Below are 72,089 nucleotides of genomic sequence, written 5' to 3'. Positions count from 1 at the left end.
CTTCTTCTTCTTCTTCTTCTTAAGAGATAGAGACAGCATAAGAGCATGAGCAGGGAAGGGGGATGGGAGGAGGAAGGGAGAGAGAGAGACAGAGAGAGAGAGAGAGAGAGAGAGAGAGAGAGAGAGAGAGAGAGAATCTCAAGCAGGTCCCATGCCCAGTGCAGAGTCCAACGCGAGGCTCAATTCCACAACTGTGAGATCATGACCCTAGCCAAAATCAAGAGTCGGGTACTTAACCGACTGAACCACCCAGGGGCCCTAATCTCTTCTTTTAAGGACACCAGTCATATTGGATTAGGGCCCACCCATATGATTTCATTTTACCTTAATAGTCGTTTTAAAGGCCCTATTTTCAAATACAGTCATATTCTGAGGTACTAGGTTTAGAACTTCAACATATGAATTTGGGGGAGACACAATTCAGCCCATGATAGAATTATGTTATTTCTAAGTTAAGAATAATTATTGGGCCATTAGTCCATGGTCTCATTTTCTCTTTTCCAAACTAATACTTTTTTAAGTTTATTTGTTTATTTTTAGAGAGAGAAACTGTGAGTGGCAGAGGGGCAGAGAGAGAGAGTAAAGAGTGAGAATTCCAAGCAGACTCTGCACTGCCAGCACAGAGCCTGATGTGGGACTCGACCTCACCAAATGTGAGATCATGACCTGAACAGAAGTTGTACGCTTAACTGACTGAGCCACCCAGGTCCCCCAAACTAGTATTTGTCTTTTAAGACTCAATCCTCACTTCCAGGAGCCTCTTCTTAGCCCTGATCTGATTTGCTGTCTCAGTCTGTCTATGCTCATGAAATCCATGCCTGGCTGTCATAGTCCTTACTGTATTTTCATATAATACTCTGATTATCCCTCTCTCCAACCAGTCTGTGAGCTCCTTGCCATGGTGAGGACTACATCTGTGGTGTTTTTTATCCTTACTAACATTTTCTGTTACATCATATTTGCTTCCTATAGACCTTTGCTAAAGGAATGAATATATTGCCTGAATCCATATCACAGTCGTCTCCAGAGGCAGGAAGGACCATCTCACACTGTCCCTCCAAGGAAAGCCCAAGAGAGTGTGGGAGAAGCTGATGGAAGAATGTTGGAATGAGGGGGCTTTCTTGGTGATGGGTCTCTGGTCTTTTCTTCCGACACAAAAGGGAAATAACTGGGCTTTCAAACTACTCTTCCTAACTCTGGACAGAGAAACTAATTCCTCACCAGGAAGATAGGTGTGAGAGGGCCTTGGCTCTCAGCAAGATATCAACTACAAAGGCTTTGATGTGTAACATTTCTCTCCCATCTCCCCACTGTTGGGAGGTTTAGCTTTGGATTGGAAGTGCAGACATGGCTGCTGATGAACATGGGTCACATCTTCTCTCCTCTGGTCACAGAAGGTCCCTAAGTATTTCTTCTTCAGGAAGTAGCTACTTTACATCATTGTGAGACCTCAGAGGACCCCTAGTCCTTCAAGTAGTTGATTGTAATTTTAATGGCTTTCCTGGCTGTGCTTATCTATATCTATGGGCATGGCTGGAAGTTTTATTAGAAAGAAGGAGGGAAGGAAGGAAGGAAGGAAAGAAGGAAAGAAAGAAAGAGAGAGAGAGAGAGAGGCAAAGAAAGGAAGGAAGGAAGGAAGAAAAAAAGAAAAGAAAAAAGAAAAGAGAGAGAGGTGGAAGAAGGAAAGAAGCAAGGAATGGCGAGAGAAAGAAAGAAAAAGAGAAAGAATAGAATTGCCTCAACAGATGACTGGATCACCTCTGGGAAGTAATCAGGGTGTGAGGCCTGTGTATATTTGGTTTGTTTTCTTTTAAGATGGGCCATCTCTTGCTTGTGGCAACGATTGCCACTTCTCTGGGCTTACTCTAGAGGGTCTGTGTGGTTGTTTTAGTCCAGTTAACAACTCAGTAATTGGAAGTGTTCAGGGTGAGAGGAACCAGTGACCAGAGGAAGGGATTACCTATTGAGGGATAACTGGGGATGGGGGCACAGAAGGAGTGGGGAAGTTATTAAAAATATCATAGAGGATGATGTTTTAAAGAAGTGGCTCCACTTTTTGATGATTCCACAGCAGAATTAAATGGCCATTATAAATCATCTACCTGTCAGCTATAAGATACTTGAGCTTCATTGGGTCTTTTCTTGTGTGTTAACACACCGGTAGGTCTTGATGTCTGCATGTGTCTTTATTACTCTATAGGCAGCCCCTAGTGATGAATGAATTATGCCCTCAAAGTTGGGTCTCATGTTTTTTGGTAAACTTTATAAGCTCAGGTTTCTCCACCAAAAAGCATACGCTACTACTTAAAAAGTACACACTGGAGTCAGATTTCTTGATTTTAAACCTTGCTTCCATCACTTAGCACTTTTGGGTCTTGGAATGAATCTGGCAATTCTTACCTGGTAGGATTTTTGTGGAATGAGGGGGTCCCAGGGAAGTGCATCCTGCCTGGCACTTAGGACAGCCCTTTGCGCCAATCACTGCATCCTTCTGCCCCTATCTTCTCAACTCTCTATTTGAATGGCCACTGCACATGGGACCTTTGCATTCAGAGGAATCATATCCACAATGCTTCTTTTCCAGGAGACAACACCTTCGAGAATCTTGCTATAGGTAATAAAACAGTAAGCACCCCAGGTTGGCTTTCAATTTATCAGAACTAGTTAACTTTATCCTTGATAAAATTCCTGTGAGGATACTCATGATCTTGTACCTGACCAGGCATGGGCCTTTAACAGAACCAGATCTGAATGGTTCTGCAGGAGAAGTTGATGGTACTGACACATGAGGTGCTGTCACTCTCAACACTGGATGTCTATTTAATCCTCTGTCCCATCTCTTTTCCAGAAATCCCAATGGCATCATAAAGGGCTGCTAACTTACCTCAGGACCAGACCCCTTAGGAAGACAGCTGGGTACACAGACCAAGCTGCAAAATGCATTCACTCATTGGAAAGCATTTCTTACTGCAGAAAACTGGGCATCTTCTGAGCTGAAAGGAAGATCTAGGATTCATGGTGGAGGGTGTTTCTTCTCGTCTAACCATTTTTTCCCCTAATCTCTCCTACCCAAGCACATTTATTTTCTCCCTCACCTTCTACCTTTTTCCACTGCAAAGAAACAGGCTAACAATGTCTATAGAATTATTGAGCTTTGGTGTTCAAATTCATTTTCAGGAATTATTGACCCAATAGAACCTAATGACGCTTCAGAGTTGAGGCCCTTTGCGTAAATCTTTCATCCTTTGCAGATTAACAACCAGATGGGATCTGAAAGGGCTCCTATGTCCAAACGCTAAAATCTATACCAGACTTTCAGCTGAAAGAAAGTTACTGTTCCTGCGTATAGCTTGATTTAAAAACAAAAACAAAAACCTGGAACAACAACAACAAAATTCAACTGATGTCCTCTTCCTTTAAAAAAAATTTTTTTTTAAGCCAACAGACTGATCAGCTGGCTCAAAATCAGGAACACAAACTCATAGCTGTCTCTCAAATGTTCTTTGTTCATGGCCTGTAAAATCTGATTTCTAACATCGAATTAATTATGTGCAGATAGCAGATTTTAACTTTAATTCATGAAAGACAGGGAGCAGTGCACTCCTAGGTCCTGTACAAAAAACCATCCCTCTATTGCTACATTGTGTAGTGTAATTTTAGTTGGCACCTTTTAGCAGAGAACCCTCTACCCCTCCGAAAAAGGGGGTATAAGATGCTGAATTTGTTTGCCTTCAGACAGGTTCTAGTGAAAGCATGAGATTACAGTGCCTGACTCCTCTGGAATTAGAAGGTATTGGGATGTGAGGGAAGGAGTGCAGTCCTACTGTGGAGTGCAGTCCTACTGTGGGGGCCCATTCCTCTTTAAAATGGGCCCAGGTGCACAGCCTGGGCCCTGTCTGACATGCACAGCTTGGGCTGGCACCGTTATCACCCTATCAAGGCATCTGCCCATTTCTAATCCTTCAACGCAGAAGAGACAATTCCACCATCCCACATAATATGTACCAGCTGAATGGATCCCAATTTATCAGGAAAACTATAAATTGCAGAACACCAGGCTGAAACTAAAGTAATAAACCCTGTGATCTTTGTACCATACATTTTAGGCTGTTATTTAAAGTCTCCAAGGAGATCGGTGCCATAAAAACCATTTCTCAGGAATTCTGCCAGCTATAGGAGCGTGCTGCAACTGTTCGTGCTAATATATTACAACTTGTTTATCGCACTCCCGGAGCAGCCTCAGCATCAGCAGCGTTACCAAGGGAGGGGAAATGATGCGCATACCCTCTCCATAGGCAGCCAGATTTTTGTTTCCTATGTACACATAAAAAAGGATGCTTTTCTTTTTTCATCCTGTTACTACTCTGTACCTGCTCCCCAGAAATAGCTCTTGAGCTCAAAGGAGATGGAATAGGGCCTCTATTAATCTTCATACCTCCTTGGGAGACTTCACCACTGTCAGTGCAAAGATAACATGCAGCTACGTGGAAACCATTGTGCAAAATGTGGGGAAAACGTATGAGCTCGAGAGCCATGTAGATCTAGATGTTCTTTTCACAAAGCATCCATGTGGCCTTGGGCAGGTTATTTAACTGCTCTGAGGCTCAGTTTCCTTATTTGTGTTTTGTTTGTTTGTTTGTTTGTTTGTTTGTTTGTTTGTTTTTTAAGGAACAGCGATGACTCTTGTGAGGATTAAATGAGACAGCAGATGTAAAGTAGCTGTTTCAGTGCCTGGTGGATAGCAGGGACTTGAAAAATGTTAGTCCTTTTCACCTAATTAGTTGGTGCAATGAACAGAATATAAGATACCAATCTGCTACTTTTATAAAAGAGTTGAATATATTGGGAACAAGATCACAGTACATTATTTCTGACTCTTTGCCTAGTAGAGAAATCTTCAGTGCAGTTTCTAGGGTGCTGATAATGATCGCCTCCTGTATTAGTTTGCTAGGGCTTCTGTGACAAACCGCCACAGGCTGGGTGACTTAAACAACAGACATTTACTTTCTCATAGTTCGGGAGGCTAGAAGTCTGACATCAAGGAGTTGGCAGGTTTGGTTTCCTCTGACATCCCTCTCCTTGGCTTATGGATGCCCATCTTCTGCCGGTGTCTCATATGGTCTTCCTTCTGTGCATGTCTGTATCCTAATTTCCTCTTCTTAAAAGGACACCAATCATATTGGATTAAGACCTACCCTAATAGCCTAATTTGAACTTACTTGTCTCCTTAAAGGCCCCATCTCCAAACACGGTCACATTCTGAGGTACTGGAGGTTAGGACTTCAACATATGAATTTGGAGGGGGGAAGAAATTCAGCTTACGACAACCTGCCACCTTGTCACCCCCATGTTAGGCAGGGAAGGGGGCTGGAGAGGAGACTTATCACACTTCAGGAGGTGTTATGTGGCTCTAGGTGCCATTATGTGCTCATTATCATCTGTTAAAACATGAAGTGGATTTGGAAACTCAGTTATTATATTGTTTAACACATAACACAAATCTAGAGGATACAGAAGTTTCAATAAAAACATTATTAACTTAAGATGTCCTCTGCTTAATTGGCTACCCAGTGAAGAACTTAAGCAAAAATGTCAAGCCTTCCCAGTAATGGATTAGTAATCTGATGACTGAAACCCTTTAGGTTGCTGAGAAGTTATTTCCCAGTTAATAGAGCTGGTAGTTATCTAGCGTGCTGTCACGGTTGGTTTGGCCCGTGATGGATAATGGCTGGATCACAGAGTTGGACAGATGTGCTGTGAAGAGGCTCTGCACATTAGTATCGGGACTTGCTCCTCTGCTCTAGGGACTGAGGCTTAAGAACCCAGAGTGGCTTCTTATCTCTGTGTGACCAGTGTAGCAAGGCAAGGCAGGGAGGATCCCGGCAGCCAGGCCACGGGGCTCATTCTGGGGAGGTGTATTAGTTTCCTATGGCTGCTGTAACAAATCATTACTAATAGAGCAGCTTCAAACAACACATATTGATTGTCTTCTATTTCTGGAGGTCAGAAGTCCCAGGTCTGTTTCATGGAGCTAAAGTCAAGCTGTTGGCAGGCTGGTTCCTTCCTTCTGGGGGCTCCAGGGGAGAATCTGTTTCCTTGCCTTTCCCAGTTTCTATAGACCACTTGTGTTCCTTGGCTACTGGCTCCTTCCTCCATCTTCAAAGCCAGCGTGATAGCATCTTCAAATCTCTTTGTGGTTCTCTGACCTTGCTTCCATCATTACAACTTCTCTGTCACTCTGAACTTCTTGCTTTCACTTGTAAGTATCCTTGTGGTTACGTTGGCTTCACCTGGATAATCTAGGATAATCTTTACATTTCAAGATCCTCAACTTAATCTATCTGCAGAATCCCTTTTGCCAGGTAAAGTGACATATTTACAGGTTTGGGGGATTGGGATATGGACATCTTTCAAGAGACCATTATTCTTCCTATCACAGGGAAGGGGCCTGGCAGATGGGCCCTCGATCCAGGAGGTAGGACGTTGTCAGCAGCTCCAAATTCCAAGCTAAGGGTTCTTGGCTTGGGGGTGGAGAGAGGGGTGGTCATGTTATGTGTGGGAGTGGGAGTTAGGGGGAGTCTGTGCGTGTATGTGGGCTGTACAAAGATAGGGTTCAGGAGGCCCATGAACTCTCATTCATTCATTTTTATCAAAGTGTTCCTCTTTTTAGGATCTGAAAAGTATCTTTACCTCTACTAGGTTAACACCTGTGCTTCAAGCCTCAAATAAACAGACAAAAAGAACAGCCAGACCCTACAGATCTCAGAGCTCCCTAGAGCTGCTCTCTCAGTGTGAGCCACTCTCTCTGCTCATCATCACAAATTCTATTTCTTTCTTCTTCTTTTTTTTTCTGGTTACCATTTATTTAGTACTTACCATGAGTAGATAGAGGGCTACATGCGTTATCTGTTATTTATCCTGTAATACTTACTGCATTTGTGAGCATGAGGCCTCCTGCCATAACAAATAAACAATGGTTCAACACCAAAGAGGCTTATTTCTTGTCCATATAACCCTCCTTAGCCAGAGCTCTGGTCCCAGGGCAGCATTCCTCCACACAGTGGTTTGCTACCCAGGCCTTGTCTGTGCTGATCCACATTCTCTAGGCTCCCAGGATCCTCTGAATCCAGTAGCTGGTTGGGGAAAAGCAAATAGAAAAGGCCGATGTGCCCCTTAAAACATCCTGGCCGTAAGAGGCATGTGTTGTTCCTGCTCACATTCTCTTGTACCAAACATGGACTACTTGGCCACGTAGGGTCTAAGAAATGCAGCGCCTGGCTGAGCAGTATCCTTTTAGTAACAACTCAGACTATGCAAATTTGGGGGCAGTGAGAATTTTTGGTGGACAGCTGCCATCTTTTCCATCCTCTGAAAACCCTATCTGGTAAGATGATCTCTATTTTTCAATGAACAAATCAGGACCTAGAAATGTCTAATAATGTGACCTGGCTAAGTAAGTGGCAAAGTCAGAATTCCTGTACAGGTCTGTTGGAATTCTCTGTGATTGTCTTTGTAACTGGTATCTCATTGTAGCACTGTCCCGATGCAATGCTTGTCAACCTCCTTTTCACTTAATGGTCCTGGAAGGGGTCAGTGATCCTCCAGAACCATCGGGTGTCACATCTGCATGGCGTAGTCCCAGAGGCAGCCTACAATCAGCCTCTTGTTGTTCTCCTTTCCTGCCATTTGTTACTTCTCCCTCCAAATTCCCAGGCCCCTTATGCTGTCCCCAAGCCCCACGTTCCAGATATTTTCTAATCTTCCACCTCCCTCAGTCACACATAGATTTGTCACAGTTCATTTTCTCAAACCTGTTCCAAAGAGGTTCCCAGACATGTAACCCCAAACATAGGCCGTCTTTAATTCCTCCCTCCCCCCATCCATCCGCTGATCCATCTCTGACATTTATCCTGTGTCTACTCTGTGCTACAACCTGTGCAGTCTACTTGGTAGGGATATGACTCAGGACTTGGGCTTAAGGAGCTCATGTTGTCTATTTCAGAACCAATAATGCCAGCATTGTCCTTCTCTCTGTTCCCACTGTCAAATGTTCCAACTCACACACTTATTCCTTCTTACTTAGAGCATTCAGTAATTTCCTCACTACCTCCTGCCTTATTTGTCTTTTATTTAAATGCTTCCACACATTGTTGCCAGGTTAATCTTCACAAAGCAGATTCTTGATTATATTAATTGCCAGTTCCCTATTGACTGTAGAATTAGGGATAAACTCTTAAGTGTCATATACAGAACCTTCCATGATCTGACTGACCCTTCTTGATCTTTCTAATTTTATATTCCATTTTCCACTTTCACGCATCCCATCCTAAATGGAATTTCTTATGATTCCCTTCATATTCTCCTTCTCTAACCCTCATTTGCATACTTATCCTATACATTAAAGCCTTTTTGTCCTTACATTAAAGCCTTTGGTTTTGCATGGTCTCTCATATGAATGTGTCCATTTGTGCTCAATAAGTATGTGCTGAATGAATGACTAGGTCCTAGCCTGGTCTTTAGCACATCTAAATCCCAAACATAACACTTTATATCTTTGTCATGGCAATAAATTCACTGTACACTGTATGATATTTATTTATGGATGGATTTTTCGCTCCTATTAGATGGTGCTCAGGGCCAATATGATTTACCTTTATCTACCACATGTAAGTTCTTCCACCTGAGCACAGTGTCCTGTGTATAATAGGTTCTCAAAAACTGTGTGTGTGTGTGTGTGTGTGTGTGTGTATGTTTGTGTGTATGTGGGTGTGTGTGTTGAATGGTTAGACCCTGCTAGAATGTTTTCAGGATTATGGAGTGCATTTAAGGCACCTAGTACAACTCATGGCATACAGTAGGCTGTCATCTGGAAACATGTCATGCAGAGGTGTTAGTGACTGATGACTGTACCAAGCCATTTCTAAAGGGCATTTAATAAGGAATCTAAAGAGGAGTGCCTGGGTGGCTCAGTAGGTTAAATGTCCGACTCTTGATTTTGGCTCAGATCATGATCTCATGGTTTCGTGAGTTTGAGCCCCGCATTGGGTTCTGCGCTGACCACGTGGAGCTTTTCTGGAATTCTCCCTCTTTCTGCCCCTACTCCATTTGCACTCTCTCTGTCTGTCTCAAAATAAATAAATAAACTTAAAAAAGTAAGGAATCTAAAGAGATGAGAGGCTAATTTTAGGGCTCCTGAACCACATGAGAAGTGTTTGGGGGTAGGACTCCTCAAATGCTCCCACATGGGCAATGGAACCCTCAGCCCAGGGTAGCCATCTGCCCACACTTGAAACAATTCATGCTTGCTGGAATCAGCAGTGCAGAGTGAGGTGCCCCACTATCCATCCTGGCAGAACCCAGGGTACTAGAGTGGGGGTGACTGTCTCACCCATTATTCCGCATAGAGCTGGGCAGACAGAATATTGGTTAAATGAGTTAAAGGTATCAGAGCTGGAGTGTGAATGAGAACTCTAGTGTAGGGTTCTTTGCAATAGTCACCTCACTGGGTGCTTCTTCTCACAAAAGTGAGGGATTTGGGGTGCCAAAGGAACAAGGAGCTTCGCTGTTTCTTTGTTTGGTCAGTGGGCAGCACTCTAATTGTGCCCTTCTGATAACCACAAGCGTTCCCACCCTTTTTATTTGGTGCCAGTCCTGGGGAGCACAGACACAGGCTGGGGGTTGTGTCTTTATTAGAGACATTAGCCACCAGGGGAGTCTGCTCAGAGTTTCGCATGGTTTTCTGCTGAGCAGGAGGCTAGCAAAGTCACCAGACTCCACATGATTTAATTAGAGACAAGATTTCAAGCTTTGTTTGTGTTCCCAGGATTTGGCATGATGGTACAGCTGGGACCTTGGTATTTCGGCTTCCTCTGTTTAGGTAATTGGTACAGCAGGGAGGGCTTTATTGGACCAACGGTAAGTTTTCTCCACTGAAGATTTCCAATACCCAAAATACTTTTCACTGTCTTTAAATGAGTCACTGGATACAATCCAGCCAAGGAAGACACACGTCTTAGAAACTCTGTGGCTTAAATTCTTTGCTAAGGCTTGGGAAAGGCAGGATTTGGAGCCCAACACACCCAACTCTTACGTTAGAGCTGTAAAGTTAATTCTTTTTTTGTCAGGCTTCTCTGTAGATTATCTCCTTTGTACATTTCAGAATGTTGTCAATCCAAATGAGGAGTATGACACAGGGATTCATCATATCGCTAACCCCCCACCATCGAGTTTCTCCCTTTCTCTGTTCTGCTGTAACCTGTTCTCATGGCTGCTGTTGCTTTCTCCTTGCCCTCGGCCATCTCATAGTCAGGTGACCCAGTGCTGCTCTGAGTGGCCTCTGTGCTGTCATTGATCCTTTCTGCACCCATGGCAGACGGCACTAATTAATCGATCACAGCATACTTTCTCAAAGAGCTGGGTCTTGTGTGTGGAGTTCTACTCAGGAGAGCCCCAGGCAGCACCACTGATCAGTGAAGGTTAGCATGTGAGATAAAACCTATTTTCCCAATTAAGCAGTTTCTATTGAGTCCTAGAAATAAAAAATGAGGAATTAGCTCACTTACACTCTTCCTTCTCCTGCCTTTTCTCCTCCAGGATTTTTAGTATTTCTACTGATCATCTTTGTAACTTTCAATAACAGTTAATTTCCCCTATTTTGTTCAATCAAGTTTTAGCGGTATTTCTTGATTTTCCACTTTGCAAGAAGACAGTGATAGCTTTCTTATGGTTTCCTCCACCTTTCCTCTCCCATTTTCTATATGGTCATAGTGTTAACATTTACATCCTTTCCTGTATGGAGAGTGTCCTGATCACTTCTAATGAGACAGTCTACCCCCACCAATCTATCCTTGTTAGCCCACTTTATTTTTCTTTATAGCATTTTTTACCACCTAAAATAGCACATATTTATTTTTTAAATCATCTCTCCCCAACTGGAATTTAAATTTCATAACAGGAGGGAATTTGTTTGTTTTGTTTAGTGCTGTATGCCTTAGCACCTGGAATACTGTCAGCATAGTAAGGTGCTTAATAAATACTCGTGTAAGGAATAAATGAATTCTAATCATGCTCCATACCCCAGTTAACTTTTATTGGCGGAACCAGCCCAGCCTTTGTGCCTGAGGAAGATATCTGACCCTGTGATATGAAAGGATAATCTCACCTTTGGGTCCACTAGGGCAGTGAAAACACCCATTGAAGGCATTTGCCAACCCGGCTTCCCATTAAAAGAAGATTGTGTAACTGATAATCTAGCTTTAGACTTAAAAACCATATTGGCTTCCTGAGGGAATGGAACCCAGAACAAGCAAATTTTTATAGGAAGGAGGAAAAAAGAGAAGTTTCAGAACATGAGTTTCCTTAGGGACGTCAAAGTTTGGCAGTTGTGAGATTATGCGGTTTAGAGTATAAACTTAAAGGAAAGACAGAAAAGAAAGGGGGATTTTATCTCCTTAAAATATTTCTTATTGGACTGGCTAACAAATACACGTGAAGCAGCAGTGTTTTGAAAAGACTGGGCTTTGAGGCAAGCAGACCTGGGTTCCAATTCTTTGCTGCCATTCTTGGCTGTGTGACATTGGGTGAGTTACTCACCCTCTCTGAACATTGATTAGTGTTATTCATAAAGGTAAATGTATGTTGAATATCATCTCACTATTCCTGCTCAACTGCTTAAGCACAAGATGGAAAGAGTCTGTCAGTGCCTTGGGGGAAGACAAGAAAACAAGAACGCTATTCAGTTATAAAGAGAGGAGCTTAAATGATAAAAGCACTTCATTATCTCACATGACAAGGAGTGCGGTGTTAGGTCATTTCTGGCTTAGTTCAGTAGCTCTGTAATGTCAGTGAGCAAAGCCAGAGTCTGTTTTAGCTGTTTCCTCAAGATTTAAGATGGCTGCAGCAGCCTGAAGGATATCCTTACATGACAGAAAGGTTAGAGAGTGAAAAAGGGTTTTCTCATGTTCCTTTTCTTTTATCAGAGTGGAAGCTCCTTTCCAGAAGGTTCCAGCCACTTTTAGGTATGCTTAGCTCAAAGGATGATGGGAAGTGAAGAGAAGGCATTTCTCCGCCCATAGGAGGCAGGGGGGTGGAACTAGCTGTTGGCTAGACAATTAAACAATATCTACTCCAGAGATCACCTGGCTAAAGGAATGTTTGGAGCAGATATTTCCATTCATCTTCAACATGTAGTACTGATCAGGTAACAGACAATCCTAGGAGAATATCTTTATGTAAATCTGAACAGTAAGTTCTTAATGAGAGTTACCACTTCCTACTATGTACCAGACACTTTACAAACATAAACTTCTTTAAAGTTTTCCTGCAACATCTGATAAAGTAGGTGATGTTATTTCTCTATTACAGAGATCTGGAAATGTATAGCAGGTTGCCTAAGACCCATTTACTAGTAAGTGGCTGAGCTAGGACTTGAAGATAGATTTTTCCGACTCCTGTATTTATTTACTCCTTTGTCTCTACCAAACTCTTCCCCAAATGCCCACCTTCTCCAGTCTTTCGCAGGTAATAAGATGGCTAAATTACTGCCTCTGAGGCCCTTTCTAACATAGTCATCTATGAAGTGAGCCTTTTTTTTTTTTTTGGATGGTTTTTAAGAGATCTTTCAGTTATTTTTATTTTTCTCCTATTGACCTAACACCATTTTTTTTTTTAAAGTGTGCTTAGGTATGATTCAGTGATTCTGAATACTTTTTTTTCTTCCATGTTTAATTTTTCTTTCTGACCGCTCGACTCTTGTTTGCAGCTCCCGTGGCTGGATCAAGCCAGGGCAATTCTTTGGATGTCAATCATTTTGAAAGGCGACTTTCTTGCATGACTTGGTAAGATCTGAAAGGAGGATAACCACAATGGAGAGGCTGTGGTGAGGCGTCCCCAGGCAGCTGGCAGTCTTGAGCATCCAGATGTAATTGCTCTATTTTATTCACCACAGCCTGCCCGCTGTGTTCATCAGACTGCCCAGTGGAACAGAAGGCAATCAGGGCCGAGATGGCCTCAGAAAGTCAGGCACACACGACCAAAGTTAAAAATATGTAAAAAATTACTTGAATGTGATTCACTCTCATAGAACTCAATTCCTGGATACGAACAAGAGGAAACAGTGCAAAACTGGGGCACTAAAATTCATCTTCACTGAAGAAAATGTAGGGAGAGCTGTGAACATTTAATAACTTCAGTATCCAACCGCCCATAGTAAGTGCTTGCTTAATGCATAGACAAGACAGGGAGATTCAGAAAGCAGGCAACTCAAGGCATTTCCAATTTATTTAGGGAACTCTTTGATCTGTTTTGAAATTTAGGATTCTGCCTTTGACTTTGTTAGATAAAGTTGGAGTAGAAATGAATTATTCATATGAAATATTGCCTCAATAACACTGCATCAAATAAACATAATGAAAAGCTGCCCATGTTATATAAGGGAAGCTAAGTCACAACTCTTTTGAATTGCAAAGTTAAACACTCGGGGCTAGACTCTTCTCCAACATTACTCTATGGAAGAATCCGCTTAGGAGGATGTAACGTTCAGATCCTTTTTATTTCCGGTCAGACATGCATTTGTGGTTTATGGGTTTAAACTACAGTTGTAACCATGCTGTTATTAAATCTCACAGTCCTTGTCCCGATTCCATCCAAGTCATTGGAGGCCAGAGAGCAATTTCCATGACAATGTATCCCACACCATGCCAGAATTTTAAGTTCGCCATAGAAATATGGTAACCAGGATTTACCCCCCACACTCCACAAATTGTGCACAGTATATTTCTAGCAACCGCTGAAAGCATACCTATATCCATGCCTTGAAGGGAAAATTTTAAGGCAAATAGAACCCTCAGTTATCAGTGATGTTTCTTTTTGGCTAAAAATTAAAAGAGAGAGGAGGATAAAGTAAGCCTAAATAAACAGTGCACGTCTGGGGAATTGAGCTTTGCTGAAATTCAATAGATAACACTTGAATTCTTGCTGACAAGCCAACTTTAAAGAATGTAGTTCAATAAATGTATGGGAAGTGGCCAGAGTCAGCCGTGGGCAAATGGTGAGGAAGGCAGTTTGTCTTCAGAATTGCTCTTCCCCTTCCTGTCCTCTGTCCTTTGGACACTCTGGACTCCACAGGAGCAGGCCCACCATGTAAGTGGGTGCTCTGTGACTCCTAATTACTGGCTCAGGGCTGTGAAGGGGCTTTGTGAAAGTGGGTTCCTGAATTGCACTCTCGGCCTGAACTGGAGCTTCTGAGTTGGGGAGCATCCTGTAAATGGATGTCCCCTCCCTCCACCACCACCCCCCCCCCACCAGGGCGGGGTGTTGCCCTTACCTTCAGGGCTGAGAGCACAAGCTCTACTGTCGGCCTGCAGGTGAGCCTTGGGCAAGGTCATGAGCTGCTCTGCCTTAATTCCTACATCTGTGAAGTGGTGATGGCCCTGCCATATCTTGGGGTGTTTATGAGAATTCAGTGAGAGATTTCACACCCATGTGAGTCCAGGGTCTTGGGGGGGGGTGTCACATCTTCAAGTGGAAAGAGGAGAGCATGGATTTGGAGTCACTTATTGGTCAAGCTTGAGTGGAGATTTCTTCATTCTTAAAATGAGAAAGATAATTGCTGCTGATTCCGTCATAGACAATTGTTCTGAGGAATAAATGAGACAGTAATCATGATTTAACTTATGTTTTACATTAAGTAAGTATATGTAGAAATATAATATTATATTAAAAATAAAGTTAATATAAAATTTGTAATATAAATTATAAGTATATGCATATAGAAAGGAATTTATAAATATAACACAAATAAAACAATAATTATGGTAGATATAATTTATTGAGAACAGGTGCTGTATTTGATATTTTAAGTTGGTGTTACTACTTCTCAAAGGAAAACACTTCTTGTTTACTGAGGACTCTTACTGGCTCAGCACCTCAGAGTGAGGTGATCTCTAACATTCAAAACAAGCACCTGTAAAACAATTATCGTGAGCCGGGCATCATTCCAAGTGCTTTACACACGTGCGTCAGTTAAGTCCTCACAACTGCTAGGAAGCCCCTGTTAGCGTTGCCATTTTACAGACGACAAAAGTGAGGCCAGGAAGGTTCAGTAACAGGCCCAATATCACATAGTAAGTGCTGTTACTGTGATTAGAACTAGACATCCTGGCTCTGAAATTGGCTCTAAGCCACAATTCTAAACTGTATTTATGATATGAAATATTTTTTGTAATATAATACCTAACAAATATTTGTCAAATGACTAACCAAATCTTCCTCAGAACTTTGTGTCTTCTATGAAGGGCAACGTGAGACCCTGAGAGAGAACTGCCTGGCCTCCTTTTCTCACTTTTCCTGGAAGATCCCCTCTAGTCAACTATGCTTAGCTCTGGATGATGCTTTTTTTTTTTTAATATGAAATGTATTTCAAATTGGTTTCCATACAACACTCAGGGCTTATCCCAACAGGTGCCCTCCTCAATGCCCTGGATGATGTATTTTACATGGCATATGACATGTCCCTCTCCCTTCCTGCCTTCCCTTCTCCCTTCTTCCTTCTCCCTTCAAAAATATTTATGAGGCATGCACTATGCTCCAGGTACCACGCTAAGCTCTGAGAGTTCAACAGCAAACAGGACCGCATGGGCTTTGCCCTTAGAGAGGACTAATGTTTTAGTGAGGGAGAAAAGCAACATAATAAGTACTTACCAGCATGTGTGATGAGCATGAGGCCTGGAAAAGTGCAAGAGGCCATGGGAGTGGATGGCTGGGTGTCCGAGGCAGAGAGAGGGTGTCCTTGCAGAAGGTCACTGGAAGCACACACTGGTCTGGTGATGAGGTTGTTGGTGTAGACCTAGAAGAGAGTGTTTTAGCAACAGAAAATAGCATGGACAAAGGCCTGCACGCGAGATAGAGTGTAGCTTGTTGCAGACACTGAAAGAAGTTTATTTTTTTTTAATTTTTAAAAAATGTTTATTTATTTTGAGAGAGAAAAAGAAAAAGAGAAAGAGAAAGAAAAAGAGAGAGAGAGAGAACATGAGCAAAGAAGGGGCAGAGAGAGAGAGAGAGAGAGGGAGAGAGAGAACCCCAAGTGTAGAGCCTGATGTGGTGCTTGAACTCATGAACCATGAGATCATGACCTGAGCCAAAACAAAGAGCCCGATGCTTTATCGACTGAGCCACTCAGGTGCCCCTTTGCTGAAAGAAGTTTTCTATGCCTGGGGCTCATATTTCCAAAGGGAAGATTGGAGGGAGATGAGAAGAGAGAAGTCAAGGAGAAATCATATTTGGAAGAGTTTATGTTAGAGAAGACAAAGGCTTTGAACCTCATGCTCAGAGCCATTGGTAACTATTGAGGCTTTTCAGCAGGCTGCGGCAAGGCGAGAGTAGTGTTTCGGAAGCGTCCCTGACAGGTGTCTAAAGCCAGGACTGGAAGGCAGCAGCAAGGAGGGAAGTCTAGAGATGTGTGAGGAGGCTGCTGCAGTAGCCAGGGGAGGGACTGTGGGCTCAGGAGAGAGCTAGGAGGTACATACAACTGGTAGGACTTGGCCACTGGTTGTATATGAGAGTGACCAGATACCTCCAGGAAACTCTCTTTTGGAGAAGTGAGAATAAATTCATTCCAAGAATTGTGTGTTCGGTCAGGAGAGGTAGACTGAGGAGGAAACATGTGAGGTATTTTCAAATATTTAGTATCGAATCACTTTAAAAATGTTTTGATTAAATTTATTGTCTCCCGAAAGAGCGATCAACTGAGTGCATCTATCAAAATATTATGTTGGCACAACAAAACAAGGTGTTCTATGAACTTACGCGTGGCATCCTAGACCTGTGTGAACTGTGAGTATTTCTCAGCCCTAAGATTCCCCACTATGAACTCAGGGATGAGGAAGAAGAGTTGGGGGTGCTGAAGAAAAGGGCAGCTGCGCTCCAGTCCTCTGATGCATCTGTCAGGCACCCATGGGTACAGAGTAAGTCCTTCCTGAACTGAGCTGTGGGGCTTCCAGGGGTGGGACTAAAGTGTCAAAGAGGCAGATATCAGCAAGGCTTAAGGAAGAGCTCTCTGGCAATTGTTTCAGAGAGGTGAACTCCTCATTCTCAGATACGTTCAAGCAGATCTGTTATAGGTCTCTCAGGCAGGGGCGTCCTACTGAGGGCCACATCACCTGATCTCTAGTGTTCCTTATTACCATCTGTAAATAAATACTTGTAAGGAATTACACTTCCCTCCACTGACGGGAAGCCGTCCATCTCTCATTCATGGCTGTACCATCACAAGCCAGTATAAGGAGCAAGATGATTATTACAGGAGCTGTGAGTCTCCAAAGAGTATCATTGTTCTGTCATCCCAGACATTTGCCATCTTACAGCTTTATTACACTGGCCTCTAGATATCGTCGTTGCTTTTCTAAACAAAATTGGAAAGAGAAGTCACATTTTATCAAGTGGAAGCTACCTCACCAAGTTCTTTTACAGAGAAGTTTGTCTTGTAATTCAATGCATGCTTTCAATTTGGGGATAAAAATTAAGAAAGATCCAGAGGAAAATGTTGTATCAACTCTATCTCTAGCTTGACCACCTTACAATGAAGATTCAGCGAGTCAATCTGATGTTAGGGCTCAAAGTGAACATGAGTTATATGCGTTGTTTACAATTCCTTTTGAGAGCACTTGCATGCTCTTTATAATATGAACAAATGGCTGCTAAGGACTTCCTAATGCTGTCAAGTTCACTTTACTTATGTCCATGTTTTTTTCACCTGGGTTTGCTAAGTAAATAGAAGCCTATCACCCCGTGCCACCTTGCTTCCTCAGGGTTACGCTTTTAAAAGCATTCTCAACAGGAAATAAGTTTCATTAGGGCTTGGAAAACAAATTGGTGAGGTGACAGATTCTGTGGTTTGATGGAAGCTCAATTATAATTGTGTAACATAATATAGCAAGTGCAGATGAAATCCTATTAAGGTCTAGAAAGCCAATATCTCATCTCTATGACTTTTAATTGATCTTTACACATATTGTCATTGCAGTCAAATATCTGAGCTGATTCTGGTACACATAAACAAATGTAAGCACATTAACTCTGTTAATAATTTTAACAAGTAATCTGTATTTCCCATTAGACCATCTCCAGTTTTGCCTTGGCATAATTAAAGATATCATCAGTGATAAGCCTAATTCGTTATTTAAAGTATGCGTGTATTGAAGTCTTGCTTTTATCGTTAACTGTATGGTGAGGCAATCTATGTAGCCATCATTCAAAAATTAGACCTTTTCTTTCTCTGAAGTATATATGGATAGTGGGGGGAGGTGGTGAAGGAGACCCTGTGGTGTGGTGTAGAAACCACAGATGAAGAATAGAAAGTCTAAGTTTTAATCTTAACTTTACCACTAAAATATCCAGGTGGTAGGTATCTTTAACATTTTTGATCCTGTTTCATAACTTTGGTAACAAAGATGCTGTCCTAATTTTTTTCTCTCAGTGCTAACATTCTGGTTTATGTGAAGCGACCTTGACTCCCTACTTTGCTAATTGGACATATTGGATATTGGATGTAAAAACTGTGGGCTTTATGTTTATTTTCGCTCAAGTTTCATAGAGCTGGACAATGTAAGCTCCCGTGTAGAGGAAGGTGCTCCGGGAATGCATCTTTCTTGCTGATTGTTATATCTGTAACATCAGGTTCAGGGCCTGGCACTTGCTCAATGAATATCTGTTGAATGAATGAATAGGTGAATGAGTGAATGAGTAAATGAATGAATGCATTGTAGTCATCCTGCTTTCCCGTGAAGATGGATTGGAGAGATGGGCTGGATATCCTCATTCAGTATCCTTTGTGTTATTATCCTTGGGCTAGATGAAAATATCGTGGTTACCTCTGAAAGTACACCTTTAATGACATGACGTGACATCAGATGCCTTCTCCTGGTCTTAAGGGAATGGAAGAAACCACTGCCTCCAGGACCGTTCCCCACTCTTGCCCATTAGTCAGAGCACAGTGTGGAGATGCTCTCCTGTTAGTCAAAGGCAGGCAGAGACTCAATTTGTTAGTTTCCAGCTCACTCAAAGTGGGAACTATTTGCATGTGCTACAAATATGACATTTGAGGATGTTCTTTGACTGCTCAGAGAATGTTAAAGTCTAAATCATGCTGTAAACAAAAACAACTTTTAATACCAGCTATGACTAATCCAGTGCTTTTGTTCATTAGGTAGAACAAACATTCTGATTTGCAATCAAATATCTACAATTACCTTGAAAGCCTGAGAAAAATCCTCCCTGGCATGAGATCTTATCTCAGCACACAGAACAGATAAGATTCATTCCTTGATAAACAATTTCCATGCACAGGTGATTCCAGTAAACAGTCTTTTCAGAGTGATTTTTAGCAAATGAGTAGCTGTATTGTGTGTGTGTGGGGGGGAGGGTTATCTGTTTAAGTTCATCACTTCCTGAAATCGTCTTTGCATATATTAGCATACATTCATTTCACTGATTCTTTGTTTCTTTTGATGGGGGATACTTCCTCTGCTTCTTATTTCATTTGATTTGCTTTTGAAGTGAAGAACCCTTTTTTTCTTTAGGTGTCCTTTGAAAATAAATAGAATTTCCTGTACCTTAAAAAAAAAAAACAGCAGAGTTCTAATAGCAAGCCTTCATTAAGGCCAAAAGCCCCATGGAAAAATTATTAGCGTACTTCCTCCTGCATTAAAAAGAAACACAACAAACTTCATTCAAGGCAGAAGCTCCACAGAAAAGTTATTAGTGCACTTCCTCCTGTATTAAAGACTTCTAGGAAGAAGATGGAGAGAGGCTGTTGGAGAATATTAGGGATTCCTGAAGTGAATGAGATCAACTCCAGGGTGACACCAGCCTCTCTCAGATTAGTGACCTTTTGCTTGGTTTTTCTTGTTTGCACAAGCAAAGACTTTTGACATATTCCCCAAGACCCTTAATTCCCCTCTGCTTGGCACATTACCAGTGACATAAAAAAGAGAGAAAGCAAGAAGCTCTCATTTTATCTTTGAGCTGCTTAAATATTTATGTTCTAATTTGTTATTGACTTCATGTGAAGTTTTATCAAAATATAGATGGAAAAGTTTAAAGATCGCTCCTGGGAGAGCACTTAATCCATTTAAAAATAAATTTCTAATGGCCAGATTTTCTGGGCTTAAAACATGAAGCTATGGAAGAAAGCAAAACCAAAGAGGCCCAGTTTATGTGCTGACATTTGTAGACGAGGATAAAGAAACTTGGTAATGAAAATGCTAATCAAATATCATTGTGAATGCTCATTTTTTTTCATTTTTTCTAATATTTGATGGAAGCCTTTACTAGATTTCTATTTTAATTACTTTTCATTTGCAAAAATGGAAACCTAATTAAAAAACACCCTAGGGTAAACCCTTGGGGATGAGTCTTTGTTGCATTTCACCTCCCATTTCTATCTCACTTTTAGCCTACTCATGCTTCCTTAGACACTTAATATGTTAATTCTTTCAGAAATAGTTAGATGTTAAATGTGGGGACTGGCAACATCTATGAAAATGGCTGAATTTCTAATAGTGAAATATTGGAGAATAAAAAACGAGGTAAACTTAAACAGATCATATACACATATATTCTTTCAAATCCAGCCATCCAGATTGATGCTTGAAGATGTATCCCCTATCACTGCTACCTTTATGATATAACTAACATTATGTACCTTTCTATTCTGAGACCTTGCTGACTTGTTTTTGACCAAAGTTCTTACAGCAGTGAGTTCCATATTACAAAGAAGAACAGCTTTATCTGAGGAGATTGTTGAATAGCTATTTCAAAATTCTAGCCCACTGAGATTTATTTTACTGGCAAAAGTCGTATATATTTTGATTATTTTATAAAGGCTAAACACTACTTTGTTTATTTTGATGGATCAAAGATTTCCTTATTTGCTGGGATCAGAGTTTCCCATATTTTAGGCCTCAGATTAGGTCTAGTTCACAGAAAACTGTTATGGATTCTCAAAGCAAACAAATTTGAAAGGAGAAAGAAGGGAAGGAAGGAAGGAAGGAAGGAAGGAAGGAAGGAAGGAAGGAAGGAGAGAGAAAGAGAAAGAGAGAAAGAAAGAGAACTCTGTGTAGCTCTAGATTTTTGTCTGACCTCCCAGAAGTGGGATCCAGCTTCCTGGGGAATGAGCAAGCTCCCTGCTAAAGAGACAGAAGCAGGAAACAAACCCTTATGACATCTCATAGAAGCAATGTTTACTCCTTCCAGATCCAGCAGGCCCAGGCTTAGAGCTTAGAGCTGTCTTCAGTCAAAAAGACAAACACAGCCCCTGTCCTGAAATTGGCCCACACTCCGACATATATTTTCTACCAGTTACATCTTTTTGAGCTACGCACAAATGGTAGAGTTTTTAACACAGTGCATGAGATGGCTTCCAGCTTGGAAGTTTCTAGATGAGTAGTTGGATGTTGGATGAGCAGTTTCTAGATTTTGCCAATTCCCTTGTGAGAGATTTCATGATGTGGTGGTGATGATTGTTTCCTGTCAGGAATGGAAACCACCAATTATTGGAAGCCCTGAGAGGCTTTTATATAATTTGTGTGTCACCCTGATCTAACACCCAAATTCTGGCCTAATTTCTGACTACTGTAACAAGGCTGCTATTCATCAGAAGCATCACATACACACAGCGTATAGTCAGGAAATGGAACCAATAGAAGGTCTAGAGCTATGTCTATACATCTACATATGTATATCTGTATCTGTATCTGTATTTATTATAAGGATTGGATCATGTGGTACTGGAGGCCCACAGTCTGCTGTCTGCAAGCTGGAGGCCCAGGAGAGCCGGGGTATGGTTTGGAGCCTGCTTCCTGGAGAGCTGATGTCATCGATTCCGAGTCTGAAGGCCTAAGAACCAAGAGCGTTGAAGGAAGATCTGTGGACAAGTGCATTGATATAGTTGGGCAGAGAGAGAGACTACACAACCTTCTTCAGCTTTCTTGTTCTATTCAGGCCCTCAGCAGATTGGATGATGCCCATTCACCCTGGGGAGAGCCATCTGCTTTGCTCAGGTCAGCGCCAATTCAAATGCTCATCTCTTCTGGAAACACCCTCTCAGACACACCTGTACATAATGTTTAATCCGGTGTCTGGACATCCATGGCCTAGTCAAGCTGACATGAAAAAATTAGTGGTCACATGCCCTCACCCTTATTGTGGTTGTGGCTGCCTTGTTGTGGCCCGGGAGAGACTGAGTTAGGTGAGCCTGGCCCAGGCCTCCTGCAGCTCTTGGAGACTTGCAATCTAGAAAGAAGATAGGCTGCCATGTTGCCTGTCTCCAGGAAGTACCAGAGTGAAGGGCGTCTATGAATGACCCACAGTGCTCAGCTTCCACAGCCGTATGTGGTGACAGAGAGCCATGATCAGATTTGTGCTTTAGTGGTGGTGAATTGATACATCAACAAAAAACATCAGAACCAGGTTACTTAGCAATATGGAGGCAACTACCTAAAGAAATGGCTAAGGGTCTGAAGCAGTTGGGAATTGGGAATTGGGTCTAGAAGTGGGAGGTGTATGGAGGGGGGCAGAGAAACTTGCTTGTCATTTTAAGCCTTTGATTTCTGTTTGATTTTTTTTTTTAATTTCTTAAAATTTATTTACTTATTTTGAGAGAGACAGAGACAGCACAAGTGGGGGAGGGGCAGAGAGAGAGGGAGAGAGATACCCAAGCAGGCTCCGCGCTGTCAGCTGAGAGACCAATGTGGGGCTCGAACTCACGAAACACTAGATCATGACCTGAGCTGAGACTGAGAGTTGGCCGCTCAACCGACTGAGCCACCTAGGTGCCCCATGATTTCTGTTTGATTTTTAAAAATCAGGTATGTGTATATATAAAGCAATATCATAGGCACACATATGCATAAATGTGTGTGTGTGTGTGTGTGTGTGTGTGTGTGTGTATGTCTGTGTGCAGGTATATATCAATGCACACATACATGCATATGTGTATGTATGCGTGTACATACATCTATATATGTATGTACACATTCTTTGAGATTAAGGAGGGAGATATCCCTGGGGACAGTGTGGATCAAGTATTGGAGCAGGGAGACCAGTTAACAGGTGACTCCTGCACAGACTGGGGCCAGAGAATGCTCAGACCTGAACCCAGGCTGTTCACAGAAATGGAATCAGTTGATCTGGGAGATGCTAAAGAGATGGAAGGAACAGGACCCAGTGCTCATAAACACAGGCTTTCTGCCTCATGTCCTCGTCTCCTCCCCCTGCCTGACCTCCTGCTACCCTCGCTCACCTTCATTGGGAATGGATGCGTGGAAGCAGGGAGAAAAGGGAGGCAGAGTAGATAGGAGAAGCCATGGGAAGGAAAAAAAGGGACCCATAGACTTCCTGCTGGGACATGGTGTTTCTTTCTCTTCTGTCTATGGATGCAGAGTATCTCCCCCATTCAAGAGCAGAGAGGTAAACAGATACAATTCATAATGATCTTCCCCATGTCTATTTTGTACCCCATCCCCAAATATACACACATGTACAAGGTTTGGGGTACACTGGCTGTCTTTAACGTTCCCACACTTTTCTTTACACTTTCAATGTGCCATATATTTGATGTGTATGTGTATGTTTTGGGGGGTTGGGTGAGTGGGAGAGGATAGTGGTTTAGGGGGCCTGAGCTGGATAACAAAAAAGGTTTTATTTTGTTTAATAAAGAATATATGCTTTTTATTTTATATATGTACACACATCATCATCCATCCCTCTCATTCCTTCTCACATCTATTCATCTATTTATCTGATTTTTGTGTCAGGGTATTATCTGTATTACTGACTCTCCCCCAATTATAGTTGCATTTGGGAAACACTAATTTGGATCTGACAAAAATATTTCTAGAAGTTACAAAATTTTGACTCTCCACCAGTTACTGGTGAGGCAAGAATCAGTTCTGATGATCTCATTCATCTACCAAATGTTAATTTAGAGCTTATAAGACAGTTGCTGTGTTAGCTCTCTTGGTACCCATTTCAAACTCTTTTCCCTTGCCTCCTTCCATAGAAGTTGCAAAGCTAAACACTCACATTTTTAGGCAAACTTGAAGCCATGGGTGGCCATGTAACACTGTTCTGGCCAATGAAACATAAGAAGGAAATGTTGCTTGAGATTTCAGAGAAGGCCTTCACTTTCTTGATAACATGGATAGTACCATCTGCCTTTATTCTATACCCTATCTTCCTTTATCTTGCCTGGGATAAAGATGTGATGTCTGGAGCTCTAGCAGCTATCTCATGAGCATAAAGTAAGACCAAGAGAATTAGCAACTATGGCCTTAATATCCTCCACCTAATGAATCCACGCAAGCAATTACCCTCAGATTTCCTGTATAAGCTCAGACAATTGGGTTTTCTAAGACTCACAACCAAATGCCATTTCTGACTGATATAGATAAGCATTGGGAAAATAGTGGAAAGAGGACAGGATAGAGTCTCTGACCTATAATTTTGTGGGCAAGACAAGTCTATAGAATTTGAGGTCTTTAGGCAGTGTCCTCCACAGACATGTCTTGGAAGCTCAGGGCTCATTTCCTGCCTGAGAAACTTGGAGCACAGAGACCAATAAAACACATTTCTAGCTATTAATGCAGAATCAGTGGCAACTCCAGTGTTAATCCTGCAGCCTGGAAAAAAATTATGCTCTGTCTCCACTGGACTGAATCTTTACTAAAACAGCATTAAATACCTATTTATATTTTTCTATCAATATTTCATAAATTTGAAGAGAAACAACTTGAAAGAATTCAGATGATTTTTTTCTCTGTGTGTGCTTTCAGAGCATCAATTATTGCTGTGGGGCACCTTCAGCATTGCCTAAAGCTGCAATAAATTCCAGAGTTCTAACTTTGAAGATTTTAGAAATGCTAATAGTGAAATGCATATGAATTATTACTCTTGCTTTAACACAGCGATACTCTCCTGAAGAGTAAACAAAATCTTCATTCAATTTAAGAATGAATGATAATTTTTTTGGCTTGAGTTAGAGGAGGGGTGAGTGGAGGGTGGAAGGGACTTGTGAACTTCTTCATTGTTTTAAATTCAGTGTCTCACTGAGTAAAGAATATAGATAAGTCAAAGAAGATTGTTAGTGTAATATCTTTACATTTTTTCCCTAAAAATTTCACATTTTCTAACTCATCTGCTTCTTATGAAAATATTGTTGGCAGGCAGGTGAGATATAACTATTTCCATTTTGCAGATGGGAGATTAAGGCATAGAACATATTTTCATCATGGGCTTCTCAGTGTTCCAGGAAGACAAAACTCATTATTCACAATTGGCATCAAAATGGTGATCTATTGGTCACGTCTGTCACTTTGTTGTCCTTCAAGCCTGGTAATAAATAAATAAAATAAATAAATAAATAAATAAAAAACAGAACAAAATAAAACAAAAAACCAAAACAAAATAAAACAAAAATAAAAGAAAAAACAAAACAAAACAAAAAAACCTGACCAACTTCCCTCATTCCATTCTTGAAAACAACAACAATCAAAGAACGGAAATATTTGTGAATCCATTTACATTTGATCCAAAGTGAACCAGGAGAGATAAAGAGGGAATGAAAAAGGGAGAAAAGAGGATCAGAAGTAGCATTAAAAAGATAAATATACCTTCATCTGCCCCCTTAATCCCTCTCCCAGATCTAGAAAAAGAAATGGGAGGAATAATGAAAAAGCAGATTCCATATTTTTTTCCCACTTCAGATATTTTAAGTTCTAGTTAAATCTGAAAAGAAAGGTGCATGGAGAGGGTGGTGAGAAGAAGGAGATGAGATTAAAATCAAGTTTGAGGAGAACTTCTACAATAGTGGTGTGAGAATCCCCATGGATCATCTCCCCAACAAAACCATAACTGGTAAAGTTTATTTTTTAAATAAAGTCTCTGTAAATTGTCTTAATAGTATATAAGAAATGGAAAAAGATTTATTCAAGGAAATCTAATTAATCTTGATAAGAACAGCAAGAATCTGTGGCATTTGAGCCATGACTCACTCCATTACCTCACACACTCCAGCTCATTTCAATGGAAGTGTTATCATGAAAGGAATAACCATAAGAGAGCTAGAACGACTTGTACTAATACCAGACAAAATGGACTTTAAAACAAAAATATGTTACTAGAGAGAATCACTTTATAATAACAAATGGATTTATTCATCAGTTAGATGTAAAACTTATAAACATATATGCACCTAACAAGAGAGGTTTCAAAATTCAGAAGCAAAGTTGACTATTTGAAGGGAGAAGTAGACAATTGAACTATACTAGTTGTAACTTCAATATTGTACTAACAATAGTATATACAACAACCAGGCAGAAGATCAACAAATACATAGAAAAATTCATGACATTATAAGTCAACTAGATCTAGCAACAATAGAACATTCTACCCAACAAAAGCACAATACACATTCTTTTTAAGCACTCATGGATCATTTACAGGTATAGATCATATGCCAGGTCATTAAAAAAAAAAAACCAAACCTCAATAACAATTAAAAGGTTGAAAGTATACAAGGAATGTTTTCAAACCACAATTGAATGAAGCTGGAGCTCAACAACAACAACAAATTTGAGAAATTCACAAATATGTGGGAAAAAATAAGACACTTCTAAATTACCAATAGGTCAAATAAGAAATTACAAACAAAATTAGAAAATACTTTGAAGTGATAAAAACAAAGCAAAAAAGGAAGATATCAAATTTATAGGATACAATTAAAAAGCAATACTTGGGGAAAAATACATACTACAACAGTATTTGGAAATAAATTATAATAAATGTCTATATTTAAAAAAGAAAGATCTAAAATCAATAATCTAACCATCTACCTTTGGACACTGAAAAAAAGAAAAGCAAACTAAATCTGAAGCAAGTAGAAGGAAGGAAATAATAAATATAAATATATGTAAACATAGAACAGAAATAAAAGAAATGGAGAATAGAAAAAAAAAAGTAGTGAAAACCAAAAACCAAAACCTGATTCTTCAAAAAGATCAACAAAATTGACAAATTTTTAACCAGAGTGGTCAAGAAAAAGAGAGAAGACTCAAATTACTGGACTCAGAAATGAAAGAAGGGGCATTACTACCAATTCTGAAATTCACTATGCTGTATACACTGCTTTATCTTTCCTTACTGGGGGACAGGTCAGCCTTTTTGTTCTATTCAAGCTTTCAACTGATTGGATGAAGCCTACTCATATCAGGGAGGGAAATCTGCTTTGCTGATTCTACTGATTTAAATGTTAATCTCATCCAAAAACACCACACAGAGACACTCAGAGACACTCAGAATAATGTTTGATCAAATAGCTAGTCATCTTGTGGCCCAGTCAAGTTGACACATGAAAATAACCATCACACTCCCTTCCTTCCTCTCTTCCTCCCTTCTTGTCCCATCTTGGCTGTAGGGACCCAGAGTTGAGCTTCTGTTGCACTGAGCTGGATACAGAGTGAATGAGCAGGTTGTAGGTCAAATGCCATGGATTCTTGATTCTTATCAAGATTTATTAAATTTCTCTTGAATAAATGTTTCTCAATTTGCTATGAGCCATAGGAAAACTTTCAGGCTTTAAAATTTAAACCCATTGGATAAAATGGAATTCATTCTCCCTCCCTCCTTCCTTAACTTCCTCCCTTCTTGCCAGAATTCCTTCTTTTCCCACTAACTTCCTTTCTTCTTTCTTTCCTTTTTTTCTTTCTTCCTCCAACACATGTTTGTTAGGGCCTCTAGCTCTACATAGCCATATTAAACTTTTTGGAGAAATAACTTGCGAAGACTGGAGATCTAAGAACTCTGAATGTGGGAACTGAATGCCAGATCTTGGATTCTCAGTGGGAAGTGTGGCCTGGAGAAGAAGTTTACAATGGTAAGGGTCAGACAAGGTCTTTTTATAATAGAATGCTTACATCAAAAATCATCTGTATTCTTATTGGAATACTTATTGGAAATTATGCATTTATTGGTTTCAGTGTTGCACATTCTGGATTTGGTCTCGATTTCAAGATTTTAATTATTTTTAATTAGTATATATGACTTATACTATTGCCTTTTCTTTTAATGAATTTAAATACTGGTCTAAACCAATAACCAAAAATCTAGTAATATAGTTATTGTCTCCTGCAAAGAGTAGGGTTTTGTTTTTGATCATAACTTTATTGAATATTTTCATGCTTAGATATAAATAAAATTTCATTTTATGGATATCATACATTGTATATATTGAAGTAGTGTTTTGTTTAGATTTTCCATAAATTATTTGTGCTACTACATCAGAAAATTGAATAATGATTTTGTAATTTTCTTTATTAAAAATAACTGAAGCAATTGTTTTGAAACTAGTGGGATATGAACCATCTCTAATTCAACATGTTAATCATGGATGCTTAGGGGGAATATTTTGGAATCAGAGTATTAAGAATAATTATTATCCCCAAACAATAGGCATTCATTTTGTGTATGCGTGCACATGCTTTTTTGTTCAATTTAAAAAAATGGAGATTTAATGCCCCTTATTGTCCAAGAACCTGTATCAGATACACAAGTCTTCCATCATTTTTTAGTCTACTTTGAGGGTGGGAGACATATAACTGAGGTAGTAGAAAGTCTAAGAAAATTCCTTCAGAGGTTAGAATTAAGTACTACAGAGTTTTGGAGAAGAGAGTAAGTGCGATTTGTTTCAGGGTCCAGGAAATGCACAGGGGAAGTGATATTGAAATTAGAAATATAGGGGCACCTGGGTGGCTCAGTCGGTTAAGCGTCCGACCTTGGCTCAGGTCATGATCTCGCGGTCCGTGAGTTCGAGCCCCGTGTCGGGCTCTGTGCTGACAGCTCAGAACATGGAGCCTGCTTCTGATTCTGTGTCTTCCTCTCTCTCTGACCCTTCCCCTGTTCATGCTCTGTCTCTCTCTGTCTCAAAAATAAATAAACGTTAGGGGCGCCTGGGTGGCTCAGTCGGTTGAGCGTCCGACTTCAGCTCAGGTCATGATCTCGCGGTCTGTGAGTTCGAGCCCTGCGTCGGGCTCTGGGCTGATGGCTCAGAACCTGGAACCTGCTTCCGATTCTGTGTCTCCCTCTCTCTCTCTGCCCCTCCCCCGTTCATGCTCTGTCTCTGTCTGTCTCAAAAATAAATAAACTTAAAAAAAAAATTAAAAAAAAAAGTTAAAAAAATAAAAATAAAAGAAATTAGAAATATATACCCTTTACGCTGGAATTAATTGTTTCTGCTTCCTTGTTCTTTGCATCTTCATTATGGTATTTGTTTCATTCAGTTTTAGCATACTTCATTATTTTTATTTGCTTATCTGACTAGTTTTAAAGCTTCTAGAGGATAGGGACCTTGTCATAATCATATTTGCCCCAAATACTCACTATTCTTCTGTATCCTTTCATCTAATCCCCATAGTAGTGGCTAAACAAATGTTTGTTTCATTAAACTTGGCACTACTACGAAGAGAAAATTATGCAGAAGCTCAGAGTTCTAGTCTATGAGTCTAGATGAGTCTCCCAAATACCTTTGGTAAGAGGTTTAAGATTAATGGAAAATTCCTGTGGAAGTAATTAACACTTTCCTCTGAAAAGAAGTCAGGGTCCACATAGACATGAGTTCAGAAACTGAAAATATTTTTGAGAAGCAAGGGGGGATATGGTAGGACATACTTGTTTACAGACACCAGGAGAAAAAAAATGTAAGTGGGTCTTGTTACGATTAGTGACTGGAGGTCTTAATTTGTACCTATGAATAAAGATGTATTGTAAATTTTGCTAAGGATTAATTACGGTTAATCCTACCTACCTATGCAAACCTGTGTTATAAGATATGAACAGATAAAGAAGACTTGGTTCCTGCCCTCAAGCAGCTTTTCAAAATACATTTTGAACAAAAACATATCATCAGCATTGTTTCTCTTGCTTCTGCCTTCCCTATTTCTTATAACTAGGGCTTTTGATTCACCATATCCAGCACCAACTATTTCCTGATTCTGAAGCTGATCTTGAGTGAGGCAGACATATTAGCCTCATGTGCACTATTTAGGAGGACGTGAAAATGAGTCTCATTTCTGGACCTGGAATCCAGGACTCAGCCCAGCCATGGGTGCTAGGCTCCATTGCTTCCTTGAATCTTCTGAACACTTAGACTTGGGATGGCCACTGCTCTGTCGTCACATGGGTAGAGTTATAGTATTTGCTACTCTCTCTTTTACCTGGTCTGGCACCTTCATCCTCTCAAGTTTTTGCCTTAGCCCATACCTTGTCAGCCATGTATTTCTCTGCCTATTTCCTCTGACCCTCTGGCCCCCAGTACCAGACTGTTCCTTCCAGTCTCTTTCTTTGAGAGCTGGGCGCTGTCCTGGTATATCAGACTGCAGGCCCCAACTCTGTAGGGAATGGGAAAATCTCCCAGGACTGTCCTCTTCCATTTCCTGAGATTCTCTGCTCTCTTCCTTTTTGAATCTTCCATTCCTGTGCACTCTATTTGTAAGACCAGACCATGCAGTTGCAATGGTTTCTTGAATAGTGCCATGTTTTCTATACCCCTTGGATTCTAGGCCTTAGACTATCCAGCTTCCTTTCCCTGGGCCAGTCTTTGTAGCTGGACCAGATTCTGTGCTACCCTCACATCCATTTTTACTTTACTTAGTTTCTCTCCTCTTTCTTCCAGTTACATGTTTCTGAGGACCCTTCATACTTCAAGCTCAAGTCCAGGTAGGTACTGCCACATTGATCTTCTTGTATTAGATGATGCTTCTAATCTAGTTAGAATAATTTTCTTAGCAGATATGGACACACACACACACACACACACACACACACACACTCATCCAAAATCCATCCTATTTAAGTATTAACTTTGTGTCCAAGTATTTTTCTTCATCTGTCCATCCATCCATTTATCCATCCAACAGATATTTAGTAAGAATCTACTGAATTTAAGCCATCTGGCTCAAATGATGATTGGTAAATTCAAACCATACAGATACTCTGAAGGTAAAACTCTGCTAGCTTTAAAATTTCTAAGATAATGTGAAACTTTTGTGCTATATAATCATTAGTGATTAATGATCATGGTAAATTTTAGACCATGAATATAACTTTAAGACAAAGTGTATTTTAAGTTCAAGTAAAAAAATACGATCTCAAGTCTATTATATGGGATTTTAAAGCTAACTGTTATATATCAGGTACTTTACATATTTTATAAGATAGGTTTTTACCAGTATCCACAATTTAAGATGTGAAAATAAGAAATGGAAGCTCAGAGAAAATTAAGTAACTTGCCCAAGTCAATTGTCAGAAAGCAGTGGAGAGAGATTGTATAGTTAGTTATTTCTAGGTCTAAAGTCCAGGTTCTTAGCATATCACCTCTCTGATATTTAATAAAGAATAAAAATAACATTTGAAATTTTACAATCTGATCCTATTAGAACTTTGTATTGTTATTATTTTAAAATGGTTGCTTTTTTATTCTTCCTGATAAGTCTGTCGTTACACAGAAATGTTATATGTGTGTATCCAACTCCCACCAAGCCCCCAGCATTTGTCTAGATTTATTTTTTTTTTAATTTTTTTTCAACGTTTATTTATTTTTGGGACAGAGAGAGACAGAGCATGAACGGGGGAGGGGCAGAGAGAGAGGGAGACACAGAATCGGAAACAGGCTCCAGGCTCTGAGCCATCAGCCCAGAGCCTGACGCGGGGCTCGAACTCGCAGACCGCGAGATCGTGACCTGGCTGAAGTCGGACGCTTAACCGACTGCGCCACCCAGGCGCCCCAGCGTTTGTCTAGATTTAAATAATCAGGATACAGTTAAAGAAAAGGGTTTGACCAGTAAAGGGAAAACATATGGCTTCCCTTCTGCTCAGGAACTTCACTTGAGGTACAGTATCTCAGCACCTCAGTTAATTTCTAAAGCTCTAAAGTTTTATTAAATTCTAACAATACTTTAGGTGGTTTCTCAACCCAAGGCAGAAAGAAGAGGGGGTGATGAAGGCATATAACTGCAAGAAATAGTAGTTGCTGTGTTTTGATGAGAGGAAAGATGGGAAAATTACAAAAGTAGGCACAGGGACTAAGAAAACTAAGAAATTTAAAGACCCTTTAAAATGGTGAGACATTAGACATACCTGCCTGAAAAATGCATTGTATGATAATTGCTTCCTTACAACCATTTAGAAGGGAGCTGGTACATAGGGACACACAAAATGATGATTTGGAGAACTAAGTGAAAGATTAAAATATATTCCAATTCTCTCCCTTGGAAGGCAAGAAAGTGTGTACGACATATGAGAGTATTGAAATCCAAAATGGTTTTAGGACTTCAAGGAATAAACTTCTATTTTCTGAAAAATTACACTCATTCGGAATATGCATCCCAGTGCTACTTCTTACCCTCTCTGTGACCTTTGGAAAGTCATTCAGTTTCTCAGAGACTGTTCCCTTCTCTGTAAAATGAGGCTAATAATAACAATAATAATGATGATGATGGGTTGGTTGTGAGGATGAAATTAGATCAAGTGCTAGCACAGCTCCCAACATATGGTAAGCACCTAAAAAAGAGTTTGCTATTGTTTTCTAGGTTCTGTCCATTTGCATTTTGCATTTCCTTGGATCCATGGATTTAGGTTTTTGCATTTTAGAGCTGAAGAAAATTCATCGGCAGAGATGTGTTTATTAGAGCGTTTGTTGTATCTTGAGATCCATCTTTGCCTGAGTTTCTCATTACTTTTTACAATTACATGAGACTCAATTATATTTCACATCTCTTTTTTTTGTTGTTGCCCAGACACTCCATAGGAACCACATGGCAGCCATGATCTAGTTTAAAGAACACCAGGGGCGCCTGGGTGGCACAGTCGGTTAAGCGTCCGACTTCAGCCAGGTCACGATCTCGCGGTCCGTGAGTTCGAGCCCCGCGTCGGGCTCTGGGCTGATGGCTCGGAGCCTGGAGCCTGTTTCCCATTCTGTGTCTCCCTCTCTCTCTGCCCCTCCCCCGTTCATGCTCTGTCTCTCTCTGTCCCAAAAATAAATAAACGTTGAAAAAAAAAAATTAAAGAACACCAGGCCAGCCTCTGGAGACCTAGATTTCATTTTGTCTCTCTCGGTACCTCACTGTGTGAACTCAGGTAAGCAGCTTAACTTCTCTGGGCTTTCTTGGTCTGAATTTCTCCCTAATATTCCTATCACCTTCTTTTATAGCATTTTCTATCAGCCTTTGGAACTATTTAAATTGTTTCTTAGAATAAATTTAAATATATGCATAGTATAGTGTTTAAGTGTGGACTCTCTAGGGTAAGTTTGACTGGCTTCAACACTTACTGGCTCCTGGAGGGTAGGCAAATAACCTAACTTGCCTGTACCTAGTTCTACTAATTTGTGAAATGGGGATAAAAGTATCTACTTTGTATGGTTATTAGGAGGATTAAAAAATGACTAACACACCTGCAGCATTTGAAATCATGCCTAGCACATGGTATAAGCCCCATAAGGGATATGGAGATGAATGCATTTTTAAAGAGCTGGCAATTTACTGGGGGGAGATTAAGGCATATACCAAATAACAAAGAAAAGTATGATGCATATTCAGTAGAAAGAAATTGCAGAACCCGATGGAACACTAGGGAAGGCGCAATTGATTCCTACTGAAAGGACCAAGGAAGGTCTCATGAATTAGCTCAATGTTGTCTGGGCCAGGAGGAGTAAACTGGCTCTCAAGGGAAGGTCAAAGGTATTTCTTCTTGGTAGAAGAAATAAAAGGAGGCACGGTGAAAAAAGTCAGAAAGTACCTGATGTGTAGCTCTTTTTAGCTGCAGTGTTGGTGCTGAGGGTGTGTACTGAGAGATGAAGTTGGGAGAGTGACCTGGGATTAGATCAGTAAGAGGTTTGTTTAGTGCTTCGGCAAGGAGTATGGGGTTGACTCCACCAGCAACAGGAGGCATTGAAGATTGTTGAAGTGATATCATCCCATTTGTGAGCCTGGGAAAAGTCTCAGGTTATTCTATCAAAGAGAAATTAGAGGAAAGAGAAAATGCAGTCAGGGAGAACATTCAAGGACCACTGGGATGGTTGAGTAAGAGATTTTAAGGGTCTAAATTGGAGAAGTGGCTGTTAGGATAAAGAGAAGGGCTAAGATTGAGAACTGGGAAGATAGGTGTTGTCTTAGAAACTCTCCTACCTGCCCACTGTTCCCCTCCCCCCCCACCCCCCCTGCTTGGTTCTCTTTGTCCACCTTTTGAGCTCCTGTGGAGTTCTCTCTATGGTGATCTACCTGTACCCAGTGGCCCACATGGGCCACTTTCTAGTCATGGAAGCATTAAATGGCAGCCCTCAGTGAGCTAGCAAGCCATCAGCTTTTATTCCTGTGTTTAAGGGAGAGGATATTTTAGAAGCAGAAGACAATCACACAACAAGTAGCTTTTGTTTAATGGGGGAGAGGCTTCCAAGCAATAATTAATCTGAAAGCCTTCCTTTACTTGCAGGAACCCAACTATTGAAAGGTGCATTTAAACCTCTTCATTATATATCTGCAATAGATACTGTGTAGCAGGAATTTTGTGGGGAGCATTTTATACTGCAGAATCTGTGGTATGGAGAGCACTGTTGTTCATCACTGCCTGGGTTTGTGTAATAGCAAATAGGAAAGGGACCATCTAGGTCAAAAGAAATAACTATTATAGGCAGCACCTATGTATTGCAGGGCAGATATTCTCTTTACTTGAAAGAGTGCATCGTAAGAAACTGAAGGTCATGCTGATTCTCTTTAATTAGTTGTACCTGGTTTGACAAAAGAAGGTGAAATTCATGAATCTGTGTAAAATACAAACCAGAAACCAATCAGTGAACACTGCAACAGAATAACAAAAGGGGATCAGAACCAGGTAGAAACATAAAGTTAACAATTACAGAGTGACAGTGATGCCCTGTGAAGAGACCATTAATGAATCCCAGAACCACACTGTAGCAATTATCCAGCATTGACATATGTGAGTACGTATGCATATATACATCTGTGTATATATGCATAGGTATATACACATAATATAATACATAATATATGTAAATAAAAGATAATTCATTCAACAAATGTTTACTGAACGCCCAATGTATGCCAGACATTCTCTTAGGTACTAAGGATAAAACAGCCAACAAAAACAGAGCATAGCCTGAAGAGCTTCTATTTAGTAGGAGAGACAGACAATAAATATACATGAAGTCAGGTGATGATAAGTACTAAGTATAAAATAGAGGACACATTAAGTGGAGAATGAGAGGTAGAGGGAGGGCTGTGTTTTATATATGTTTAGGAAGGGCCTCCTTAGTAAGGCGAAGATTTGAGGAAAGGCTTCCAGAGATCTGGGAAGGAAAAGTGGTCCAGCCAGAGGGGATAGGAAGTGAAAGCTCTGAGGTGAATGTCTTGTGTTTTTCTTTGTTTTTTTTTTTTTTTTTCCCAATGAATTTCTTTTATTTTTTTTTATGTGAAATTTATTGTCAAATTGGTTTCCATACAACACCCAGTGCTCCTCCCAACAGGTGCCCTCCTCAATGCCCATCACCCCCTCCCCTCCTTTCTGCCCCCCATCAACCCTCAGTTTATTCTCAGTTTTTAAGAGTCTCTTATGGTTTGGCTCTCTCCCTCTCTTTTTTTTTTTTTTTTGAGGCAAGCAATGAGGCAGGGTGGTGGGAGCAGATAGAGGGAAAAGGAGATGGTAGATGGGGTTAGAAGAATAGGTAGGTCTTTCAGGCCCTCATAGGGCACAGTAAGGACTTTGGGTTTTACTCCGAGTGAGATGGTAAGCTTCTAGAAACATATTAGTATTTATTTATTTTTTATTTTAGAGAAAGAGAGCACATGAGTAGGGGAGGGGGCAGAGGGAGAAAGAGGGAACCCTAAGCAGGTTCCATGCTCAGTGCAGAGCCCTATGTGGTGCTTGCTCCCACAACCCTGGAATATGGCCTGAGCTGAAATCAAGAGTCAGACTCTCACCCAACTGAGCCAACCAGGTGCCCCTAGAAGCATGTTATTACACTAACCTCATAGGGTTAATTTTACTACTTCCACATATTACTTTATGATCCCACTTTGCATGCATAAATTTCTAAAATAAGACATGTCCCCCTCTTCTGTCCTGCTTGCCTTCTTCCCATCTATAGTGCCCAAGCACAATGTAAAGACAGCTCTGGATTCTGTCCTGGCTCCTGCCACTGCATCCTTGGATAGTTTCAGTAAGTTACACTTCCTATTTGATTCTCTGATCAAAAAAATGGAAATACTTTCACAAAACTCATGTTATTAATGATTTAGCAAGAAAAAAATTTAAAAAATGTGCAAACTCATAATATTATAAGATTCTTTGTCTTTACACAGTTGCCACAGGGCATAGTATGCAGTAGGCACACAATAAAGGCCTATGGAATTGAATTAGAAAATTAAATGAGGAGAGATGTAAAATGTTCTATTAGGTAGCTAAAAAGTTTTATTAGGGCTAGTATAATTTTATTCACTGAGCTCAAAAGATACTCTCCCTGGGGAGTATCACTCTCTACCCAGAAAGTTGTGCCATTTTTGTTTTCATAATGTTTCTCTAATACTCTTTTTAAAGAGCTAATTTTTTTGTTTATTTATTTATTTTGAGAGAGAGAGAGAAAGGGAGGGAGAGAGAGGGAGAGAGAGATAGAGGGAGAGAGAGAATCCCAAAAAGGTTCCACACCATCAGCGCAGAGCCTGATATAAGGTTCAAACTCACGAACCATGACCCGAAAAACAAATAATCCAGTGAAGAAATGGGCAGAAAACATGAATAGACACTTCTCTAAAGAAGACATCCAGACAGCCAACAGGCACATGAAAAGATGCTCAATGTCGCTCCTCATTAGGGAAATACAAATCAAAACCACACTCAGATATCACCTCATGCCAGTCAGAGTGGCCAAAATGAACAAAACAGGAGACTATAGATGCTGGAGAGGATGTGGAGAAACGGGAACCCTCTTGCACTGTTGGTGGGAATGCAAATTGGTGCAGCCGCTCTGGAAAACAGTGTGGAGGTTCCTCAAAAAATTAAAAATAGACCTACCCTATGACCCAGCAGTAGCACTGCTGGGAATTTACCCAAGGGATACAGGAGTGCTGATGCATAGGGGAACTTGTACCCCAATGTTTATAGCAGCACTCTCAACAATAGCCAAATTATGGAAAGAGCCTAAATGTCCATCAACTGATGAATGGATAAAGAAATTGTGGTTTATATACACAATGGAGTACTACGTGGCAATGAGAAAGAATGAAATATGGCCCTTTGTAGCAACATGGATGGAACTGGAGAGTGTTATGCTAAGTGAAATAAGCCATACAGAGAAAGACAGATACCATATGGTTTCACTCTTATGTGGATCCTGAGAAACTTAACAGAAACCCATGGGGGAGGGGAAGGAAAAAAAAAAGAGGTTAGAGCGGAAGAGAGCCAAAGCATAAGAGACTGTTAAAAACTGAGAACAAACTGAGGGTTGATGGGGGGTGGAAGGGAGGGGAGGGTGGGTGATGGGTATTGAGGAGGGCACCTTTTGGGATGAGCACTGGGTGTTGTATGGAAACCAATTTGACAATAAATTTCATATATTGAAAAAAATTAAAAAAAAAACCTCACGAACCATGAGATCGTGACCTGAGCTGAAACCAAGAGTTGGATGCTTAACCTACTGAGCCACCCAGGCACCCCTAAAGAGCTTATTTTATTTCTTAAAGTGAAAATTGTTAATTATACTTAGATTTGTACTTTTCATGATGCTACAGATAATACATAATTTTTCCCTTTATGAAATTTTGCCAACAATTTTAGAATTTTGAAGTTTTGCAGAATGTTCTGTGTGATACTTTTGTGTGTATATACCTTGAGTCTAGCTTTTATAGTAGATGTTTGCAAAAAATGGTCAGAAATTCTTTTTCTTCCTATATACATGTCCCTTTGATGTGACTTTGCAACCCATTAAGAGCTGATATCTATTTCTTTATGTCTTGACTCTGGACTTGGCCATGTGACTTGCTTTGCCAATAGAACATTAGCACATGTGATACAACTAGACCCTTGAAAAGTACCATGCACAGGACCCTCCCTTGCTGCTCTTGGTAACCCTGTGGCCAATAGCATGTAAACAAGGTTAAATTTACCTGCTGGATGATGAGTAACATATGGCCAATTACCTTCTTTGCTTCTGCCAAGAGCCAGACAACTACAAGATATGCCAATGATGCTATTGTCAGCCAGCTGACACATGATTGAGCCTGACCAACAACACATAGACCAGAAATGAACCATCCTAGCTGAGCCTAACCCAGCTAATCCACTGAATTCTGAGCAAATACATGTTTTAAGCTCTAAGTTTGGGATAGAAAAATCTAACAGATACAGCTAGTATCCCTATTTATTGTTTATATTTTGTGAAATGTGTTTTCTTTTTGCTCCTTTTTGCTCCAAAACACACTGTGGTAGGGACAAGTGTCTCTACCCCAACATCCATTTTCTCTTTTTTGTTTTATTAATAGACCTCTTCCCTTTCTTCCAACTTTCCACATTTGAGTTTTATCCAGGCCCATGGCTGTCCAACTTAAGACTAAATTCCCTGCCTTTTCTTGCAGCTAAAGTGTGGTCATGTGACAAAATTGTGGCCAATGTGACATGAATGGACAAAATGTGTGCTAAGAAGGCTTCTTGCTGTCCACTCGTCTGCTCTGTCATTTTTCCCTCCCCATTTCCTCAGGCTGGGAAATAGAGCAGCCTCAGACCAGGAGATGGAAGCCACAGGTTAAAGATGGCAGATGTAACCCACTAGCTTGGGGCCCAGAGCACACCTACTTTGCACATCATACCTACTTACCCGTCCTGGACCACTGTCTACCACTGGTCTGTTATGTGGTAACCATCTTAAGTGTGCCACTATATTTTCGTGTCTCTTTGTTACAGCAACTTGACTTTTACCCTAACTTGTACATAACAAATAATCAACAGATAAAAATAGCAAATACACACTGCCTACAACTTAGAAATCAGGAGCTCAATTAATGTTAGATTCATGCACTTATTCAATAACAGTTACTGATTTCCTATTGTGTATTATATTGTGTATTAAGCCTAGAGTTGCCTAGATAATAGCTTTTTTTTGGGGGGGGGGGTGGGCAGGACAAATGAGCAGGGATAGAAAAACATAACAAACAAACAAGAAAGGAATTAAAGGTGAAGAATACTGTAACATAGGACTCTGTCAGGGGTGGTATCCAGAGAAAATGAAAGGATTTGGAGATCTTTTAAAAGTTTGCTGTAGTAGGATGAAACACAAATCATGAAACGAAGCAGCCATTCAATGCACCTGTACAATTACTTTTACAGAATTTGGAAGCCTCCTCTCGCTTGTTTCTGGGTCACTGACCTTGAGCTGGGGCAGGGGTAGGGGCTGGCCACTGGCTTATGCTTTCTCACTTCAGACTCCAACACTATCTTTTCAAAGGGTTTTGTGTGTTGGGCATAGGGGTGGCAATAGGGACGGAGGTTAGGTTTAGAGGATTACTGACAATCCTGTAATAACTTTTGAAATAGCTTTTCAGATCAATTCCCATTCATTTCCCACTTTACAGAGAAAAGAGGACCAAGGAAGGATCAACAGTTATGAGAAAAACTTAGAGGAAAAAACTCCACTAACCACACCTGGAAATGGAAGATATCTCTTTGTTCCTGTGTCCCATTCCCCGCCCTCCCCACCCCCAACCATATCCTGTGGCTTATTTGTGTTTTCCTTCTATCATCCACAGTAGCTTTTATTTTATATTGAGAATGTCCTGGGAAGAAGGCACTAAGTGAGAAATCATTGCGAAAGTTCAAGAAGAGAATACACATAGTATCTTGGGTGTTAACTAAGAAATACTAAGCATGAGAAAGAATCTTGTCAACTTAGGTAGTCATGTCTACTTCATCTAATTGCACCAAATCTCCTGTCACGATCACATGCAATAGTGGTATTTTTTCTCGAGTCATAATAACCTTGCTCTTTATGAATGCCTTACCCCTATGTGCCTTATGTTTTCACAATTCCATTCATTTCCAAGTTGTAGGGTATATGCCGTTACAGAAATCATTTATCCTCTGTAAGCCCCAGTTTTTTTTTATTTGTAAAATGACCACATAATCTATGAGATCTGCTTTGGGTCCCAAATTCGACAATTTGAGTTCCCTTGTAAACATATTGATTAAAGTCTGGTGACAACTGTAGCTACAATGGCAACAGAATGACGAAGCATATTAACGTTAGTGTTAATGCAATAATCAGCTGTGTTTTATCCCATATGGCAATTTATTTCAACAATTAAGCCAAACTCCATCTGTTTTGGCATACACATTTTTTTTCAAATGGGTTCCTGAACTACATCTTTGGAAATAATTTTATGTTTTGCAAATATTGCTACCATCAATAAATGATGACTGTGTGGAATCTTTCTGATTAAAAAAAAAAAAACCATGGGTGCCAAAGCCCATCTTATGTGACAAAGGGCTCGTTTTGCTGTTTGACCTTATGGATATGTTGCATTGTCTAATTGATAGGCCCAGAAAAGGAAGATAAATCTCAGTGTCTGCATAGAGGGAATGTACATGGGGTGCTAGTTCCTAGAAGAGACAGAGAAAGCCTCAATGCCATCAACAGCAGATTTCTATTTTTCTGACCTGAGGATCCTGTTGGGACAGGATGTGCCTCAATCTGCGATGGAGACAAGACAAATGGTAACTTCCATACATCCGGCTTGGGTTGAGCTGCATTGACAGAATAGCAATAGGGAACATTTGTCTTTATCTTTATAACGCTTGACAAGAGGCATGATTACTGCTGTAAGGGTATCAAAATAAAGAAAAAAATGGGCTGTCCTACAGCCCTGTTATTTATCACATTCAGAAACGCTAACCCAGACTAGCAGGAGAGAAATTCCTTGTCAAATTGCCTCTAAAAATCATTTCCCTCCCTGAGATAATATGTGAGTCCCATGGATCCACCCATGCTGTCCCCCCACCCCTCCAGGTTTGTGGTTGGGGACAGTCTTCCCCTGAGCCTGGCTGCTTCCATGTGGCTCATTGCATGTGCCAGTCTGCCAATAAACACACCGTTCCTTGCATGTGCAGGAAATACAGAAAAAATGCTAGCTGGCAGCTTATTAACAAATATTGAACGTACACAGCAAAAATTCGATTTATTTTGCAGCAAGTGTTAGGATGTCTCCAGGCAAATTAGTGCTGGAGCCGACTTTGTTCAACCCCTTTATTTATTTTCTTATTCCTCATTTTCTAATTAGGCAGGCTTTCTTCTGCTTTACAAACACCCTCTCTGCCTAAATCATTGCAGGTCTATTGCATCCTGAATACAACAGGCTTACACATTCATAGTAATACCATGATAGGGAGGTATAATCCACCCTTCTGCATATAGGCTCCAAATTGTTTCAAGAGTGATACTAAATGCCTTTATGACACAGTATGCATTTTCCCACTCTGACTTTTAGGAGGCCTGCATGTGCTAAAGCCAATGATTTTTTCCGAAGAAATTGCAAACAGTAGATGGGTCTAAATAGTGTTTTTGTTTTTTTGAAAGGCCACCTTCTTCAGTGTGTGGTACAAAGTAGTGTTTTCCCCTCAAAATGTTCTTTTTCAACAGGTATTTGCAAAAGAGGGTATTTGCTCCCAGTTCCTCATGGAGAGAGCAACTCAGGAATTAAATCAACGGCTATGTCCTGAAGCTTGTTTGAAATTCAACATAATTTTATTTGGACTCACATTCTTTTGTAGGGTATAGAGCAATGGTTCTCAACCTTAGCTGTCCATTAGAATCATATGTGAACCTTTAAAAAATATTGATGCCCAAGCCCCTTCCCAGACCAATTAAATCAGAATATCAGAGGGTGGGGCCATATGGCACTAGCATTTCTAAAGTTCTCCAGGTGATTCTATTGGGCAGAAAGCCATTGGTTTTCAGGGTTTTTTTTTATCATGAGAATATATCCAAAGAACTCTTGTTTATTTATTCAATAAATATTTGAATAACTACTATTAGGAAAAAGACTATGTACCATAGGGGAATCAATGACCTACCAAAGAATGTCTATGTTCTGAAAGTAGCTGGTAAGTTAATAGAGGACATGAAGTTTTCATTCATTCCACACATATTTATTGAGTCTTATTATGTGTTATAAGCATTGGGGAGTGAGCAGGGAACAAGACAGACAAAGCCCCTGCTGTCGTTGAGCTTACATTCTAGCCAAACATGCTTTTAAATAGGTACTGATTAATCATATAAAGAAATGAAAACAGAGATAACATGATAGAGAGTCGCTGAAATGGGGGAAGAGTTCTGGGATGCTTATCTGAGCAGCAGATGAGAATGATGTGAAGGAAGCAGTTAGGTGAAGACCTGGAGGGATCCAGTTTTGGGTAGAAAGAACACCAGTGTCAAGGTCTTGAGGTGGGAGTGAGCAACTGCAGAAGCAGAAAGAGGCCAAAGTCTTTAGAGGTGGTAGGTGGTCAGAGAGGAGGTCAGAGAGGTGGACAGAGAGTCAACAGTCTTCATAAAGGTAATCTTAACAGAGAGAAGAAAGCAGGTAAGAGTTGGGAGATGCAGATTAATGGTTCTGAGTATTCAGAGAGAAATGACATTGCTTTGGTATGGACATTCAGTGTTCATAGAGAAAGTGGTTTTGAATTGTACCTTGAAGGAGAATACCTGAGAACTGGAGGGGAAGAACATTTTAAGTAGTAGTATTTCTCTGCAAAGACAAAAAAAGCACAGCAATCTAGACCATGAACTGAGAGTAGCACATTGTTCAACTTGACTGGAATGAGGGATATAGGAAGGAGTAATGGGGACTCAGACGTTGGGGTAATAAAGGACCGTATATGTAGAAAGCTTGGACGTCATCCTAGAGAGCTGCTTACTTCTTTAGTCTTATGTGTGGCCAATTCCTGCCTCACTCTCTGTGTCCCAGAAACTCCAAAACACTCCTTACTGTCCCACCTCCACACACATACCACCGTGCTGGTCCTAGCCTTTAGTTACAATTGTCTTTTCCTCTGTTTGAAGTATCTTTCCCATATTCTTGGGCTCCTCTTTGTCAGGTAGTCAAACTCCTCCTACTCAGGAGTTAGCCACCGTTACTTCAGGAAGGTGTTTCTGACACTCCTTCGTGACTCCATAAAATGAGAGGCATATTTCAAGGGCACTTGCCATGTTGAGTGGATCGTTCATGAGTGCTAGGTACCTGCTCTTTATTGAGTGCTAGGTACTACTCTGTGTGCTTGCATTATGGCTTAATTGATAGGCAGTAAATACTGAACATAACAAATAAACAAATTGTATAGTATGCTATAGATGGTAAGTGTGATAGGAAAAAGTAGCCTAGGATATGGAAGATTAGGAGTGGTGCAGGAAGGCAGTTACACTTCCAGTAGTAAGTCAGAGTGGGCCTAACTGAGAAAGCAAAATTTGAGCAGACTTTGACCAACTGTTCTAATTTACTTGAGACTAAGTATTTCCTGGGATGTGGGATGTTCAGTACTAGAACTGGATCAGTCCTGAGCAAATCAGGATGGTTGGTCACCCTAGAACTGTCTGTTAATATTTGTCTTCACTACTAGTTCTAAACAATTTGAGGACAGGAACTAGAGAGTCAGAGTAGCATGGTGGCTAAGATCATAGGCTTTGGAGTCAGAGTAGCAGGGTTCAAATCATAGCTTAGCTCAGCCATTTGTTAACATTGTGACCTAGGACTAGTAAGATTTTTAATTTTCCTGAACCTCTGTCTCTTAATCTATAAAAACTGAAGTAGCTGGCACAGAATAAGCACTCAATAAATGTTGCTGTTATTATTATTCACAGTGCCCAGCACAGACCCTGGGGGAATAGTAGCTCCTTGGTAGATGTTTGTAGAAGGAACAAATGAATTAATGATAATGTACCATGTGCCAGGCACCAGGCTAAGCCCTGGATATATAAAAATGAATCAGGCATGATTTCTGCCTTTAAGAAAATCACAATCTAGCAGGAGAGACATACATGAAACACCATATTTGATTTTAACAACCGCTCTGTTGTTCTACCATGCCATTCTTCATTCTACTTTCTTGGTGTACTTTTCTTTTTTTTTTTTTTTTTTAATTTTTTTTTTCAACGTTTATTTATTTTTGGGACAGAGAGAGACAGAGCATGAACGGGGGAAGGGCAGAGAGAGAGGGAGACACAGAATCGGAAACAGGCTCCAGGCTCCGAGCCATCAGCCCAGAACCTGACGCGGGGCTCGAACTCACGGACTGCCAGATCGTGACCTGGCTGAAGTCGGACGCTTAACCGACTGCGCCACCCAGGCGCCCCATGGTGTACTTTTCTTTTATAGAGTGTTCTTATATGTCAGTTATTCTCATCAGAATGCAACTGCTTAAAAGCAGGGACCTTGTTTTTTTCACCGAGATATCCTGAGTGCCTGGAACAGTACCTGGCACCAAGAAGATGCTCAATAATGTTTTGTGGATTCATGAATAGAAGGTCCATTTGGTGTGATAAGAACTTTTAAAGAGAATGTGCAAGGTATGGATGACTATTTTCGGAGTCAGGAAAGGTTTCATAGATGACTCAGTTTCCACGGATGTGGCATTTTAGGTTGATCTTGAAGGATATACAGTGTTTCTTCTAGAAGGCTTCTGGAAGGCTTCTAGAGCCTTCAAGGCTCAGAGCTCATCAAGAGGACCTGATAGGAGCAGGAGAACCAGAAGAATGCAGGGTCAATGAAGGTGGAAAGAGGGATTGATGGGTTGAAGAGAACCTGAAGCAGTTTAGTATGGGTGAAATTTTTTTTAACTATTTTTTAACGTTTATTTATTGTTTAGACAGAGAGAGACAGAGCATGAACAGAGGAGGGGCAGAGAGAGAGGGAGACACAGAATCTGAAACAGGCTCCAGGATCTGAGCTGTCAGCACAGAGCCCGACGCGGGGCTCGAACCCACGGACAGTGAGATCATGACCTGAGCTGAAGTCGGACGCTTAACCGACCAAGCCACCCAGGCGCCCCTGTATGGGTGAAATTTAAGAGACATTTCAGTGTGTTGGTGTTGATGGAAAATGGATCAAAGGTTGAAGCAGTGTGTGGCGTGACACCATGGAGACCCGTGTGTGGTTGCTTAAGAATCTGGATGGAGATGAGTTGGTAATTTGATGGAGGATGGTTTTAATTTTTAATGAATTAAGATCACTTGAGGATTAGAACACTAAGGGGAAATAGCCAACAGAGGAGGCTAGAATAAACACTGGAAGAGGGCACAACTGATACAACGAAGTTCTGGAAGAGACAGGAAGAGATAAAGTTGAGAGGACAGAGACAGGGAGGGAGGGATTCCTCTGAAAGGAAAAGAAAACCTTAATCTTCTTCAGAGACTAGACTTAAGCTTCTCTCACTTGTGTGGAACCCAATATTCATGAAGTCATAGGAGACAGAACTATTATAGAAGCTGAGTCACTATTGGCACGTCAGTCGAAGCCTGTTACCTCGCTTTATGCTGGATAGCAGTTAAGAAAGGTACAAACTGGGAGACTTTCTTCAGCAGGAATGTTTAGAAAAAAAAAACTTAACCACTCAATTATTAGAAAACACAGGGTGCTGTAATGGAATTTTCTGGCCAACTCAGAATTCACCCAAACCAAAACCAAACCAAATAAAAAAAACCAACCTTTCTGTTTCCAACATTGTTAAAAGTGATGGCATTTTTTTCTTTAATGGAGAATGACAACTGAAAAAAAAAAACAAAACAAAACATTTGGTTTTTAACAAATTCGAAATGCCTCAGAAGTTTCCTCCTCATTTTCATTTAATTATACTGAGTTGCAGAGGTAGATGGTATGAGGGATTAGTATTAATGGGTATGGAATTTAGGATGTACCCAGAGACAGCCTTTTTTTTAAAAAAAAATTACTTAATTCCAGTTGTAGCACAACTACTTAGTGAATTGAGGATCCTGGTTCTTTCTTTTACTTATTTTTGACTTTTGTTTTATATCGGAAAATTAACATCTAAGAATTAGGAAATGAAAGGTTATGAGTAGCCTGGCTTTTGCAGATCAAACTTTAGCTTATAAATTTTGTAGTGGGTGGGTAATCTTTATATTCTGCCATCAGCCAAAGAAGTGGGTTGTCTCTGAATATAACTATTATATTATCAGCCATAATAGTCTTTTCCTCAAGGGCAGTTTCTCAAACAAATGATTTCAAAATCAATAAACACCCTGTAGCCTCCTATTTCAGAATTTACTTATTCATGAGATGCTTATCTCTCTGTAAATTCCCAGGAAGAATTCTTATTGCTTAATCCCACCATATTGGATTGAATGCTTATCAGTTCAAAATTAGTTCTTATTAAATTTTCTTGGCAACTTTGTAACCATCTCAGGGGGTTCTCCCCCAGAGAGTTATTCTTACTTTTAAATCTTACATGAATAGAAACACACTTTAACATCCTAAAAATCATTAAACATTGGCTTGCCCATTTGCAGTGTGTTCCACGTCGGTGTTAGTTAGGCAAAGGCCATAAGCCCTCAAACAGGGCTTCCTAAACAGACTATTTTGTACATCTGCATCTTTTCATTATTAGACACCAACAATCTCCATCACTGACAGGTAGAGACACATTGGAAGCTAAAGCACAATGGAGGCTAGTATAGGCATGTCCTCATTTTTCACCTTGAAGGCTGTTCTGCCATCCTTTGGTTTGGTCCCAGGGTCATTAGCAGCTTCTCTCCCAATCTAGGGATGTGATGTACACATACATGGCCAGGTAACTAAAGAGGAATGGTCTGCTCAGACTGCCTGACTCTGAGAGAAGATGCCTGCTCAAGATGGCGAGAGCTTCCGAAATAATGCTTTGCTGTGGGCTCATTTGAATAATCTCTCCACTCATTAAACACAGCTGCAAGGCAAGAGGCAGCAGAGTTCAAAAGGCAAGCCAAGGGAATATATTAGTAATAGAATTATAGTTTAAGCCTTTAGGCATGTTTCCCCAATATTTTTGTACTCCATTAATTACAACAAGAACACTTTTGTCACTTACTGAAAAAAAAGGTTAGAGGAATATTTTGACTAGGAAACATAAGTAAAATGTATATGTTTTATAAAAGTGTTAGGTATGCTGCAATTAAATTTTAAGACAAACTCTGGAAGTCATCCAACAAGTCATTTCCCTGTTGTACAATTTAAATCCCTGGTGAGCTGGGATTAGAAACCATCAGCATGATTTAGCTTCATGAGTCACTTTACCCTCGGCCCAGTACTTTGGTGTCCTCACGCAGTCTTCTCACAGCTGTGTGTGTGTGTGTGTGTGTGTGTGTGTGTGTGTGTTCTGCTGGGTGATTTCTGGTTTAAATCCTAGAATGCCTCTTATACCCACTCAGAATAGCAAATTTATTATAAGACTAGAAAATATTTAATAGAAGACAGACAACAGTGGAAGTAAAAGGTGGAAATAAAAAAAACAAAAGTTTCTTTTTGAAGACCACACTGGCAGCATTTTTCCTCTTCTCTGTCTTTGAGTTTCAGGGTCACTTGGGCACTTCTGGAGTTGCAGGCTCTAGGGTCATGTTTTTGCTCTCGATTTACCCCCACCCCTAATCTCATCCACCACACCATCTTGCCTGGATGACTCACCAACATGACATTTTAAGATATTGGGAATTTGATGTATTTAAATTCTGAATGGTTTAACTCTGAATTCAATTCTGTAACCTCCCTTGGGCTGTGGATTGGATTGAGCTGAGGTTTATTACCCCAGGGACTCATGTCCTCTTCCAATACAGAAGCAAATGGCTTTCATTTTGTCACAGTTTCTGTAGGGATTTGAAGGATATATTGGTGTCCAAGGGTGGACAACTCCATCCTTGTCCTTTCCTCGTATACCTGTCTAAATTGACAGAAAGTGATGTAAATAAACGTAGCACTATTAGAGATTGTAGGGACATTCTAGTTCTCCATTTTCATTAGCATTTCCATGTTAAGGTGTTCCTAAGGCATGAGGCAGAACACTACTGAAGAGTTTTTCTTTTTAAGGCACCTTATTTCACCCAGTGTTGGGTGAATAAAATATTCCTTTCTGGTGAATTTTTTAGATAACTGAATTTATCTAAACGTTTGAAGAAGAGTTAACTGATAGTTTATCACTTGGTTTTGGCTTTGATCTCTCCCTCTATTTGATTTTGTATGTGGTAAGCGCTTGGCAAGCAGTGAGTATAGTATACCAAAAAGTGGTTCCTCGAAAGATTTCCACATCCTAATACCTAGAACCTGTGAATGTTAACTTATGTGGAAAAAAAGAGTCTTTGTGGATATTATTCAGAATCTTGAGAAGGGGAGATTATGGTGGGTTATCTAGTTGGGCCCTAAATGCAATCACATGTATGCTTACATGAGGAAGGCAGTGGGAGACTTGATACACAGAGGAAAGGTGATGTGGAGATGGAACAAAGTCAAGTTTTGAGATACTGGCCTTGAAGATTGAAGCAATATGGCCACAAGCCAAAGAATGTCAGCAGCCACCAGAAGCTGGAAGAAGTATGACTTTACCTGGAGAGACTGTGGCCCTTAAGATACATTGATTTTTGCCCAGTGATACTCATTTTGAATTTCTGACTTCCAGAGCTGTGAGGAAATAAATTTATGTTGTTTTAAGCCACCAAAAATCTAGTAATTTGTTACAGTTGCAATAGGAAACTGACAGAGGAAGGCATTTTCATAACATTCAAACACTGGGGCCACTAGCCAGGCAAATGAATCCCCACGTATCTGATAGTTCCATGTTTGCAAATGATCTTCTAGACTAGTTGCAATAGCACAAAATATTTAACAAAAAGGAAAAAAAAAAAAAAACAAAACTAGTGACTTAAGGGCTATAGACCAAAAGAAAAATATAAATTTGGTACCCATGGGTTTATCCCTCCCTCTTATTTTCAGCCTAAAGGTACCAGTTCTTATAATCTAGATGTTCTTTCTCAGGAAGGAAATAGATGGCATTGGATATTATATAAATAAGTCCTCTAAGATGAGGATCTGGCTGCTGCTGTGTCCATAATTTCAGTTCTTGCCATGTTATTGTAGGGGAAGCCATAAATTGTCACCTTAGGTCTCAGAGTAACAGGTGGTCCAGCAAGTGCACGGTATAGCATTCCTGTCCCTTACTGTGCCCTTGACCTTTGATCTTTGGTTCTCCCCTCCTCCCCAAGTAAAAGAAGCCCTGACTTTTAATGTCTTTTCCATCAAGTTAAATCAGAAGCACCTTGTCATTGGCCAATTTCCTCCTAAGACATCCTACTTTTGGCCTTACCAGGTCCATTTCAGTTAGGGAGACGAGTTCGGTAAGAGAACACATCAAAACATCTCTTTGCCTAGATTTATGAAACATATATCTTCTAAAAAAGTCTGAAATATCAGACTATAAACATATCCGTATGACTTTTTATTTCTCTACGGAGAGGAAGAAGTAGGCTTTTTTGGTGGATAGCCCCTGTAGCTGGCACAATGCCCATTTTCCATTTTATTCTTCTTTAAGTTTAGAAAAAATAAACAGAACTTTAAGAATGATTCCATATATCTCTAAACACCATCATTACATCGGCAGTAAGATTTCACTAGTTTAGAATAATGATGTGAGGGTGGAGAAGGACAGAGACAGCTGAAATTCTGGTTGTGGGAAATTTAAAAAAAAATTTTTTTTTTTTTTAACGTAGAGACAGAGCATGAAGGGGGGAGGGGCAGAGAGAGAAGGAGACACAGAATCGGAAGCAGGCTCCAGGCTCTGAGCCATCAGCCCAGAGCCTGACGCGGGGCTCGAACTCACAGACTGTGAGATCGTGACCTGAGCTGAAGTCGGACACCCAACCGACTGTGCCACCCAGGCGCCCCAGTGGTTGTGGGAAATTTTTAAAGAGCACTTTGGTGTCACCTAGAATGCATACTAGACAGTAAGGTATAAATGTATGTTAGTTATTGAAATAAAGCAATCTGAACTAATTTTAACATTCTTTTGCACTGGACTAAAGAGACAGAAGTCATTTAATATGCAAGAATTTATTATGTCTCCTCAGTGGTCTAACTGAACACATCTGGAGGCGTGTTTATAAAGAAATCCTTCGTTTCAAGAGCTTTTGGTTAGATATAGCTACTGATTTTATACTGGGTTCCCTCCCCTGTGAAACCCTAGAAAGGTTTTCCAGGAATGTGTTATTTTGACCTTCAATAATAGATAAAATGGACTGATATCATCTCTGAGAATTAAAATCTCTGTCCTGCCTATCAGGACTGAGTTTATGATAAGCATTGTTTCCATGGACTGCCTGTTTATTCACCTTCTTCCCAACTTCAACCCAATGCAATGTTTCTTCTTTCTTCCCATCTCCATCAAAATTGTTCTTGGAGAGGAGCAGTGATATAGCTGCTAAACTCATTGGATTCTTTTAGTACTTATTTAACTGAGTTCTTGGAAGAAGGTTGATCCAGTCCCGGCAGTAGTCCGGTAAAACATCTTGGCATCTGCCCTGAGAATTCCACTGGACTGGAATAGTTATGGCCTGAAGCCTCTGTCACCCTGATCATTGATCCAAGCCATCAACTCTGTGTTCTCCTTTCAGTACCTCTTCTGGGCAGGCCTCATGCTGTTGAATGAGAGTAAGAGTGTAAGAATAAGCTCTGATCTCAGGGTAACCATCTAAATTCTGATCTAGAGTCAACCTCTTGGGTCACCAGATGAAGTCCACGTGTCCTTTCAGGCAAGCTCCTAGAAATATGAATTAATTGTATTATTCCATTGAGTTTAGGGCACATTCCCCTCCCCTCTCCCCAACATTTTTAGCCTTTTTTACTGTTCATGGCATTTAGAATCACTGTTAGCCTGGATTGACATTGACTTCTTCCCTGGAGGATTTGAGTTTCCTTTACCAGTCACTTGGTCTACTATCAACTTGAAACCACTTTAAAATAAGTTCTCAGGTTGAGGTTTCTTTTGACCACACTGACGGTGTAAATTCAGATAAAAATCTGTGTGTTGGCTCATATTTTTATGGGAGAGGTTTTGATTTCCTTCCCAATTAGTGCCAAAATTGAGGTACCCATTCTTTACTGTCCCTTTCTGTGTGGTGGGTTTATTTCTCATTTACTCTTCTACAGAGAGTGTAGCCCTTTGTCTTCTAGCTCTAGGCAGAGGTGTTTTTCTCTCTTAATAATATACAAAATTATGGTGCATGTTTTTTTTCAGAGACAATAAGAGAAAAAAAGGTCAGTCTTGTACCTAGAAACCTTCCAGCAGGCAGGCTGAATTCACCTCCTAACTAGAGAACTTGCCTTCTTTCCCTCAAGACCACACCTTTTGTCTGTAGCATACAACTCTTACCTCTCTCCCCTAAAATGCACTCAGATCTTCCCCTAGTTTGTTTTTCATAATAATACTATTGGTATGGGATACAGTTCACTCATGACTAGGTCAACCAGGGGTGGGTTTGGTCTTTATTTAACTTCATTAAAATGTGAAGTGTAGTTTATTGAAACTAACCTTAACCCTACCTGGTCATGTTCCCATTGCATTCTTGACTCATTTCATTCCTGGGCTGTCAAGAATGCACAGCAGTTCACATTTTGACCATCCTCTTCCACCTATTTTATCTGGTATTCCTTTTGTGCTAGTATGCTTTACCCCTAAATTTGCTAATTTAATTCTTTTTTATTTCAACTAGCTAGCTTTGAAGATTTTCTCTTCTGCTATGTACAACAGGTTGACCCTCTGAACTTCCTCTCTCACTGGTATATTTTGTATAACTCCTATCACAATGCTGACACTTCCTTCATTTTAGAATGCTCTCTTTTCTTGTCTTCTTTTACACCATGCTCTTCTGGTCTTTCTCCTACTGCTGTGTCCATTCCTGCCCCTTGAATGTTGGTGTTTTTCAGGCTTCTTCCCTATGCTCCTTTCTGGTCTCACTTGGTATACCTTCTCCAGGCCATCTTATCTATACTCTCATGGTTTCAATTTTAAATGCTACTCTGACCACTTCCCAATCACAATTTCTGGTCCAGTCCCTTTGCTGAGCTCTAGGCCCATCTATTCAGTTGCCCTCAGACATCATCCACAGGCACCTGAGATCAACCAAGTCTAAAAAGGAGTCAGCACCTTTTCTGCAAATGTTTGCCCCTTCTATATTTCAATGGCACCTGTATTTCAATGACACCATCATTCAGCTCTTAGCCCTGCCTCCAAAACTGGATGTCATCCTTACCGCACTACTTATTAGGTTTACAGGCTAATCACGTATTTGTCTCTAAGTCTTATTTCCTTCATTTCCAAAACAGGAATAGTAGTGCCTGTTTCATAGACTTGGGAGAACATTATAAATATGTTTGTAGCACTTTGTATAGTGATCTATGATAAATGCTCTATTGTTTTTTTTTTAATTATACTTGAGTCTTTCCTTTCAGATAACCCTTATTCAGTTGATCACCAAATATTCCTGAACCCCCCCTCCTAATCCATCTCTCCTGTGTCTTTCTCATTTGTCCTTTTCTTATATCCACATTGCCAGAATTTTAGTTCAAGCCGCTAGTGTCCCTTAGGCTAATTATTTCAACTGATTTCTTTGCCTCCCATCTTGCCAGCTGTTTATCCATTTTCCACCATTCACCCAGAACAGTCTTCTTAAATCAAACACCCAATTGTATAACACTGCTGCCTGGAAACCTTTACAACTTTCCATTGTCCTAAAGATGTCCAAATGTCTTTATAGGATCTCCATGGTCGGGCATCTGCAATCTCTCCTGCCTTATCACCCCATGCCCAGTTATTTTGTATGACAGTGATAGGCATAAGCCAGTCTCTTTCTCTGCATGTGAACTTTGCACTTGCATTCCTTCTTGAAACCTCTTAACTTTTCCTTTTTCTTGGTTAGCTCCTATTCATCTTTCAGATCCTGGTTCCCCAGTCTGGGTTACTCATACATCCTTAACCACTTCTTTAGCATTCAGATCATACTTACCACTTCACACTGTTGCAATTGCCCATTTACTTTCTCTTAGGCTTACCAGATTTAATAGATAAAAATACAGGACACCTGGTTAAACTTGAATTTCAGATAAACAGTGAATAATTCTTTAGAATAAGTATGTCCCATGCAAGCCTTTCTTCTATTAGACTGCTCTCACTTGAGGGCAGGGACCATCATTGCTTCCCAATACCTCGCATTTTGCTTAACCCACTGCACCCACTTTATTCACTGTTGACTGAGTAAACTACCTAATGAAGTCCAAATATATATTCATTAGTTGTATGTTAGCGGACATGTTCCAGACCTTTCATTTTGATGCTATGTTAATCATGAGACACATTCTTCTAGTTGATTATCTATCTTTCAACTGGGCTCTAAAGCAAGCAGAGAGCTTAGGAATTGACCGCCTTCACCACAATTAACCTTTACGTAAATGATTCGAAATGCTCATGTTTGGAATTTTCACTGTGTCAGAACGAAGTTAAAATTTCAACCATAGTTTTCAATAAAACAGAAGCAAAAACATAACTTCCACAACTCAACTGCCTTTTCCTTTTTGATCAGTTGAAGGGCTTTTGTTCTTTCTAATACAAGTGTTTTCTGTTCATGCATAGCAAAGACATAATCTAATCTCCAAGGTTTATTTGCCTAAAGAATCACTAGATGTGAAAAGGAGCAAAGGTTTGAATTTTTATTAATTTGAAATGCAAGTTCACCTGAGAATTAATGTGCAGATCTCTCATAGGAACCTTTTCAAAATAAGAGTACAACTAAGGGAAAGTTCATAGATATTTTCCAACCTATGAACTTAAAAGTTTAGTTAACCAAATGAAAGGGTTTCATTGTAAGACTGTGAATGGAATAGAAGCAAACCAGTTTCAAGGTAAATTCTTCATGCTCTGAATCACTGAATGCCTTCTTTCTAGAGAACAATAGAAGCCCTCAGCTATTTTATAAAATTTGAGAAAATACCATGGGGTCTGAGATTGGCTTTATTCTCTGCTGTGATTGGCCAACTCCTCTTTCCTTTAATTGTGCTTGTTCAGTGGTCTAGTTTAGAAAAAAAAAAATGCTGGACTGCTTTCAAAGTATGGAAAAAACACCTTACTGTATTTTCCAATATACGATTCTCAAGGCTAGTAACCATAGGGATCACACTCTAGAATGTTATGCCAGTGAGATAAAACGAAACCTTCCACACTCATTAAACAAATCTTTTGGTGTTTTTGGTGAACAATAATTACAACAGCTTTTAGTCATTTTGGTGACTGTGTGACTCACACAAGTCTGAGACCCCCCCCCCCCCCAAAAAAAATCCTACAAGAAAAGGGCACACACCAAATATGCTTCCTAGGGGATTAAACACATTAAAACCAAGAGGCACTCTCATTGTAGAATTTAATTGAACTATTTTTCAGTAGCTGATATTTAGTTTGCTTTATTTATATTTAATGTAGCTGTAAGTAGGAAGACTGTGAATTGGGTCTCTGGGCTAATCATGCTGACATGTTCAGGGATGAAACTCAGGGGTTTTGCATAGCGGAGTTCTGTGATCAGGTCAGCACTGGGTTATTGAGTTTCTAAGGTTGAGGATGGGCTGTGTCAGTTTATGCTTTTCCAGATAAGGAAAAGAAAATTGCACCTGGAGGCAACAAGAAGAGTCAAGAGTAATTTGCAGGGAGTGAGCAAAATGAAATCCTGCAGGAGGTCAAGTTTGTTTTCGCCAGGAGGTGTCACTATTGTCAACATACATTACTGGAGATGGAGGAAAGCTAAGAGGCAGTGGCTAGCATCATTGGACAACAGGAGACAATTTTTCTGAATTTCTTCTTCTCCTTCCTTCCTTCCTTCCCTCCCTCCCCTTTTTCCTTCCTTCCTTTGATGCCGCAATTTACGGACTCTATGTTACATGTAACAGGTGTGTTAAAATGCTTTTATTAACATCAGAGGAAAAATCAGTGGTGGAAAGAATGGAGAAGAATTCATGTAGTTTAGAGGCCACCAACTCAGATACATTGTAGCTTTTTCCCCCTCTTAGTCATGACTTAATGGCCTGAACTAATGAAAATTTGAGGCCATCGAATTGTGAGAACTGACCCCTTTGCGTCTTTCTATTCCTGCACGACTCACTCTCGTGAGTATTTTATAAAATTCCTCTCATAAGGAATGTATAGAATTCCTCAAGATTATCCATCAGAGATAGTATGGACAGTCTTCTGAGTTCATGCTTTGTGATATTATTTAGGTTTTTTAAAACAGAGTTGGGGACTTCTGAGTTTATTTTTGTTCACGCTCCAAAGTCAGAGAATTTGGCTTGACTGGCTGTATGTAATCCAGCTATGCAATCTTGTTTGGCAGCTTATTCACTCTGACAAAAACCTCAGCTTCCACATGGAAGCTGACAATAATAATACAACCTACTGTCACTGGAATGCTAGGAGGATTAGGTATGAATAAATGAGATAACATATCAAAGCACCTAACACAATGCATGGCACCTAGTTAGAGGCATTAAGAGTTAACGTTACTATTATCTGTTAATGTTGGCATCTGGGCAGTAGGGAGGCCCTTGTAGGGTTTGAGAGTCATACTGGCTTTCAAGTTGCCCTAACTTCTCTTTCACCAGTCCCTGGTGGATCTAGAAAAGACTATACGCCCTTACTTTCTTCAAAGTCTCCTATCTGGCACTACTCTCCATTTGAGTTGATAGTTTACAAAATTTATTAATGACACTTCCTTGTTGGAATATGGTGACTGCAATTGCTTTTTCTCTCTCTTCTCTGCAAGCCCAAGTGCTTCCCTTCCTTTATGCTTCAGGTCAACTTCTACCTTTCATGTGTAGTCTTCCTCATCTTTTCAGCTCAATTTCTATAGCACTCAGAGTCCATATTCCACAAACTAGATTACTGTCATTACCACTTTTTATTTTTTCGCTAGTAGTGTTAGCTGTGCAAACTCTACTTCTTCAAATAGCTTTTTTGTTTCTTAAGGGCCAGAAGGACATTTGTGTCTTCCTTTTATTTCCTGTAGCACCCAACTTAGTCTTAAACATACAGGACAGATTGAATACTTGTGTGTGTGTGTGTGTGTGTGTGTGTGTGTGTGTGTGCGACTGGTTGGCTTATTGAGAGTCCAGAATGTCAGGGAAGCATATTGAAACAAACAAACACGAGCAAGTAATTTTGCAGCTCTAAGTAGGATGAAGGAATTTAATGGGAACTTGGGATTGGAGGTGGAAAAGGAGGACTTTGAGAGAAGTTGGAGGGAGAAGCTCTGGAAGTTTAAATCTGGGAGAAAAACAAGAATTTGGCTAGAGCTACCATTGCTGGATAAAGGCAGGGCTGTTTGAAAGAGACAGTGTGCCCTAAAGGAGGTAGCGCTAGAGTCACGGATTTGAGTCCTGAGTCTATCACCACCTGTGCCCTTGAGAGAACTACACAACCTCTCTGGGCCCATGCTTCTTTGATTTGAAAGTGAGAAGCTTGGATTAGCAACATGTAATGTCCAAAGTCATTCTAAAACTGTATGCTTCTGAGATAGGAGAGAAATAGACAATTCTAGACTGTGATTCCTGAGATTCCAGATGTTTCTTTCTTTTCCCCCAAAGTGTAAAAGAAATAGTGTTGGATAAAGAACGAACACTGCTCTGTCATAGACTCACTGTGTACCACTCTTTCATTCACCCAACAAGTGTTAGTGGAACCCTGCCATGTGGCAGGCTCCAGGCTAGTGCTGGTGACAAAATGGTGACTGAAACTGGCATGTCCCCTTCTCTTCAGATTTACAACCTAGTGGGGGAAAATAGGTCCAGAAATGTAAAGCTATGAATTGGATGAGGTCTAGGAAGGACATGTAGGTGGTGGGTGAGAGAGCCAATTTGGACTTAATCTGGGAAGGCTCTGTAGTGGAAATAATCTAGGTAGATGGCAGGTAGAGGAAAAGGACATGTGTGAAGATCTCTTGGTGGGAGGGAGAATGGAAAGTTTGGAAAATAGAACAGTGCAGCTGGAGGTGAGAGAACTAAAGAGGACAATTTAGATAATGAAGGAGGGATAGGGGTCAGATTATGGGGGACTTGTCAAACACTGTAAGAATACGGGATGCCTGGGTGACTCAGTCAGTTCATGATCTGACTTTGGCTCAGGTCATGATCTCATGATTCATGAGTTCAAGCCCCACGTCAGGCTCTATACTGACAGCTCAGAGCCTAGAGCCTGCTTCGGATTCTGTGTCTCCTCTCTCTGCCCCTTCCCTGCTCACACTCTCTCTCTCTCTTCCTCCTCTCCCCCCCCACCCCAAACATAAATAAATATTAAAAAAAACCCCAAAGAACATTATTCTTTATTTTAGGAAATAGAAGGCACCCGTGGGAGAGGGGGGGTGATCGGCATTGTGGTAACTGGATTTGAGAGTGGCTGGAGGGGGTATGGGTCAGATCAGTCAGGAGGAATCCAGGCGAGTCATAGCCGTAGATTGGTTTAGGGAGGTAATGCTAGAGACAAACTGATCACAGACTTTCAGGACCTCAGTTTCCTCATCTGCAAAGAGAAAAGCTAAGTTCAACACTAGGATCCTTTCTGGCAATTTCTGTGGTTTGATGGGATGGAAATACTCTGGGGAAGAGTGTATTGCTGTGTAGCCACATGACTGGTGTGTAGACATGTATTCTCACATCCCGCCTTTTGGGGTGGCCTTTTCCTGGATTTGGGGATTCTCTTAGACCTCCTCAGATGAGACATGCATTACAGCAGAGCTTCAAAACTTACAGGATTTCTGACAACTGTATTTTAAAAATTTTACTGTGAATTAAATTACAGCATGGGATGAGGGATTGTTGAAATTTTCCTCTGACTTAAACCCCTCCCCCCTCCCTTCTCCTTCTTCTTCTTCTTCTTCTTCTTCTTCTTCTTTTCTTTTTAAAACCCATATTGGATGGACTAGACACAACAAAACAAACAGCTGCGTCTACTAGTTTTCGTTCTGGCTCCACTGGAAGAAATAATGAGAACGCTTTGGAAACATTCCCCCCAGGGACATAAATCCCATGAAAAACTCAAGAATTTTATACCATGACTTAAGGCTTCTTGGTATAACAAGAAGAGGGACAATCCATTGTAAATTTTACAGCCTCTGCCCTGACTATAAAAATATATGCTAAATGCAGACAAATTTTGAAAAATACAGAAAACTGTAAAAGAGAAAATTAAGATTCCTCAAAATCCCACTACTTAGAGATAAACACTGTTTAACATGTTTATTTATTTTTGATTCATTCTTTCCTATCAATGTACATATGTGAGCATATTTAGACATACAAACACATGCACCCTTCTTTTATTCCTACAGGATGGTGTAATGTTTAGGGGTAGGCGCTCTGCAGTCAGACTGCTTGGATTCAATTTCCAGGCAGCTCTTGGATAAGTTTAACAATTTCCCTCGTTCCTAAGCCTCAGTTTTCTCACCTGTAAATGGGCACAATAATAACACCGGCCTCTAGGACACTGAAAGAGCTAAAGGAAATAAGGTATGTAAAGTCCTTGCTATGGCTCTGGGCACCAGTACTTCAATTTGCATAAATAGATATAGGTTATTTTTGTTATGCCATTTTGTTATATAGTTTCTGTCATCTTAGATTTTCTTCCCTTGTTTTCTGTCACTTTCAGTCTCTCCTGTGATTTGGAAGTTACACATTCTATTTTTATTTCTAGTGGCTATTTTTGAGTTGTATTTTAAAACTTTGCTCAGTCTATATTTCTCTAAATATTAAAGTCAATCACTCATATGAGGGCTTTAAGATACAAAACAGATGAACATAAGGGAAGGGAAGCAAAAATAATATAAAAACAGGGAGGGGGACAAAACATAAGAGACTCTTAAATACGGAGAACAAACTGAGGGTTACTGGAGGAGTTGTGGGAGGGGGATAGGCTAAATTGGTAAGGGGCATTAAGGAATCTACTCCTGAAATCATTGTTGCTCTATATGCTAGCTAACTTAGATGTAAATTAAAATACATTAGTAATTAAAAAATTTAAAAACATAAAAATAAATAAAAAACAAAGTCAAGAATGAAATGGTATTTTTTGACCTTCCCCCACCATGAAAGAAAGGACCACTGAATATCTGTGGCCCCCCAGGACATCTGGTTCATTACATGGATAGGTTTCCTGATTTTTTCTAGACTGTTAACTCCATTGCAAGATGAGGACACTGAGACTTAGGGAGATTAAGTCACTTGCCCAAGGCCACATATTTTAGGGTATGGAGCTAGTTGTCAAACTCAATTCTTTCTGACTCCAAACCTATTAATTCTTGGCTTATGTCAAGAATTACTCTGGTCACTGAGTTTCTGTTTGAACACTACTGGGAAAAAAGGATTCATCACTTTCTAAATCAACCTAATCCACCTTGGGTGGTTATAAGTTTTCCTTGTATCCAGCTGGAATTTTGTCCTTCCAGTTTCCTCCCCTAGCATCGACTCCAATTTCCTATTACGCTAATATATTTTGAACAGTCAACCAAACATTCCTTGATTTTTATGTGCTTGGATTCAAAGCAAGTGCTATGTGGGCTTAAGACATGGTCTTTGTCCTTAAGTAGCCCTTCGGTGAAGTAAGACCAAAGTATATAAAGTAATTACAGGATAAAATGAAACTGTGAAGAATTAAGTAAAAATATACCGAATGAATTATCAGCTCACGAAAGTTCAACAAAAGGAGAAGAGAGCACAGGGGTACAATTTCCATGGAAAGTTTATCTTTACCTTATCTCTTACTCCATCTGAAATGATATAATTATAATCAAGAATTGGGGATTCAAAGTGCATTATTAGAACTAAATGGTAATGCAATAGCAGAAGAAACTTCTGCAGGGGTCCTTGGATGTTTGATGTAAATGTAAAACAGATTCCACTAAAATAATAAATGTCAAATATAAAATCCATTGTTTCCAATTACTGCCACTTCACAGACTTTAACTACCTAATTTAGCCAAAGCATGAGGGGAAAATATTTTGCACTTGAAAATGTAAATTAAAACATTTTCCAGTGCAGCAACAATGCTGTATTATTGAGCTTGGCAGACCCCTGCTCCATCTCCTATGGTCCATTACCCTGGCCCAGCGCCTTGGAGCTTATCTGGGCTGCAAGACATTCTTTGCTTCAGACTCTGCCTCTTGATAAGGGTTATCACTTTGCTAGATGTAGAGAGCTCATATGTGCCAGCTTAGGGTTTTTACCAGAAATTCATGGCAAGGTAAGGGGCATGCTGATGGGGTTTTTCCAGAGCCTCATTCTTTTCTCTTTTACTGAAAAAATTGGGATATGTCATTTCCATCAAGCCTTTGCAAACCTCTTAGCAGAAAGACACAATGTTTCTGCTTATTCAGGATCCTTCTTGTACCAAATTTTAGGTTCTTTATGTGGCTTAGCTCAGAGAACAGACAGGTGACCCATGCTTCAGGGAGTTTATTTTAAGGAAATTAGAGCAGGATCAGCTTGAAGACAAGTTATGCTCTGTGTATCTCTCTCTTGGGCTAGGGGGGTCTTTGTGATTCATGGCTTCTGTCTGCACATGCTCTCGGTATTGACTGGCTTCCTATGTTCCCTCACAGTTTCTGCTTTCTTATAATGGCCTGCAGATGGCGTGGACTTGCCTTGGTCTTGGAGTCTACCTGATAATGCTAACCATCACTTACATGGTGCTAACTGTATGCTAGCCATCATTCCAAGTGCTTCCCACATTCATTTACTCTTTGAACTTTACACTAGGGCCACAGTGCAGGTTCTATTATCATTTCCATTTTTACAGATGAAGACACTGAGTGCAGAGAGATAACGTACCTTGGCCAAGATCACACAGAACTGCCAACTGGTACAAGGATCTAGGCTGACTAGATCCAATCTTCATTCCCTACTGTAATATGCACACTAGTGGTATTCTTTCAGTTTTAACTCCCATTCCTTCATTTTCTCAGTATTTCTAAATACACATTCCACTATAGACTGAATATTCCTGTCCCCCCAAATTCATATTCTGAAATCTTACCACCCCAGGGTGATGGTGTTATGAGGTGAAGCCTTTGGGAGGTGATTAGGTCATGAAGGTAGAGATCTCATGATGGGATTAACACCCTTATTAGAGACCCCAGATAAATTTTTCCTCTTACACCATGTGAGGTTATAGTGAGAAGACAGTTATCAATGAGGAAATGGGTCCTCACCAGAATCTGAGCAGTACCATAACCTTGGACTTCCCAGTCTCTGGAATTGTGAGAAATAAATGTGTGTGGTTTTTTTTTAATAGCCACTCAGTCTATGCTATTTTGTTACAGCAGTCTGAACAGACTAAGACAAATTCCCAAGAGAAAGAATCTAATTGGTCAGTTCTTCATTCTGTGCCTGGTTGCATCATAATTTTCTGTCTCTGGTCCAATGAACGATATACATCTCACTAGGGCTAGGGGGATCATGTATCTTACAATGTGGCCACATTGGGTTTCCTGATCAAAGGGGTTCGAGAGAGGGCATCATTGCCCAGATCAGGCATGGAGGGGTAGGTCCTGTTAACTGAACTTTCATACCCATGAACACTATTTTTGACATGTAGGATTAAAATATTTACATGTATCCATAGGCTTCCCTCTTATAGTCACTGAGTCTGCTAACTTGGAGATCTGTCTGTCCAAATTTTGAAGTGTTCATCCACATTATTGTTATCTGGTTGAGATGAAGGCATATTGCAGCATGCCAGAAAGCATGCTACCTGCTGGTTTAATTTGCTCCCTGTGGAGCCTACTGCATTAGCACATCAAACACTACCTGCTCATAAGGTGATGTGTAGGGTACAGAACAGCAATGAGAGCGTCTCTGCCATAAGGAATTTATAATCTTGAGGAGAAAAGTCTCGTGCACCGGCACACAGAACAAAACAAAGCCCTGTTGATGAAAGAAAAATTCCACCAATATTTATCAAGTACCATGCTGGGTGTTTTCACAGATGGTACCTTACTTGGTTTTCACCATCACTCTACGTGATATGTGACTTATGCCCATTTTTCAGATGAAGAAACCATGTGATGGTGATGTCGACTGTCCCAAGACACAGATGGCATGCAATAGGCATGGTCTTCACCTACAGATTGCCCTGACCATTGCAAAATGCTCAACATTTTTGTTCTGAGTGGCCCACTTCTAACTGGAATAAGTCACATGGGTTTTCAATTTATGTAACTGCCTCTGAGAACCTCCCGAAGATGGAACTGGTTTAGCAATATTTATTTCTGAGGACAATGAAAAGCAGAGATTTTGCTATGACAAAATTCTGAAAACCTTTGCCTTGGGTCTTGCTTTGCTTCCTAGACAAAAGCAGCAGTACTGGGCTGGAATTCGGTTTTCCCGGCTGGAGCCCAGGGGAGTGATGAGGTGAGGTCTAGCTAGATACAGAATCTATAGGAGAATGAATCTTGAGCTGAGCCTGCCTTTCTCTCCCTCTCTTTAGCTTAGGTGCTAAACATGAACTTGAGTAAGTCTTGGGCTTATATGATCCTTTCTCTGGTGTTTTGTGTAGTGATTAAGAGTTTGGACTTTGGTGAGAGACAGACCTAGGTGTGGTCTTAACTTTGGCATTTATCACCTGTGAGGCAAATTAAGTGCTATCCAGGAACCTCATGTGCCTAACATGTGCTTGCTAGACTATATCTATTATTAATTTCCTCGTTCTCATCATCTAGGCCCTAGTTTCTAGGAAAAGCATTTTTTTTTCAATATATGAAATTTATTGTCAAATTGGTTTCCATACAACACCCAGTGCTCATCCCAAAAGGTGCCTTCCTCAATACACATCACCCACCCTCCCCTCCCTTCCACCCCCCATCAACCCTCAGTTTGTTCTCAGTTTTTAACAGTCTCTTATGCTTTGGCTGTCTCCCACTGTAACCTCTTTTTTTTTTCCTTCCCCTCCCCCATAGGTTTCTGTTAAGTTTCTCAGGATCCACATAAGAGTGAAACCATATGGTATCTGTCTTTCTCTGTATGGCTTATTTCACTTAGCATCACACTCTCCAGTTCCATCCACGTTGCTACAAAAGGCCATATTTCGTTCTTTCTCGTTGCCATGTAGTACTCCATTGTGTATATAAACCACAATTTCTTTATCCATTCATCAGTTGATGGACATTTAGGCTCTTTCCATAATTTGGCTATTGTTGAGAGTGCTGCTATAAACATTGAGGTACAAGGGCCCCTATGCATCAGTACTCCTGTATCCCTTGGGTAAATTCCTAGCAGTGCTATTGCTGGGTCATAGGGTAGGTCTATTTTTAATTTTCTGAGAAACCTCCACACTGCTTTCCAGAAAAGCTTTTTTAAAAGTATTTTGTAATACTGGGCTTCTTTGGGATACTTTTTCCTTTTTTTTCCTCCATTTCTCTCTTTGAAAATGTTTATTTATTTATTTTGAGAGAGAGAGAACATGAGTGGAGGAGAGGCAGAGAGAGAGGGAGAAAGAGTATCCCATGTAGGCTCTACACTGTTAGCACAGAGCCCAATGAGGAGCTCAATCTCATGAACTGTGAGATCATGACCTGAGCCAAAATCAAGAGTCAGACACTTAACCAACTGAGCCACCCAGGTGCCCCCAAGATTTATTTCTCTTTGGAAATTTGGCTCATGTGATTTCCTGGCAGGAGAGAAGCTTGTCCTTATGGCCAGGTGATAAAGAGACATGTGAAAACAATGATTTCAAGTGTCACCAGAGGATTAGAATTAGTTACCCATGGACGTGTCCTCATGCTCCTATGCAAACATACAATGAGTAGTGAGTAGGCCTCTTGTTCTCCTCCAAGGAAAACTGTACTTATCCTATTCTGCTTCTAAGAAATGTCCCCCCTGCCCCATCCTAATCATGTGGTTTGGATAGAAATGGACAAATTCTTTTTTTTTTAATGTTTATTTTTGAAAGAAAGAGAGAGAGGGGGACGGGGGACAGAGGATCCAAAGTGGGTTCTGTGATGGCAGCAGAGAGCCCGATGTGGGGCTTGAACCCATAAACCATGAGATCATGACCTGAGCCAAAGTCAGACATTCAACTGACTGAGCCAACCAGGTGCCCTGGAAATGGCCATATTCTTATGGATCTCATCAACTTGGCCTCTATTCTTTGATTTAGGATAAACATATGATTTGTGCTTGGCCATTTGGAGCACTTTGCAGCTTTTAGAACTTGGGATGAGAGAAAGTGAGATGTACTGCCTGATCATGTTGGTGGCCATGTTTTCTGTTACATCAAAGAAGACTGAGAGAATTAAAAATATGTGCAGAGAGAAGCAGAGATGAGAGATAAAGAAAAAGTGTTTTGGTATTTTTTGGGGCCCTGGTTCCATTGTCCTTGAAACCACATGCCCTCAAACCTTCCTGTAGGAACATTAGGTTAAAAGTTTATACTGTTTAAAACTAGTTGAAATTAAGGTTCTGTCACTTGCAGCCTTTATTGTTAACTATTGCTGAATGATAGACTACTACAAAAATTGGTGACTGAAGACAACAATGCTCATTTATTATCTTACTACCCAGTTTCTGTGGGTCAGGAATTCAGGAGCAGCTTTTCTGGGTGATTTTGGCTTGGGATTGATTTGTTCATTCAGATGTTGGTGGGCACTACAGTCACCCGAAGCCTGGAATGGGGCTGGAGGATCTGTGTCACATGGTGGTACATTGGTACTGGTTGTTGGTGGGAGGTTTCACTTACTCTTCACACAGACCTCTCCACAGAGCTGCTTGTGCTCATATGACATGACAGATGGCTTCCCCAAGAACAAGTAATCCAGGAGGCCAAGGTGGGAGAAGCAAATGTCTGTTATGACCTAGCCTTGGAAGTCACACATTGTCACTTCTCCAGTATTGTATTGTTCATATAGGTTAGCTCTGATTCAGTATGGGAGGGGACTATACAAGGACATGAATACAAGAGGTGAAGATTATTGGAGGCTGTCTTGGAGGCTGGTTATGATGGAACCAAAAGAGTCCTGACTGGTACATTGTGGTGACAGATGTCTCTACCTCAAGGATAGATTTTATACCATATAGGTATTCTGATCACTATGATAATCAATATTTGTTCATAAGGTAATTGCCATTATTTATCACCTATCATCTCTTTGGAGGTTAAATTCACATAATATAATTCTCTCTTTTCACCTCATATATAATATGCAAACGATTCACGAATAGAGTTCCCTTTTTGTCCAAATAGATTTTTCATTGGTTAAGTTCCTTGGTTGTGCGTAGGCATGGAGGTGTGAGATGATGACATGAAGAAGTTAAGAACAAATTGCTAACCTCCAAGTTCTGCCATTTTCCCAGTTCAGAGGTCGTAGAATTAGGGTAAGAGGAATGGGTTTAAAACATCTGGTTTCTAGTTCTGAATTTGCCACATACTAACTGTGTGACCTTAGTCCCTTAAGCTCAATGAGTCTCTTTCCTCATGTTTAAAAAAGGGATCAATATTTTTATCTTATAGTGGACTTAGGAGGATTCTGTGATACGGTGCTTTATAAACTATGAGATGCTACTTGTTGCTGCAGAAAGGTACCGCGGTATTGGCTTGGGAATCAGAAATCAGACTTGGGTCCTAGTTTAGCCACTTATGGGCCACATAATTTTATGAGGAATTATTTATCCCCCCTGAGTTTGGATCTCCTCCTCTGTAACACCAATTTAATAATAATAATCATAGTTTCATGCAGATATGGAGTTCAGATGAAATGCTGTCTGTAAAAGTTTGGAACACAACTTTGCTATGATTATGTCTATTACAGAAGGGTTGGAACCAAATTTACTGTATCTTTTATATCAAAGTAAACATGACCAAGTAATTTTATTTAATGAATAAATATGTGTTGAAGGTAAGTATATGGCAGATGTGAGCTAAGTGCTATGGATACAACAACAAACAGGACAGACGCTATCCCTGTCTTCTCAGAGCTTAGAGTTGATGAAGGAATGATAAACAGGCCAGATATTACAAAGCCCTGTGATAAATGGTATGGATGGGCATGTGGGTGCTATGGGAGCATGTAGGAGTGTTGCCTCACACAGGCTTGCAGGGTCATGGAAGGCTTTCATGAGGAAATAAGGTCTAAAGTAAGATCTGAAAGTTGAGTTGGAATTAGGTTAAAGGAAGTGGGTGAGAGTTAAAGGGAGGAGCATCCCAGATGGAGGAAAGAGCCTACCCAAAGAATGAGAGGTAAGAGAACACAGGATGGTCAAAAATTATTCACTGTGGCTGGAGCCATGAGACAGAGGCGGAGCCCTTTGTGAACTAGGGTTGAAGAGATGCCCCATTGTAGAGAACTCTCTGGTAGGCATGCTAAAGCTTTGTCCTGGATTTTGTCTTGCAGGCAATAAGGATTCCTGAAGGAGTTCAAAGCAAGAAAGAGACAAATTAGATTTGCATTTTAGGAAAATCACCCACTCCATATTTTTCAAAGAGGCTGCTAGTGGCATTTTGGGTGGAACAATTCTCTACTATGGAGATCATTCCAGCTGTGGTTGCAGATTACTGGCTTCCCAAAGATACCCATGTGCTAATTCCCAGAACTTATGAACAGGTTATAGTACATGGCAAAAGGGACTTTGTGGATAGTATTAAAGTTATGGGTTTTAAAATAAGGAGGCTATCCTGGGTTACCTAGATTGGGCGGGCCCCATCTAATCACCTGGGCCCTTAGAAAGGAAGAGGAAGACAGAAGAATCAGGGAAAGATGTGGTAGGAGACGCGAGGCGTGAAAAGTATTCAATCCACCATTACTTTCTTTGAAGATGAAGGGAGAAATTAACCAAGAAGTATGGGAGACCCTAAAAGCTTGAATGATCTCTGCTGATAGCCAGCAAGGAAACTGCCACTTCAGTTCTACAATCCCATGGAACTGAATTCTGCCAACAACTTTACTGAGCTTGGAAGAGGAGCTCGCTTCCATTAAGGAGTGCAGCCCTTCCGAAACCTTGATTTGAGCCCAGTTAGACCTCTGTCAGACTTCTGACCTACATAACTTTTGCAGTAATAAATGGATGTTGCTTTAAGCTGCTAAATCTGTGGTACTTCACTACCTGAGCAGTAGGAAATGAGAACACTAGATAATGCAGCCTCCCTGGCTCCTATTCCTTTAATGACAGCATGGCCCCCCACCCCTTGCCCCCAGTTATGTGACAATCCCAATGGCTCTCACACATTTCCAAACGTCTGCTGCTGCTGGGGACAAGGGTGGGGGTAGAGCAGTTTGCCCCTGGTTGAGAATCACTGCACTGGAGAACTGTGGATAGAAAGAAGGCTGTGTGGAAGGCAGAGGAACCAGTTAAGAGGTTGTTGTGAAATTTAAGCTGAGCAATGAAATGGCCTGAAGGAACATAGTGGGAACATTCATGGGAATAGGGAAGGGGATGACTTTAAGAGATAATTAGGAAGCAGAACCAACAGTGGTGGTTTGATTAGCATTGTGGGTGAGCGATCTCCTCTGTCCCCAGCCTCCCCCCCACCACCACCCTTCCACCCCCACCAGCACCACACACATCTAAAAGCAAAGAGCATTTTTGTAGGAACCTGACTTCCCCTCCAGTGAGCAAGAGGACACACTCTTGGAGCCATCAGCAATTTGTACCAGGATCAGCCAAGGAAGGGAAATGACAGCGGAGCTATTGCAAACCCAAAAGGCCCCTTATGGCCAGAGGCACCCAGTTGGTGAAGCCCAGTAATTGCTTGAACACTTTTCAGCTACTCCATGCTGCAATTGACGACAGGAAATGAGGAGAGATTTTATACTTCCCAACAGAAGCAAGTCGGGCGATCCAAATGGCTGGAATGTAGTTCGAACCAGGGTGTTTGGCTGAGCTGACCGAACTCCTGTGTGCAGTTTGAAAGCATTTTGCCCTGGAGATTTTTATTTATACTTTGTCCATAAGAACCTGTGCCCCTTACTTACAGCCATGGACCCAAGTGCTTGTACTAAATCCCTTCTGTGTGAAATACTTGGTGTGGTTTCTGCCTTCCTGACTGGACCCTGAGGCAGGGCACATACAACACCACACACACAAGCCTATTTCAACAGTGAGTTTGTTCTCACTCTGAGATGTCACAGCCCACTGGCTTCCCAGCCCTCCTCTGGTTTGTGCTGAGTTCCCCAGCCTAGTGACTGGGAGGGCCAACACTGCATCATTAACCCCTAATCCTGGGAAGATGAACACAACAGAGCATGTAACCAGTTACCCAAAACAAATGCAAGTGTCATAAGAACCTTTTAAAGTTGGTTCTCAGTGGGAAACGAAAATTCTCCCTGCGTTTGCATTTTCCTTACGTTCTTGAAAACAGCCACGGTGACATGAATGAAACATCAAGTCAAAAAATAATGATTCAACATAATTCATAGGTCATAGCAGAGAAGCTGAGTTTTTTTGTGCTCTTTTATGCATAGGGATTGATGAATCCCGCAGGTATTCCTGACGTCGGCACTTTAGGTAAAGTGTTCAGCCTGTAATATTAAGACTAATTGGCCAATATGTAATTCACACATGAAGGTTTTGCCTTTCAAAGTCCAATGAAAGTTGACCATACACTCTTATCCCCAGTGGAACTGAAGTGGGTCATGTCACGGGGTAGGTCGGCTCTGTGTCTGCTTAAGCAAAGCATTTCCCCCTTTCTGCCTCTTGATGAAAGTCCATTTAAGTGGAATCAGTTCTGTTTCTTAAAGACAAAGTTATCTCATTTTCAAATAATAATAACAATGTTAAGTTTCAGCCCCAAAGCAGGAAAACCCAGGGCTGATGCTTCTCATTGCTCTACACTTACCTTGCTTCTGAGTCATTTTCAGATCCAAGAGATCCTCTTTGTTCTCTGCCCAGGCACTGAGAAAAAGCCAAGGACAGAAAGCAGGCCTCGCTGTCAAACGTTTTCGGTGTCATTTTCCTAATGCTGACTACGTATCAGTATGTGTGATTTTATAATTATAGCTGTTTATTTGATTTGGATAGGCAAATTGGCTTGGGAGTGAAAGGGATGTTTTATGTCAAGATGCTCTAACTTTGGTTGGCAATTATCTTCTGAATATTTAGGAATGGTGACAGCCGTCTCTCCATTCTTGAATATATTTCTGGCATTGTCGGGGCTTCAGTCCCAGGAAGGGAGGAAGAAGGCTCCTATACAAGAGGAGATAGCTAATAAAACTATAGTGGTGGGATTTTTTTTCTATAAAAGAAAATCCATAAGTGACAAAATATCTCACCAAGTCATTTTTCCTCCCCAGTGTCTTGGCATTGTGCGTGTGCTTGGCACATGCACAAATTAAGTTTACAGATTCTGTAAAGCAATTCTTCCTGCTCTGAATCTAATGCCAGTAATTTTTCAAGGAAGTCAGCAAAATGTAGCCCAAGAAGGAAAACACTGCCATTATTTTTTAAGAACTCTATTGTTTTTATTCAATCTGCTACTAAACTATGACTAAATCATTTACTCTTCATATTTAATTTTTAATTTTGCGATATTCTCACCCCAAATGAGGTCAAGTCCTAAATCCTTGTATCCTAACATCCCATCTGTACAGTCATATAAGAGGTTTGTTTCAGTAAAAATGATTACTGGTGTCTATAATAGAATTGTAATAACTCAATACTGTTTTATAAATTTTTGATTCACTCTGCATTTTTTATTTGACAGCTTGCCAAGTTCCAGTTTTTATCTGATCATCTTTGCATCAATAATACATGAAGCTGAGATCTTCTGAAAAGAGGATACTATTCTCCCCCCTCACTGAATGCTTTGCTTTTGCCAGCACCAACATTGATTTGGATTTAATAATCTGTAGTCCTTTTGGTTTGATCACACTTCTCAGGAAACCCCAAAAAGAGCCATGGCCACATATCCACCAACATGGAATCAATTGCTCCTTCTTAATAAATGCAATCATTGAACACCTGATCCATACGTTGCCTGTTACGTGTAATTGATTAAAGTTTCGACATAGTTAAGATTTGAGTGGCTCCAGGTTTTCCATATTCAGATCCTCTCAACCAAAAAAATGACAATCAACAAAACCTATGCCGTAGAAGGATGATGTCTCTGATTGTAATTCCTTGTCACCTCCATCATCGCACATTTCGTCACGCTCTGCTCTTAAACGGTGGTAGCGGTTCTGCGGCTCTCAGGCTGCTCTCGCTCCAGCTGTTCACGTTAAAGACCACTGTGTGAGTAACAGGTCTACCCATCACCCACCTCCAAGATTGTTATAAATAATCAGTATCAGGAAAAGGAACTGACTGGGACTGAGAGCACCACATCTTCATCTATTGTCTTATTTTCCACCTCTAAGGAATGCAGCCAAGGGCCTTTTACAATTCATCATTCCCATCTCAAATAAACAATGAAATGCTGGTGAGTAAGAGAATTGCTCACCCAATGGTTGTCAAGCGATTAAATCAGAATCTCTGGGGGGTGCATTGTGGGCATTTGGTATTTTTAAAAGCTCCTCAGGTCATTTCGATGCGTAGCCAAGGTCGAGGCTCAGTGTGCCCCAACCTGAAACGTTGCCACTCTGTGTAGCTGGGTGCCAGCCTCATGGGCTTGTTAGAAATTCAGAAATGTACTGAATCAGCTAGATCTGTTGCACCCGGTCTACTGAACAGAATCTGTGTATTAGCAAAATCTTCAGGTGATTTGCAGGCACGCTGAAGTTGGAGAAAAACTGACCTAAACTGCTATTGTTGTAAGAGACATCCCTAAATTAGGTAAGCCGATTGCTGAACAGATTGGCCTCTCTCGGTGTCTCTGGAGGAAGTGGGGTGTAACCGTGGGGTCTATTGTCAGGCAGTTCTGGGTTTGTACCCTGGTTATGTCAGTCAGTAGCTGTGTGACTTCGGGAAAGTCTCTCTAAGCTTAAGTGTGCTCACCTGTGTAATGATACTAATAATAGTACCCACCTCTCTCAGGTTATTGGGAAAATGAATTGACAGATTTCATGTAAAGTGCTTGAGACAATGCCAGGTCCACTGTAAACAAGCAATATTTTTTAGTAGTTAATACTAACATTGATAAAGTTATACTCTTCAGAGACTTCTGCAATTTTTCAGATGTTTAAACGCAGATAATAATTGTTTATTTATCTGTTTACCCTCAAAGCCAAGTGAGGCTTTTATGAAGGTCAGCCCTAATGTCCACCCTTGCATTTTCAGCTCACACTTGATCCCATTCATCATTTACAGGAGGGACAACAAGAAGGTTAATGGATGCCTAGAACAACAGTGCAGTGGTGAGCTCAACCAGAATGCCTTTCCTAATGCCTGAGTCTGGGTGACTTCAGCTTAATTTTCTTTGGAAGCCATTGCCATTGTATGTGAAAGGACTCACAGAGCAGGCTTCCATGTGGGGCTAACTCTGTTCACCTACATTTGGCCTGATTTGGAAAGCTTTCTTGGCTTTTTCCCATCCAATCCAAACAGGGATGGGAGATTTTATTAAAATGACTTGGGCCCAGCCTGCTCTGTGTTCTGAACCATTGAAGAGAGCCAAAAATGTCCCCTGGTGTCCATAGAAACATTGTTCTTATTTTTCAAAATTAATCCTGCTGAATTTGCGAGGCTGCCTCACCTCCATCAGAGCTGCAGACGGCCAGGACAAAGAGCTGTTTTGATGTTCCCAGCTGGGAACCCTGCCCTCAGCAAATACAGTTGATATAAATAAATGGTCTCTTGCCTGCCTACATTCATGCCCATCTGTTTGGAGGGCGTGGTGCCCAATCAAAAGTTGCCTAGACGCTCACCATGGGCACCGGTGCCAAGGAAGGACGATTTCATGGCAGCCTGCCTAATGCTGTGAGTGCCATCTTTCCAGTAGTGGGTTCTCATGCTGGACCAGAATGGGAGCACTGGCACCGCATGTTTCCTTACTGTTGATCGCACCTGTTGACAAGGTGGTG

General features: G+C 40.6%; 1 long non-coding RNA gene across 1 annotated transcript; it reads left to right on the top strand.

The window, feature by feature from the left end:
- Window positions 1–27,187: 27,187 nt before the first annotated feature.
- LOC123386697 lies at window positions 27,188–70,096 on the top strand. The gene is made up of 3 exons (XR_006600999.1): window positions 27,188–27,925; window positions 30,719–30,762; window positions 69,836–70,096. It is a non-coding gene; the product is annotated as an uncharacterized LOC123386697 (long non-coding RNA).
- The last annotated feature ends 1,993 nt before the right edge of the window (window positions 70,097–72,089 follow it).

The sequence above is a fragment of the Felis catus genome, chromosome B4 (assembly GCF_018350175.1).
Source record: "Felis catus isolate Fca126 chromosome B4, F.catus_Fca126_mat1.0, whole genome shotgun sequence".
In the NCBI taxonomy this organism is placed as follows: domain Eukaryota; kingdom Metazoa; phylum Chordata; class Mammalia; order Carnivora; family Felidae; genus Felis; species Felis catus.
The sequence above is the reverse complement of the archived record's forward strand: the minus strand, read 5'-3'. Positions and strand labels throughout refer to the sequence as shown.